We start from the raw sequence: 59,609 nt of genomic DNA, 5'->3' as shown, positions 1-59,609 counted from the left end.
AGCGTCAGATTGGATTCGGAGGAGACATAATGGAAATGTATCACCAAATGCTCGTCAGACTCGTGGATAGGCTGGCGCAATGCTTTCTGTATCGGAAAACTCCCGAAGAGGCACCGGAGGTATACGTCATGGACAAGTGCACTTTCGGATCTGCATGCTCACCCTGTACTGCTCAATTTGTAAAAAACCGCAATGCAGAAGAATACGCTGAACTTTATCCGGACGCGGCAGCTGCAATCATTCACAAACACTATGTGGATGATTATTTTGACAGCACCAACACGGCCCAGGAGGCAGTGAAGCGGGCACTGGACGTCAAAATGATTCATTCAGCAATGGGATTCCACATTCGCAACTGGATGTCAAACTCAGCGGAATTTTTGACACAACTTGGTGAAGCAAAACCAGAACAAACAGTTTATTTCAGTCACGATAAACATGCAGCTACAGAACGTGTTCTTGGAATTGTCTGGCGTCCCGAAGAAGACGTATTCACTTTTCCGATGACGTTTAAAGACGAACTAAAACCGTACACAGGAGGCGATGTTCGGCCGACGAAACGAACTGCGTTGAAGTGCTTAATGTCTTTGTTCGACCCACTCGGATTGGTTGCTCCCTTCATCGTTCACGGAAAAATACTGCTGCAAGAAATTTGGCGTACAGGAAGTCAGTGGGACGATGAAATAAGCGACGAATGCTTCCAGCTATGGACTCGCTGGATCCAATTGTTCCCGAAAATTGCCGGTCTTCGTATCCCGCGGCCGTATTTCGGTGGCATGCTGCTAGCAGATAATGAAACGATGGAAATGCATGCGGAATGCGGCATAGAAACCGAAGCTTTTGATCAGTATAGTATTCCGGGATATATTGTTGCTGCTTGTTTATCACATTCTAGACACACTGGCGGTGTTGCTATTTATGTCAAAGAATAAGTTCAATTCAACCTTCGTACCAACGAAGTTATTGATGGCAGCTGGTTCTTGGGCACTACAGTTGTACGTGGCATGAAGATGGGTAATTATGGTATTTTGTATCATTCTCCAAGTTCTAGTGACCAGCGTTTTGTTGAAGTTTTAGAGAACTGGCTCGAGACATTCCTTGATTCTAGTAAATTAAATATATTGGCTGGTGATTTTAATATTAATTGGCGTGATAACCATAATTCGAATCATTTGAAGCGTTTAGCTGAGTTTTTTTAAATTTAAAGCAAACGGTAAATGAATATACGCTTATTTCCAGGCACAGTAGAACTTTAATTGACCACGTTTATTCCAATTTTGATTCCATTTGTTCAGTTACGGATACTGATTTGACAATAACCGATCATGAGACTTTACTGATTAATGTCTTAGACCATGTTAACGATAACGATAATTTTGTAAAATTGAAGTGCTGGAGGAAATATTCAAAGCAAGCTGTTTCGAATCTTGTTGAGAGGAGCGTGGATTTTCCATTCGCGGCCGGTAACTTAGATGAATCTACAGCTGTTCTTAATAACGCTTTGAAAACGTGTACCAATCAACTAGTTGAGCAAAACTTTGTTTCTTTGAAAAACTCGAACAACTGGTACAATTTGGATCTTTTGAGTCTTAAACGGAAAAGGGACAAATGGTACAAAAAGTTTTGTAGATCTAATAATGACAATCATTGGACTAGGTACACAATCGCGCGTAATGAGTATTCACAATCGATAAAGAAAACTCGTTGCGAATATGTTCAAAGGAATATTGATCAGCATCAAAACAACAGCAAAGAGTTATGGAAAATTTTCAAAATCTTTATTAAAACCTAGTAATTGCAATCCGCGGTCCATAACTTTTAATGGCACATTAGAACAGTCAGAACAAGTAATTGCAGCTAAGTTTAATGATTATTTTGTAGACAGTGTTTCATTGATTAATCAATCTATTGAATTGGTCAATGAACCTGACGAAATAAAACAGCCAGTTAGTTTTAACTAGTGACTGGCTAAAATAGTGTAATTACAGGACATAATAGATTCTTCAGGACCTTCTGGTCTTAGAGTTACGTCTATGATATACTAGGGGCACGCAATAACCTTTAGCTCCAACGCAGGCAACGGCTGTAATAAAATTAATTCAATAAACTACTGCTTTAATTACGTTAATTACATAATGTAGAGCATTAACTACTACTCCATTAATTATAGTTGAAATTATAGTTAATTACATTTTCAATACTTTTAATTACATTAATTATTAATAATTTTAATTACCGTTACTTCTACTTCAAAACGCATTAATTAAGTACTTTTGATTGCATTTTAACTTCAACGCACCGGTTCTTTGTATTGCGTGCTCCTCGATGCTATAACCATATGCCCTATAGGGCTAGGACAAGAGTTAGTGCTCAGATCCCAACCGCTAGAAGAAAATGGAGCATCACTTAACCTTTTGAGACTAGATGCTCCCAACGCCAAAAAGGTTCGATGTTTCTTAATCATCTTACTCCTTAAATGCTGCATAGGTGGCCTGGCCGTTTTGATATATTTCGCGCATCTATGATGTAACAAGTTCATGTATAAAAACGTAAGCAAATTTCAAACACTTCCCTGCCTCTAAATGCTTTTGTTATTATTGAACGTCCCCTGCACTATTGCTGCTTTAAAGGACATTCAATAATAACGTATGCATTTGGGTGGGGGTGGGAGGTTTAATTTGTAATCCTCGTCTGGGGTGGCAATTAATAACCCACCCTTTTAACACAAACCAAGTGACAGACAGAGCGGCTCGAAAACTTTGGTGACGAACCTGCTATGGCAATTTTTTCAGTGTACCACATGACAACACTAATCGATTAGTTGTTAATCGAGTAATTAAAAAATGGGACATCTCTGATTTTGGTGTGATTATTTTGATAAAAATGAGCGCAAAATTTCATCTCTTCCAAAGGGGCAGCAAAATCACAAAATTACCTTAAATACGGGGGGTTCTCATTGGATGAAAGGGACCGTGAAAGAAGACACTAAAATAGAAAGTTTTTCTTCCGACAGTTCATCTTCATCTTCATCTTTGCTCTAAGACTAGAAGGTCCCGAAATAATGTGCTCAACTTTTTGGCTCAGCTCTGGTATTCTCTTCGGTCCCAAGCTAATCGATTCACCCCTCGAAACATAGGAAAAACCAATAACCCCTCATTTTATCTGTCAAACTTTCATAGCGAATCAAAACAAACATTGCGTAGTACTAGAATTTCGACTAGAATGGGATACGTTAACCGTTTGCTTGGGACCAATAGGCTAGTCAAGTAGTGAGCCAATTTAAAATCGTTAGTTTCGTATTGATTGTTGCTACTACTGGATTGAACTAACATTTTCACCAAATGTACTAGAATGTTTTTGTTCTATCTTTTTCACTCTACTCTGTCGTGACCTGACCGAGGTTTCAAGCCTCGGCCATTTGTGCGTTTCTTTGATAATCAAATAAGCCCTACACGCTGACTTAAGTTAAGTCAAGTCGTTTGTATTATAAGACTACACGCTGAATCAAGTTTACTCAAGGTATAGTTATCGCTATTCACTATTATTATTATTCTGTACCAACTCTATCTACCACATACTCAAAACTGAAATGCCTAAAAAAATGACAACATGATACACTCTTTGCACACTGTCACAGATCATTGCACACAAAATCAACTTTGTTCAAATCAAAACAAAAAAAAACTAGCCCATCGGGTGGCTGATGGCACAAGCTTCTAAGAAAATTATGTTACAGCTAACCGGATTATTTTAATTGATTTTTTTCACCAGTTAGTCGTCTGTCACTTCGTTTGTGCTTTTAACGTGTTTGCCATGAGCATGTGCCTTGTCTGTTATGATTTGTTTTTGTGTTGGTCACACGCTCGGCACGCATGTAGCGTAAAAATATCGTTTTAAACTGTCTCGTGTCTAGAATAAAATTAGGTCCCGTTTCTCCTTTCGCTGCAAAAGAAGGCGAAAGACATCAGCAGCATAAAATTCGAGCGCGGTTCCAGGACAACGATGGCGGTTTTTTGTATTGTTTGTGATTGTTGAGAAACGAGAAGTTTCGACCACGGTTGGAGTACGACGCGTTTTATTTGCAGCGTCCGCTTTAGTGAAAACAAGAAGTTTGAGTGCCGTTTTTCGTGGCGTGTGTCTGCTGGAGGGATAATTACCAGCATCGTTGCGTGGAAGTGACGTAGTTTCCCCGAAAAGTGCCGTGGTTCGTGAGATGCATAAGTGAAGAGTGTCGGATCGCCCCCATTGGGGAAGCTAAGTGAAAAGGAGTTTTTCGCTTCCCCGGCTAATCCCCAAGGATCCCCGAACACCGTCGTCCTCGCTGCGGTGGCTCAGCCTGTAGAGCCAGCTTCGCCACCGCAGTTAAAGCCAAGGAGGGACGAAGCAAACCGAACCGAAGGAGCGTTCGCCTGGATAGTGCACTGCGGTGACTACTGGGACCATCTACGGCGAGTAGTTGGTCCGGTGATTCGCCACCACCGTCGCCGGGGGGTTCCAAAAAAGGAGCCTTGCTCATCTCCCCGCTAAAAGTAAAGGACCGCTGCTAGGCAGCTTAAAGTGAAGTAGAAGGCGCTCGGTACCAGGAGACCATGTCTGGAGCCAACGTGAACAAGCAGCAACCGCCATCGCTATCGTCGAAGGGCCCCACCGAGTGACACCGAAGACAACGAGGAGGAAAAGGGAAAGGTCAGAGTAGAATAGACGTTGTAAATTTCACATGTCTCTCTTTTTCTTATCAATCCATCCAAATCCGAACGTCTCTGGGGGAAGTACTCTGCTCGTAGCCGCAACTTACAAATTTGCTTATGTATTCATACATGGGAGGGATCATCAAGATGTGGCTTATTCAATTCAACAAGCTAGGGTTGGCTGTTCATGTAGCATAGAACGGATGACGAAAAGCGACATGCGAAGAGCTTTCAGCTGAAACCCCGGACGAGATCTTAAACTTAGAGGCTGATTCCGCTCTTGGTGGGTTATTGTAGTTGTGGAAGACATTTGTTAGGTCACTTTGACTGGAAGCGAATGGCTTAGGGAAAGTAGAATAGAATTTATTGTAGCTTATTAAATATCTGGTTAAATATTATTGCTTAACAAAATCAGTTTGTTATTAGGAAAGGTTAAAACACAGTTTTGTAATTGTATGATTTATTAGATGATTGATTTTACGTGATACATTTTACTGTTTGTCTGTGCTTATACATATGGTATACCTACAATGTAGGAATCAAATGGTGCCAACTTTGCCTTGAAATATTATCCGAAAAAATAGGTTATATGCTTCTAAACCCTTTCCACGGTACGCCATGGCAACTATAAAGTTTTGAGTGTTGGGAAATCTAGAACATGATGTTCTCGGAATTTTCTCATAAATAATAATCAGTTTAGTATACAGGTTTAATGCGCTACCCAAATAGTGTTTTGTCAATATTTCCACCATGTGCCTTATATTTACATCCATTTTTGGTAATTTCATATGCCTCATATTTTATATTGCAGGTACATACGGGGTGCTTCATACTCTGCTTTTGCCAGTCTTTTTCACCTCTGGGACACTTTCTTCAATATCCGTGTCTTTTTTGTATCCTTTGGGATGTTTTACCTAATGGAAGACAATTTAAACATTCAAAATTTAGATGTAGTAGACCTATTAACAACACACACACACAGTCATGATTCGGTTTTGAGCAAAGTTCGGTTTGACAGCTCTCGGCGGTGTTGAAACTACTGTATCAGTGCGTCCAACATTGATGAAGACACATGCACAACACATGCATCAGAAATGACTGAAAACTGATGTAATCTTGTTTTTTTTTTTTTTAATAAGCAATTTGGCTAGTCAATCATCGTCCTTTGTTCATTCGTTTTCATTGCCTGATTAAAAAAAATCATTTCATTTCTGATTTCATTAATGAATCTCTCTCGCATCATACTTCTCTACCATTTACGTTGTATGTATTTAATCGCATCGCACATAAATGTGAAATGTTGTTCACATTTTATTGAAGTTTGTAGCCTATTATGTTTTTGGTGAAGATTATATTCGCTTTACTGTTTGTAAACCGAGGAATACTGAATTTTCATATGCTCGACTTAGTCACTATATTGTGTTAGTTTTCGTGTGCGGCGAGCTAATAGTTTCAACTAGAGCTTAAAATTATTGACAGCCTAGGCTGAGTGTGAAAGCACTGCACTATTCAATCCATTGCTCTGTGCAGACCGTTTGTACCAAACGGTAAAGGACGAAGCAATGAAAGAGCGAACAAAAACATTCAGTCACTCACGAGCAGGCGACGCACACCGCTTGCATTCACTCACACATCATGTAATTGAGTCATTTTTCCATAGAAAATGCACGCTCAGTCATTCAAAACAAATATTGGGTACCATCATGGCAGAATAAACGTGTTGACTGTGCTACTGACTGAGTGCTCGGCTGTCAGTGACTCGTTTACCTCTGAATCATTCAGACTCTCACGAGGCAGTGAATGATGAGGCAGATGGCAGTTCATATTCATATCAAAATGACTCAATGAACCTGACTGTTTTGCGCACTGGTTTCGACAAATTGACGTTTGAATCTTTATTTACAAAATCAGATACGGCTATTTGAAAATTCATCCTTAAATTAACACGCATTTATTGTCCAATACACTTGATATTCTTTACTCTATGGGTTATTTAAAATACTTCCACATCTTTTTCGGTCTTCCCCTTGTGCCAGAGAATTTCCCATGGATGAGTGTACCGATGGATTATAGTGCTCACTACATTTTCTGCAGCACTTTTTTGTCACTTTTTCTCGAGTGAGTGAACTCAAATTCATCGGTGCACTCATCTATAGCTACGTTCAGCCACCAATTCTAAGAGTGGACGTAATTTGTGTATCATCCCTATATGTTTACTAATTCAAGAAAGGAATAAAAACGTAAATATTACCATAACTTTGGTGAAGCATCTGTCAATTCCGTATCGATTTCTTGCAACTATGAAAAACGCTCCTTCATCGGTAAGCAATGCTTCTTTAATAGAAAATCGAATGAAATCGTTATGAACCTCCTTAACCGTTCGTGCAGCATTTGTAATATCTTTTGTACCCTTCATCCATTGAACTGAAAAAATAAATAAAAATTTACGTTATTTATCACAGAACGATCATCCGAATATTTTCTGAACAGCTTAGGGAGTGGGACGGGGTAGCAAAAAGTTTACGCTAGTCCACAAGGGGGGGGGGGGAATGGGTGGTATTTGTCACATTTGTCTACGTAGCTTAAATTTGTCTTCCATAATATAGGCTATCTCCAAAGATTTCTAATAAGCTACACCCAACCGGGAAATGTAGTATTCTTAATACGAAGTATTTATCGTGGAGGTGCGTATTATCCCGCTAGAGCATTTTACTCCATTACCCCATCTTCAGAATACGGCCCAAGTAACAATTTTGGTTTTATGAGGGTTCTCTACTATACATCATGATTTACACTCAAAATAATCTACACGTTGAAGCTACGTGAAAAATCACGTAAGCTCTCACTTTTTCCTCTCCTCTCAGTATTATGTGGCTCACGTAGAATGTATGTGATGTTCCTTGAATTTCACAGTGAGTTTCTTTTTAACACACCAACATAATTAATGAAATGTACGTGATTTTAACATAACACTGAGTACATGTGCGTTTCACGTAAAGCTTATGTGATTTCCACATAAAAAAAGAGTGGTACGTAGGCACACTCAGAGCGCTGCAAATCATGGCGGCATCACAATATCCTTTGTTCGGTATTTTTGAAAGATAGTGGCAATATGTAAGTATAAAATTATGGATTATATTTTTCTCTTTGACAAACACAAACTGACTGTTTCATCGTGCTCAACAGAATGATTTCAAACTGTCCAGCAGTTTCTTTCGCTAAGGAAAAAAGTACTTCGGCCCATGATTGTCCAGATTGTTTGTGCTTCGTAACGAGAATTTAAAAAAAAATCTGATGTGGCGAATTTAGCATATATGAATAAATTTAAGGAATATTACTATATACTACTACTTTAAATACGATAAAGATTGTATCTAAAGAGTAAGGAAATTTACGAATATTGATACTAGAATCCTCCAATGAATGTTACCGACCAAATCACGTAACTTCTATGTGATAATCCTATGACGGTTAAGCTTCGTGAAATGAGTGACCCTACATGAAAAGCACGTAGCTCTTATGTGAAAAGTACGATGGAAAAAATCTACGTATGTTTTCACGTAGCATTGACGTGAAAATAATTCTGAGTGTAGACTTGTAGAATGCTATATAACCTCCATAAAGCTTGCAATTTTACTTGGGGGTCTCCCTACTGATGAAGATGTTCATAACTCTACTTACTTAAGCCAAAGTGAAATACTTACTTTTGGGTTTTGGGTCACCGATAATTTTGAATGCCATCGATATTTCTTGTCCTTGTCGAATCTTGATCTCCGGCTGTGGTCTTGCCAGGAAAATCGGAGGTTTGGCTCCCTTGATTGCGTTTGGATTTATAACGTCAACATTAGATGATGATTCAGCTTTACCGAATGCATTCGTTGCTCTGCAAGTGTATTTTCCGGAAGCGTCCATCGTCGCGGCCGTTATACATAATGCAAAAACGCCAGTACCATCGCTATAAAACCGTACCTTTGGTGGTCTTCCCTTGACCTCATATTTGTCCTTGAACCATTGTACCTCACAATTGCCCTGAACTTCCACAACTAAACAAATGTTACCACCGGATGGAATAGAATAATCTGCTAAAGATTGATAGAAATGCGGTAGATTAGGATTTCGGTGGTAAACGCTGTGGGTTCGCTCGAGCATAATTTTTTCTTTGCCAACAAACTGTACATTATGGCTGATGGCATCACTGCATCCTCCGCTTTCTGCTTCACAAGTGTAGGTGCCAGAATCCTCTTCACCTGGTTTTGTTATTATTAGCTTACAGGTACCGTCAGCATGGTCATACTGTTCGTATTTATCACCAGGAATAACGTACTCCCCATCTTTAATCCAGGCAATATTCGGTCTGGGAGAGCCTCTCACACGACACTCCAGAATAATTTCATCCGAATGTAGCGAATATGTTTCTGTAAATAATGGAACAAATACTTACGAATTCTACGAAAGTTTAACATATAACATGGCAATTATTAAAGGAAAGCTACAGGTATAACGCATTAGTAAATCTAAGCTCATGAATACCCACGCACAATCCATTCGGTGTTGATATGTTGTGGACAATTTTATACTTAAAAATAGATAACCGGTTAATTTTTCGCATCGTATAAAATTCGAATGAATTGTATGCAGGCCTCAAGGTTATTAGTTCGAAGACCGCTGAATAAAAATGGTTCAATTTCATAACGACCTTAACAAACTGCAAAAAAGTTTAAATGAACACAACAATTGTCCAAGATACTACATATCATGCTAATGACTTTAAGTGTTCAGTCTGGGCAACCTCAGGTAGACGACGGTGTCAATTGTCTTCGTCTTCTTAAGGTGATACTCTAATACCCCGTTCACATTACAGCGTATATCACGTGACATACGCTGTCTTGCAATGAGCACTCATACATCTAGTTTTCACTGGAAATCCTTTGTATGAGTGTTCATTGCAAGACAGCCTATATTACGTGATATAGGCTGTAATGTGAACGGGTATAAGGAAGCCTTAGCGCGAAACTTTAAAGGCATAAATGTCAGCTTCCACAAAAAATACAAATTTGAAATCGCTACTCCTTGTTTGCTGTGCTACTACAAACAGAGAATAGCAATTTCAAATTTGTATGTTTTGTGGAAGCTGACATTTGAAGCTTTGAAATTTCACGCTAAGGCTTCCTTAGAGTATCACCTTAAATGCTTTTGCAAATTGTTATTGAATTTTTGTGCGTTTTTAATGTTAAGACTTTATTCCATTTGGTAAATTTTCACTTAATTTTGACAGATGGAAAATTTTGAAATAACACTGCAATTCCACCGATCCCACCAGGCTTATTTATGACAGACAAGGAATAAATTTTGACAATCACCTTCTAGAAAATCGGCAGATCAACAACAGAGATCTTCGAAAAAAAAAATCACCAAATGGATCACAGCCTAGGATGTATCCACTGGAATGTTTGAGGAATCAATAAGTTGGCCATCTTGTTAATTGAGACTAAACTATAGACATACTAACGGGAAATACTATTGATAAACAAATATTTACATAACATATTTAATTTAATGGAACAATACTCTCTTTGCACTTCTATTTCTTTCTCATCTCGTTGAACAATTATTTTAATAAAAGCATTAGTTAGTATAGATTAGTATTTAGGTATTAACAACAGTTAATCAAAATTACGTAAAAAATATTTAGTGTTGTTATTGAAAAGTAGTGGCAGTGTCTACTTTTAAAGCACAACACCATTTTTTTAATTTTTGATAGTGATTGGAAGAGTTTTGCGACTAGTATGCTTTATGGTTTTCGATTTTGACTTTCTCAGTCTAGGAGGAATCCAAACGGTCCGACGTTTCGGCTGTGTTTGTTTGGCCTTTTGCACCACTAACATAATATAACACAAACCTATACCTAACGGTAAGCGTGTGTTTAGCAGCTTGAATGTTAAATTTTTCTTCTTTCCTTTATTTAACGTCGGTCTCTGTCCCGCAATCTAGTGCCAATCACCGACGGACATCGACTGCCATCCATTGACGGCAATCGAATGTGCAGGAAGGCAGCCTCCACACCTGCGTAGGATATCTCACCCATCCAAACACACATGAGCCGGGACCAAAGGCTTGATCTTGAAATAAATGAGACATGGGCATCGTCATTGACAAATAATATTGATAGTACCTGTCTTATCATTCTCATTGAGCAATGGCACTACTATGAAATATAGATTATCATCTTGTTTTCATAAAGGTGTCTCAAAAAACACACAAATCTCCCTCCAGCATGTGTTTTTTGTGTGAATCATTTGTTATATACTGCCCACAATCGCAAGTCAGTCCCATATGTAAAAAACTGGAAATGAGAAAACGGCGTTCAAATATTTTTCAAGTTTTCTGATTTTACGCTTATTTTGGAGGAATAAATTTAAAAATAAACGTACAATGTGATAGAATGCATCTATGTTCACCCAAAAATATTGGAAAAATATCGTGAAATTTTTATTTTATGGCTAAAATCTGAGTGGGACTGACTTGCGATTACATTTAACGTCAATGAGAAAAATAACCGCAAGTCAGTCACAATTCCATGACGATGCTGCATTAGTTTAGCACAGTATTGAACAGTAGAAAGATACGATGGTCCCATAGAACGCTATTGAATGTTTCTGCATTTGTTCCACTGGTTCCAGAGCAATGGCCAGAACATATTCCGGTGAGTATGGGTCTTCTTCAGACCAGAGCTTTTTATAAACGTGCCAAACCCACCATGCGATAAATCAATTCACATGAGAATTCAATAATAAGATCAATAAGAGTCATGATGTATCCCCGGAGAAGTAGTAAATCCTTTTTAAATAAAAATTCATCAAGCGATACATCGAATCACATGAGAATTCAAAGCCATATCCATTGGCGGTCAAACTGAGTATCGTAAAAACCAGTGTTGGGAAAATATCAAAAAATCAAATCTCACCAACGCCCAAGATCACGCTTGATTTTCGTAGACAAAAATCAACAAACAAACTACTGCGGTTGATTTTGCAAGCTGTGATATCGCAGCTCGGAATATCAAGCTAACAAAACTCACCAACTTCAAATCTCAACAAACTGTGGTGAGATTGAGTTTAATGATTTTTGCTTTCTCTTTCTAAAATAAACGATGTGCAATGGAATCATTTTTGTGTCAAGTCAACTCTCAGCTTGATTTTTGCACGTTGTGAATAGTCTCGCAATATCAAAGGAGCTTGTAAAATCAATATCAAGCATGATATTTTGTTCCAATATCACGTGTGATATTTCGAGCGCATGAGAGAGGAACAGTGTCAATTGATTTCTGATTTTGCCAACATTGGTAAAAACTATATCCAGACATCCGGACATGTTCCAGATACCCTAGGGGAAGTGGACAAAATCTGTCTTGACACAAATCTCATGATGCGATGTGTTGTCTAACATTTCTAACATACGAAAGTTTGAGAGCTTGCGACAGGTGTGTTATAGGGATTGAATGAAGGGTTTAACGGCTCTTTCAGTCTTTTTACTGCAGCAAAAACGTTGTTTTGCTTCAACTCTTGAGAGTTGAAGCAATACAACGTTTTTGCTGCAGTAAAAAGACTGAAAGAGTCGTTCAACCCTTCAATCAATTTCTAACATATTTTTTTCTAATGGTGCTGACTTGCGGTTACTTTTTGCTGTGGGACAATTTGACTTGGTATTGTTTTTCAGTTTTCTTGAACAAACCACCTTTTTTTCAATAGCACATCTCAAAAAACATAGAAAGATTAACTGAATAATGGTGCTAACTCAAAATTGAGAAAAAACATGCAGATGGAACTGACTTGCGATTACCGGCATGCTATAATAGTAGGACTGAATTTGCTCAGCCATCTTACTCAGCTCGATGTATGATCATAAATATACAAACATTAAAAGAGCGTCGTAAATTTGCTATGATTTCATTTGTTAGTGATATCGTATCACTCGCATTGATTCAATAGAACTATTGTCATCCTTAAATTTACATACACCATCAGGCATTTACAAAGTAGACATATATTTGCTACAAACCGCCATCATACGAATTATGCCAAATTTGAACCCTTGAACCAAATTATGAACACATACAATAAGCATTGCGATAACATTGACTTTACAATAAGAAAAACCAAATTAAAGCAATATTTTAATTCCTTGCGGAACTTCAGCTAGTGGTAGTTTTTAAAATTGTTTTCAAAGCATATTATAATTTATACAACAAAGACAAAATTGTAAAAAATAGTTTAATTCGCGAGAAATCGGCAAATGACTTGTTTGTTTACATAAGCAATTACGCCCTAATCTAGAAGTTCTCCGGATATAAGGACTGTACCGAAAATAAGTTTTAAACGGATTTATCTTTCCAAACCCATAAAAATATTTTGGAAAAAAATAGATTCTTCATTTTTGTTACTTTATTATGGAGGTTTTTTGATTGTTTATGTCATGTTCTTCTTAAGAAGTTAACTGCCTAGAATTGCACATCAGTCCCTTATGGATTTATTTTCGAGATAACAACGCTATCTACTATCAATTGGCATCTACTTTCATATTATGTTATAAAAGTACGAACTTTGATCGTGAAAATTTGAAAACAACATCTACTCAATATGTCCCATCAAGCAAAGTTATCGCATATCAGTCCCATTCTGACATTCCATCGTTCATAAGTCAAGTTAAAGTTCTGTTTTTTGAATTACCATATTTTTTTTCTGATATTACAAACATTCAAACTTCATTGCAACTGATTATAACTCGAAAAAAGTATCAATAAACTTGCTATGATTTATCAAATATTTACATAAAATTCGCTTCGTAACTTCGACTGCCATTTTCGCAATGGCTACTTTTTCCACATGGGACTAATAATGCGATTCTAGGCAGTTAACTTTACAAAAACAAATACAAAATAATGTAGGTACTTCTTAGATTTTGCTCCTCTTATAAATTTAGGATACCCAACACAAAATATTTTTTTTAAGCTCTTGCATGATCTTAGACAAGGTTGTAAAGAAAACGCATTTTTTTCAATTGTTTTGGCGGGGATGACCCCGGCGTAGTGGTTAAGATCCATACCTGTAACGCCAAAGTCACGAGTTCAACTCTCACCACGGACAAGTCACGAATGACCCAAGAGCGTTAAAGTGACTATAAATTTAAAAAAATGGTTTGGCATAATTTTTCATCAACTATCTACGTCATTCTAGTTGAAAATGGAAACAAAATAGGAAATTTAGATTTTCACCGAGCACGACCCAATTTAACTTGTTCGCAACTACTAACTATTAAATGCCGATTACTGATGCTGAACGACAGTCGTACACACTTAATCTAGCTCGGTAAAATCTCCAACAGCCGATTACCTCGGCATTTACTTTTCCTGATATCTCTTTTTTTTTTTTCCTTTGGTTTGTTTTTTCCGTCGATCTTGTTTTCCGTGCTGAGCACCAATGCTACTGACGTGCCAGGAAGGCAGCTCCCATACCTGGACCCTACCTATCGAACCATCAACTCATGAACCGGGGACCAACGGCTTTACTTCCCATCCGAAGGAAGGCGTGATCAGAGATGTTATGCCTCAGAACATCCCGGCGGCGCTGACTGGTATTGAACCCAGGCCTGCTGGGGTGAGAGGTAATCACGCTTACCACTACACCACTGGCGCCGTTTCCTGATATATCTGCAAAATATCTGTTTGTTAGCTGATATCTCAGCAAAATGTTATTTGTTAGCTGAGGCTCAGCAATTGTTTTACTGAATCTCAGCAAAATAAATTGCAGAATCGCTCTGCTGTTGGAATCTCGGCGAAAAAAATTAAGTGTGTAAAGAGCATCTTAAGAAGGATATTGAGACTTTTAAAACATTGAAAAATAGTCAAAAATATACTGGAACGATGCGTTCCAAAAACACGAAAATACACTGCCTGGAATCAAGCATGGGAAAATTTATTCACTCGTGCGAGTAGAGTAGAAACAAAATAGTCATCATCATCTACAAACAGATTGCCGAGCGAGTGTAAATTGTTTTTTCTTCTCCCTTTTTATGGCACAGACCTGTTGGTCCATATTTGGTGTTAATTATTCCAACCACGTGACTCTGTAGGTAGACTCGGAACTGACAGCTTTAGAAGAAATGAAGGATAGTTTTACCTACGTAGATTACTTTGACTATATGTTTAGTATTACTTCTGCGTGAAGTCAACAATTTACATAGTTGAAGATGCTAATTTCAAATAACAGACTAGAGTGGTAATTTTTATACGATAGATGAGGAGATGAAAGTATAGAATTCATAGTTCCGTTTAGAGTACGGCAGTGTGAAAATTGCATATAGAAGTAGAAAGCGAGCTACACTGAAACAAAATTCAAGGAAAAAATACTATATTGCTGGTTTAAATTAAATACCTTCATCAATAGATTTGTGCAGAAAACAATTTCATTTCATTTTACTATTATTTCTAACAAAATTACTATGCATTTTGACCAAGCATAGTAGTTTTGCCAGAATCATAGTAAATTTGTTAACATTCATAGTCAACTATACTGAATTCATAGTAGATTTGACGGTAATAAGCGTGATTAAAGGGTGATACGGTCAAAATTTGGTCAATATCAACTTGACGTATTTCTTTCAATTTTGCATTTAAAAAACCTGAACACCCCTCATTTTGAAGGTGTGTGTGTGTAGAATGTTGCTCCTATTTTGATTTTGGAATTCACTCTTCAGTTGTCAAAATGCCGTCCAAGCAAGAAGAGCAGCGTATCAAAATTTTGCTCGCGCATCGCGAAAATCCGAGCTACTCGCACGCAAAGTTGGCAAAATCGCTAAAAGTTGCCAAATCAACCGTTACAAATGTAATTAAAGTGTTTGGGAAACGTTTGTCGACAGCCAGGAAGTCTGGATCGGGAGGGAATCGAAAACCGGAAGCCGCTGAGACGACAAAGAGAGTTGCCGGTAGTTTCAAGCGAAACCCTAACCTCTCTCTCCGAGATGCCGCAAATAAGCTGGGTGTATCGTCTACAACCGTGCATCGAGCCAAAAAACGAGCCGGACTATCGACTTACAAGAAGGTAGTGACTCCAAATCGCGATGATAAACAAAATACGACGGCCAAAGCGCGATCCCGGAGGCTGACGAAGTTTGACTGCGTGGTAATGGACGACGAAACCTACGTCAAAGCCGACTACAAGCAGCTTCCTGGACAGGAGTTTTATACGGCAAAAGGAAGGGGAAAGGTAGCAGATGTTTTCAAGCACATGAAACTGTCAAAGTTCGCAAAGAAATATCTGGTTTGGCAAGCCATCTGTACCTGTGGCTTGAAAAGCAGCATTTTCATAGCTTCCGGGACTGTCAACCAAGACATTTACGTGAAAGAGTGTTTGAATAAACGTCTGCTGCCTTTCCTGAAGAAACACGGTTGTTCCGTACTGTTTTGGCCGGATTTGGCATCTTGCCATTACGGTAAAAAGGCCATGGAGTGGTACGCCGCCAACAACGTGCAGGTGGTTCCCAAGGACAAGAACCCTCCCAACACGCCAGAGCTCCGCCCAATTGAGAAATACTGGGCTATTGTCAAGCGGAACCTAAAGAAGACCAAACAAACTGCTAAGGGCGAGCAGCAGTTCAAGGCAAACTGGCTTTCTGCGGCGAAGAAGGTGGACAAGGTGGCTGTACAAAATCTGATGGCAGGGGTCAAGCGTAAGGCCCGGCAATTCGGATTTGGAAAAGCGGAAGCCTAACTGAATATTTTTCCTGAATTTTATACTAATTGAACTTGAAAAAGAAATTTAATTTGATTTTTTAAATAAACGATTTCACCGATTTACACGCGTTTTCCCTTGACCAAATTTTGACCGTATCACCCTTTATATTGAAAATAAGTGTTTTCTGCAAAATAGTATTTCTAACTATGGTCATTGTTTCAGTGTAGACAACTTTTAGGAAGGTGCAAATCAGTTTTATCATCTCTCTTTACCAAACTCCCCCTTTGGAGAGGGATAGTGAAGGGTGTCCCCCCTCCACCCAGTGCTATAAATAGCTTGAATTAGTAACTTACACATTGAAGATGGATAAGCTAATCCCAAGCGCCATCTATGTGAAAGTTATTTTATTATCAATTCAAAACATATACAAGGTTGTAGATACAGTAATGACCCGATTTTGCCAACTCCCAATTTGATATTATTTTCTAATATTCTACGAAACCCAGTGGTCTTATTGTACCAAAGTATATCATAACCCTTATGTGCTCGACACATGTTTTGCTTTTTTCTTCACCGGGTTATTCAAATGGGAGTTGGGCACACACTAATATTTTTTTTACCGAAATCTGTGAAATTTTACCGAAATCTCAACAGCTGAACGTTCGGTAAACAGTTTGGTGATTTTTCACAGATATTCGTTGAAAAATTACAGGAAAACTGTGAAAAATCACCGAACTGTTTACCGAACGTTCAGCTGTTGAGATTTCGGTAAAATTTCACAGATTTCGGTAAAATAATCTTAGTGTGTAGCTGAGTACCCCTTCGAGCACATAACGGTTAAACATCCATCTTGAAGATCTATGAGAAAGATATGGAATTACGATTATGTGAAATTATTGAATGTTAAATGTCTGATGCGTAGAGAGGCGGACAAAATTGGGTGATTACTGTACTCATTTCAGATAAAAAAAATGTTTTTTTCGTAAATTTATTCAAATGGGTAGTTTGCCATATTAATTGCAATGCAAGCGAGTGCACTGTTCTCAGAGACGAATAACAGAAGATACGCATTTCTGCATATGTTTTGCGATTGGGTGTATGTCATTGATAACATAATTCGTTCCTGTTTTAGTTTGATTCAAGGATGTAAAATAATCAATGTTTAGTTACATTCAACCAAGGATGAGCTGAAGCATTCTGATAAGCACTTATGCATGTATACACATCAGTTAACGCCTCATTTTCACATTTGATGCCTATATCATATAATGCAATGCTTTCATCATTGCTTGTTTTGTTAAATTTTTATCTGTTTCAAATTAGTGATTTGAAGCTATGTTTGAAATTAACGGTTATAGCGTTCTGAGTTTCTTTTGTGTCTATTTTCACGGTCCAAAACAATGAAACTGTTTATGGACCCCGTGAGACGTTTAACAAAACCAACTGAAAATCAAAAATGAAGATAGTTCATTTTCCTAAATGAATTATCCCTTTTCGTCTCCGTTTGCTCGGCAACGATGTGATGCATGGTTTACCACATTACCTAGAATTGTACTTGCAAAGATTGGAGGTACAAATTCGATGTAGGGGTTTTGATAAACGGTAACCACTGATTTCGATTCTATGGATCCTGCGTAATTTTTGGCTTCAATTTTGTAAACGCCGGCGTCGTCCAAATTGACATTTATCACTTCTAAGGTCGCCTTTCCATCACGTCGCTGCTTTTGCCGGTACTTTCGGCCTTGTACTATTGGCATATCATCCTTGAACCACATAAATTGTGGATATTTTCCATCTACATAGCAGGTGAACTTAAGGTTTGACCCTTCCGGAACCGTTTTGTCGAGAAGTCGCGTTACAAAGTGTAACTTATAGTTGTATCCATATTCCTTTTCATGTTGACTTCTTGCTTCAGACCATTTTATAAGATTCTCATCTTCTGGCGAGTATACACATTCTTTAGCACGCAAATGTCTACTTCTTATTGGTTTCTCAGTCTTTTTGTGTAGTTCATCTTCGAAGACTTTGATGACGTCTTCATCGCTGTTTTTAAAATTCAAATAGTGTACCATATCCGCTTTATCCAAACTATTTCTTGCACGACAAACGTATCTACCACTGTCCTCTTTCTGAGGCTGAAAAATAGTCAACTGCTGCCTTCCATCATCATATTTTTTGAAGAAGTATTTCGGTCCAGTATTTTTATGCATAAATGTGCCATGGATAATCCATATTGTTTCTGGTGCAGGATCACCGCGCACAGTACATTCCAAACAAAGTTCGTCTTTAATAGGGTTGTAGGTTTCTGTAAGTAAATAAATTCTTGTGAATTAAATTATTATTGTGGAAAAATTACAACAATATGTAGATGTTTCTAGAAAGAGCTAAGAAAGCAGTAAAGATTCTTTTTAGTATCAATAAGAGTGACAAACATTATTTATTGTATTTAATCGAGTTTGCAATATCTATCTTATTTTAACTATATTTGTATTGTTATAACTAGTTTTTGCTAGGTTCCATACCAACTATGCTGATTTATTTGTGGGTGTTTAGTATCGAGTCTAAACCAAACAACTGAATAGATTTAATAACGCTTCGCACTATTTAGGGGAAAAGGGCTCATAAAAAATGCGGAATCGCCAATAAAAGTGCGTTTTGACGTCGTCTTTGGTCTTCTGCGCACTTTTTCTTTATGAACCAAGATTACATAAGATTTCGTGTAAAAGCTCAATTTTATTAGCGTTTCCGCATTTACGTAGTGCTTGAATAAAAACAAAAAAAAAAACATTCGTTTACCATAAAAAAAAATATATAATTGAAATAAAATTCCTATAAGGGGAAATGGCTCTAATGTTGGCCTATGGATCTAAGATTGGGCCCATTGCCTAAAATCTGCTATTTATCAGAGTTGGTTGGAAATGCTAACATGAAGCTTTAGTGTGATAATTTATTAGCTAGAGAATGATCTTTTTTCATACTGCCGTACTCTAACGGAACTATTCACCTACCCTCTTCAAAAAGATCATTCTCTAGCTAATAAATTATCACACTAAAGCTTCATGTTAGCATTTCAAACCAACTCTGAAAATCGCTAACTTCGCGTATGAAGTAACATAAAAAAACACTTTGAATGCTATTTATCAATTTTATCTATATGAACGCGACATTGGGACGGTACTAATGGATATTTTTGGTCGCTATTGAAAATTTAGTCGATTGCTGAATTTATGTATGGGCCCACATTAGTGGCATTTGAGCCGACATTACATCCATTTGGTTGATAGTTTGGTGCCCAATAAATCTTATTGTGAACATATCTAAAAGGTGACATAGGGTAGAGCGCTACTTCGTCGTAATCGCCCATTTCCGTTCTATCGATCAGAAAAGATCAATAATATCAATGATTTCACCGTGCAAAAAACAATAATAGGTTTGTTCCGATGCGTTAGTTCATTAGCTACAACATAAATCCTGTTAGAGCGCATTATATGAATATTTACGCTCATTGTTCTCAAAACAAAAGAAGCGCTCCTAGCGAATCCCCTTTTTCTACGTTTATCCGTAGGACGAAGAAAATCTAATGGCGTTTCAATGCGTTAGGACGGAATTGAAACTCGTAGAACGAATTTAGAATCAAGAAGCAGTGTTAGATTTTAGACAATATCTCAACAATTTGTGACTCTTTATCAAACCCAACGGTACGTATGGAAAGGTGAATAAATTTGCAAGTCATCTTTGATAGAAATGTTCCATTTTTTGTTTAAACTCGTTCAGAAAAGAGAGGTAAAGCGCGGGTTGTGCTTAGTAGGACGGAAATTAGATCAAAAACCCTTATACAGTTTTTATTATATTAAAATTACATAATCTTGTGTACCCCATGAAGGACCACGTATGGCCTGGAGGGGTAATCAAGAAGCGTGGAGAACAACATGAAAAAATCCTAATTAATAGAATAACGGGTATCCATTAAAACATGAGAATGATTCCAATACTTTTCTAACAGAACCAAAACATTCGCAGATAAATATTACCTTAGGTGGATGACCCAAGTAACCAATAAGCCCATTAATCGTCCTTTTTGCTATATAACGCTGCTATACGACTGATATAAAGTTCGGAAACCCTATATTTACCTTATATCGCAAAAAGGGCAATTATCGGGTAGTTATCGGGCTTGGTGGTTACTTGGGGAATCCTTACACCCTCCAAAAAATTGTCACACACTTTATTTTACTTTAACATGTTCAGCCGTGTTCAGCATGCAATCGAAACAGGCAGAACTGCGCGCGTACATTGTATAATTCTTTCAAGCGAACGAAGATCGTGGAAAAAGTAAACGGTGGACCATTTTAAGAGGGGAAATGTTCAAGTATCCACCGTATACCGTATCCAGTAACCTGGAAGAGAGGTAGCGCCCGTCCAATGATTGTCGCGCTTATGTTAAATTCTCATTTGGTGACGGTCGAAGCGCGCCGCTCATATGCGCGATGCAACCCCGCTCATAAGGATTATACACAGGTGTGTAACTTTGATAGTATTTTATGGCAGCGGCTTAAGGAGCGAAACCTGGATAAAGAGCCGCCGTGTGTTAAATCAATGGGCGCAGTCGTACGGCTATAAACAGAAAACAGATGGTATAATCCCTTTTTGAGAAATTTATCTGCCACACACAATAAGATAATTAATAATAAGGCGCTCCGCTCGCTGTACAACATGTTCAACAACAAGAATTCGGTAAGTCAACGGGAAATGGCCAGAAAGTTCTGTTGTTCGAAGTCACACATCTGTAAAGAAAGGAGGGAATAGTGTTTAAAAAGAAAATCAGATCCCCAGAGTACACTGACGAGCAATTCCAAACCGTGAAATTCCAAGGCCGCTGGATGACCCGGAAGTACGGCGGAAATCCTAAATATGTGCCGAAAGACCGGAATGGTATACAAGTATAATTGGAAGGCCAAGGGCACCAAGCAACTCTCCAACAGGATCAAAAGCTTCATTCAGAAAATCTATGTGGCTGCCGTCCAACAGTCATGTGCCAATATCATGACTGAGCTGCGTTGCACGGCGGACCACGAATTGTGTGCCAATATTCACTAAGCTCAGTTTGAAGACTTAAGTTAACCATATGCAGAATTCAGTTTGAATTAGACTTCACCGATGTTTTTCCCGACCCATTCGTTTCACTGTCATTTTTAGTGGACACCCGTTACAGTAATTATTCCCGAACAGAGGAAAAAAAAAGATGTGTAGTGAAATTCTCGTGCATTTTCTAGATATTGATTTAAAATACAGTAGAATTAACCTATGACCTCGGTCCTATGCACATATTTTGAATTTCTTACTTAGTAAAACTTGGTTAAATTCAGGACCTTATAAAAATGCGAATACATATTCTATTACATTTGGTTCCTAAATTACAATCTGATATGAGTAAGCTTTTCTTCAGGTAATTCATTGAAGCGTCCAACAACTACCGTCATGATGACTGATATTCCCTATCTCTTCAAGATTTCTAGGGTACAAATCTTGGACGGTTGTAACATCACTCAACGATTAATTAGCCTTACAGATTCAATCTGATTTCAGTTTTACGACTGAGCAATCCTTTCATGAAAGGTTTGCGTCAAATGAAATATACACACCACAAAATACGTTTGATTTTGAGTTGCCGATAATAGAACAGCTGGTTAAGGATGCCGAAGAAAAAGAGACTGCCGCCAATAGTCACACTCACCTGAGAAGTTTTGAGCGTTGTAAAAACGTTTTCAACCCGTTCTGTCGATTGCAATGGATAGAATAGCATGCAGAAAATAAATGTAAACAAACAAACACGTCATATATGTGCGTAACGCTGAGAAATTTCTAATAGAAGTGCGGACGTTCCTTAGATTGTCGGGAATACGTAAAATTCCCCTAAGAAATTTTGAAAGAAAAATAAAAAAATACATAAATTCAGCAATGGACTAAATTTTCAATAGTGACCAAAAATATCCATTAGTACCGTCCCAATGACGCGTTCATCTAGATAAAATTTATAAATAACAGATTTTTAGCGATGGGCCCAATCTTAGATCCATAGGTCAATATTAGAGTAAACGAATGTTTTTTTTTATTATTTAGGCAAGTAACTGTATTGCTCCTGATTTTGTATAAAAATGAGCATTGACCGCTTTATGTGACTCTTTGAGTCAACTGATTTGGAATGCCATAACATGAATGAAAAATTACCTACTCAATGAGAAATACTACTTTAATATCATCAATCCTGTCTAGGCTCCTTCATAAAACATAATTTTGTAAAATTTCCTTTCCAAATTATTGGAAAATGTTGTATACTTGGACAGTTCTAATTTATATGATTATGTATGTTATACTTTCACTTACCTTTCATAACCTTTGTGAACACTGGTTTTTCTCCTTTGATTTCATTTTCGAAGATAGCTACTGTGCACGACTGTTCTATTTCTCCATAAGTTTTGCTTTTAGCGACGCAAGTATACACGCCTGCATCCCTGTATTTACACTTCTCGATTTCTAGCACACAAGTACCATTACGAGTGGTTATGTTGGACCAACGTAGGCCTTCCTTTAATATACGTCCGTCGTGTTTCCATTCTGACGTAATGTCTTCAGGGCATTTTACATAGGAGAACAGTCTAAAAGTTTTGCCTAGCCCAAATCTAACGTTTGGCATGTGTGATACGAAGTCAAACTTTTTTCTGCGTTCCAGTTCTTCTATGCCAAGCTCGATTTGTGTCTTTTTCCTGGTGTACAATACTTCCGTTTCATGAGCAGACGAGGACACTGCCGGATCCGATTTCATTTGACTTTGCTTCGGTTCAGGTGCTTTTTGTGCAATAAACTTGGAAGGTTCTGGTTTTTTTGGTTCCAGTGTCTTTTTAGGTTCTTCAATAGGAGTGGCTTGTTCTTCGAGCTCAGGAACCTCAGTTACTTCCGGAAGTGATGAGACTTTTGAACTTTTTTGGTTTCGTTTTACACTTCCTGGTTTTTTAATATTTGCCTTATCAAGCGATGTTTTGTTTACTTTCTCTTGATCTTCGCTTGATTCTTCATTTGTATCTTCATCTGATTCTTCTCCTTCGGCTGGTTCTTGTACTACAGGATCAAATTGCGCATCAACTCTAGCAAGTATTTCATCTACATCGAAAGTTTCAGCATCCTCAGCTACAATAATACCAAGCTCTAGCTCTCGCTTCAACTTTGCAGACGGCCGTTTTTTTGTCAGCCATTCAAAGTATTCTTGTTCGCTTGAGAATTGCAGGTTATACGTTGTAGTAGCTTCACCTAAACTATTAGTTACAACGCAAACATATTCTCCAGAATCCATATAGGTTGGATCGTAAAAAACGAGAGATGCTATTGTGTGTTCAGCAACTTCATCAAAGTGTTGAGAGATTCGAATATGTGGATCAGGCCACATTCCAAGTGTCCACATTCCTTTGATCCATTTTATAGTAGGTGGTGGGTTTGCTCTAATAAGATGCTCGACAGTCAAAATGTTGCTGTATTGGTCGAAGATTTCTGTGGTAATAGTTATGAAAAATATTGGATTAATATACTAATTATTTGCATGATCTCGTGAATGGTGGAATGTTGAACTATTAAGTAGAATCTCGTTTTATTTTGTTTTGTTGATTATTTTTATGTTGAGGTTATTTAACCACATTTATAAATAAGTAAATTTTTACATTGATATTTTCTAGTCATTTCCAGCCATTCAACGAGGATAGAGTTTAATAAGAACTGTTTTTATTTTAGTCTTTTGTTTCCATTTGGTTTGACTTGTTGTTGTTGACATATCTAATCCATCTAAATAAAACTGCGCTGCTAGCTTGAGAGATTTTTCAAATATTCCTTAAATCTCTCAAAAACGTGGATATGGTGAACTAGCCGTATATATGTGACCAATTTTAAACATCTCCCTCCCTCTCTTAGCGTATTTAGTTATACCTAATAAACATGGCCGGTCACAACTAAGTGTTTTCAATAGGTCCAAAAAGGAAACACAAACCAAAATAGGAACAGGTTTATTATTGTTCCATGGTGATTTTTTTTTACCTTTAGGTTTAAAACACATTTCAGTAAGGCTAATGGTTTTTCTATTGATTGAACTGTAGTGAAAAGATCAAAAAAAATTTTAAGTACAAATTATGAAAAAGTCTACATAGCAATTAAAATTCTACATAGCAATTAATTTTCTTCGTGATCAATGTCTATTTTTTTACAATTGGACTTTGACTCCAAACTCAAATGCCGCATTTATCTATTTGAGCTTATGTTACTAAAAATACACTTTGAATGAGGCACGTAAATAAACTCTATGTAGGGTAGATGTACTAGTCATGCCTATACGTTCCTATTATAGTGTGTTCCAATTACGACATAAGAAAATTCTACCCTCTAGCATTCTTACAACTAGAAAAAAAAACTAATAATATGACCTGAACTATCAATAAATTTCATCCAACCTGCTCAGCTTATTTGCACACATTGTTCTCATTGTTCAAAAGGAGCACTCAAAATGAATAAATTTTCCATTCCACTGTTACCTTCATCCATATGACGAAGTTAAGGTGATACTCTAAGGAAGCCTTAGCGAGAAACTTTAAAGGCACAAATGTCAGCTTCCACAAAACATTCAAGTTTGAAATTGCTACTCCTTGTTTGCAGTGCTACTACAAACAGAGTAGCAATTTTAAATTTGTATGTTTTGTGGAAGCTGACATTTGTGCCTTTGAAATTTCACGCTAAGGCTTCCTTAGAGTATCACCTTAAAGAGTAAGGGAGAACAGCCCATAATACACCCCTGGGGTAAAATGCCCGCTTATAGAAAAACAACGATAACTTTTCTTCAGATGCATTTTCCGGATAATGGAGTATGTTTGTTTTCAATTGAAGGTTTGACAAATAATTCCTGATCATAAAATCATAAATTGACCTTCTGAATCCTTTAAAATATTTCATTTTGTGCAAAACATGGAACAGTTGTTAAAATCATCAACTGCAAATTAAGCTTTTAACAGCATATATCACAAAAGAATGGAACGAATTAACTTTTCGTATATTGTTTAGTTTTACTTCATGAATCACCGTTTAACACTCTATTGAGACCTTATTTCTGATGTAAAATAAAGGAATAATCATTTGAAATATCTCATGTCTTTGCATTCTCTACTTGCAGGGGAGGGTTTGTCTACCATGCTGCGCATTTTACCTCATTGTTGTGGCAGGGCTACCAAAACTATAGATAATTCTGTATTCCTACAGATTTTTCAGAGTTTTTAAAACCAAGAATCTGTATTCACAGATTACAGATTTTTAGGATTTAATCAGATTACACAGATTTTTAAAATATGATCGAACATTTAAAAAATTAAACTTTAGATGTTCATAAACAAAAGATTATTTTCACTTATTTTACCATCACCAACTTATATATCTGAGCATGTTTTTTTTTGCGGAATTAAAAAGGAGAATGATAACTGTCAAAGGTATTCTTTTTTGCCAAACCATAAGCAATTTATGATACATATATTGAAATCTATTTTTCGTCTCTATCAGAAAAATGGCTCAATCGCTTTTCAAAGAAAACTTTTAAATTTTCATCACAAATATTATCACAGATTTTCTGGACAAAAACTAAGATGAAAAGATGTTTTTCTGCAAAAACACAGATTTACTTTTGGCAACCCTGTGTTGTGGTGTGTTTTGGCCATTGTTAACTGACATAACCCCAAGGCTGCAAAATGCGTGTCGATGCATGTTGACATGGCTGGTACCAATACAATGACCAATCGTTATGATTCAGCCACCAATCGAAAGATATGGCTATCTAATTTTATTTTGAATAGATAGAAAACCAATTAGACCTGTGGTTGTCCAGCCGGAACGGAAAAACCTTGAAAAGTCCCGAGCAAAATGCGTGTCGATTCATGTTGACATGACTGGTTCTCGGCAATTTGGTTACCACATTTTAAGATTGAACCACTACATGAAATGTATGACTATCTACTTTCAAACGGAACAGAAAAGTAACCGATTGGAGTTGTGGGTGGCCAATCGGAACGATAAACCCGTGAAAGGTGGCTCTGGAAATTCGGATTCACCGGGAAAATGGTCAAATCCTTAAAGAAGACCTAGAGATCCGCGATTTTTTTCTAAATTGCATACAATCATGAGAATAGAGGAAATATATCATCACCATAGCTTGTGAGTCTTGCCCCAATGTTGTGGGCGTTTTGCCCCGCTATCATTTTGGAACCGATTTATAAAATACCTTTAAAATCATGAAAAATCATCTTTTTGTAGTTCGAAATCACTCGATCTTCGTACAAAACATGGTAATGAACCATAAACTATTACTTTTTCCTTGATTTTAGCTTCTATACGCCAGCAATTGACAATTTTGCTTAAACGGTGCGTTTTGCACCATCCTACCCTAAATGAGATTTTTTTCATCAAATGCTGTCAATCTACTTTGAGCTGGTTCGAGCAGCTTTTATCAATTAAAACTCGTTCTAATATGTTTCATTACATTCTTTGTTTTTACGACAAAATGACTACAAAACTCTTAATTATACGATTTTCACTTATTCTAATCAAAACTCTTATATACCGTGGAATGAACGGGGTTCATTTGAATTTGAATTTAGTAAATCGCCTTAGTCCTTGTTTCGGTTTTGTTTCTGCGTTCCGTTTCACAGTGTTTCATTTTACTTATCTCCATTTTATATGCTGAATGACGTTTGAGCAGTGTTTAGTTTGCACGGTGTGCAGATTAGCGGGAATCGGTCAGATTACAGACAGTCACCACAAAACTGAAAAAAAAGTTATTCCATTCGAGCAAAGCTGTGCGTTTTGACGGTTCGATTAGAACAACTATTGACAGACGTCCATACTTTTACTAAGAGGACTTTAGTACAAGCAACTCGGAGTAAAGGCCCAAACGCAATAACAGCGGAAGCGGAACGGCAGCGGAAAACCCCGATATGAGTAAGCCTACTTGTCGGTTGAAAACTAGTTAGGCTGTGAACCATTTGCTGAGTTAAATTTAACTCGTGGTGACATTTCGAAAGTTATTCTCAATGTTCGAAAATCCCTGTGCTGTCGATCGACCGGTTTTCGAGAAGAACTCAACCACGATTGTCAAAATTTAACTTCTTGTCTGTCAGAAATAACCACGCTCGGATAGCAGGGTTGATCGATAACTTTCCATCTGTCAAATTTTAACCAAAAGTTAAAAAAATCCACCAAATTGTTCAGAGACATAGAACCAAATCGACTTCTGTTAGGCATCTTGATGTAATTTGTCAAACTTTCCGTTTCTGTTCCGCCTCCGCCCACATTGCGCTTGGGCCTTAACTCTGATCGACTGAATGAAACAGGTGAAGGGCTACTTCGGCCTAAACGTCAATTTTCGTCCTATCAAGCAAAAGTTACAAATATAGGGGAAATGAATGTAATGTCGGCCTAAATGCCTCTAATTTGGGCTCATACATAAATTCAGCAATCGCCTAAATTTTCAATAGCGACCAAAAATATCCATTAGTACCGTCCCAATGACGCGTTCATTTAGATAAAATTGATAAATAGCTGATTTTTAGCGATGGGCCCAATCTTAGATCCATAGGCCAACATTAGCGACATTTCCCCTATCTATGATTTTATCGTGCAATAATCAATCATACTTGGATTACACTCCTTATGATAATAGATTTAGGTACTGCCCTAAACCGTCATTCACGTGAAAGTACTCAGTATGGCGCTTCATTAAAAAAAAGTACATATTTGCAATCTTTGTGGGAATGCTTGTGACAATGTGAGGTGGACGAAAGGGTGAACAAGGAGGTGAACGCCTAAGTTTTTTTTTCACATTTATATCGCTGTGAAGCAACTGTAAACTGCAGAGGTAATTTATATCTGTAACTGTAACCTGCTCGTTTTTGTTTGCTAATCTGGTGAAGATGATATACTAAATTATCTTAAAGGTAAATCGTCCAGCTTTGTCCCTTTGTATGTGCACACGGTAGGACCATCATCATTATCATCATCCTTTAGGCCACCCTCCAGTTTGATGTATATTCCCATAATATGAGCCATGAAGATTTAGTTAAAGTTTTTAAAGAGATTACGGTGAAACGGGGACGGGCCCGGCCGGAGTCGTCGTTAACATCCATATCTCTCACGCCAAATTCACGAATTCATATCTCATTCCCGGACACTTGACTTGTTATTGTGAGTGAGTAATAAAAAAAATATATCGCGAATAACTATAGGAGATTTTTGAATATCACTTATATCGCTCTAACACTGATTCTATTTGTACAAACGCAAAAAAAAAGTATTTGGTTGCCATGACAACACAATTAACATGGCTGTTGTTGTTGTGATGCGATTGAGGTTTTTGTCTGAAACATATTCAACCGTCAATTTATCTTATTTAGCATTTATTCGCATGTTTATCCTTCTTGAATTGTTATCAAACTTACCGTAACAACAACAGGCTTTTTGGTCATTATCATAGCAACCACATATTAGTTTTTTTTTAGATGTGGACAGCTAGATCCAAAGTTAAAACGATATACAGTGTGATTCGGAATAACTTTCAGTTTAAAAAATGTTCATAAAGATTCAACGCTTTCACGAATTTTTGTATTCAGTATATTCCAGATATACTACATATATAACCTTCAACTTAGCATACCTTAATTCAAATCTCTCTTCCGTTAACCTTAATTACCACCAGCAGAAAATTAACCACAGCTGGCATGCACGCATAGTTTCAGCACTTTTTGAGTACTGGCGATGCGTCTAAGCTCTGATATTGAATGGATTTTCCAAGCATGGTTCCTTTGTACCTCTATAATGATACAAAAAAGTAAATGTTTCATCCTTTCGAAGAGATTTCAGTTTCTAAAAGATATCACACGATTTTATACAGATTTATGACATGCTCCTTTTTTACGTCCATGGCTGCTTGAAATCGCAAATGATTGAAATTTCAAATCCTACTATCAATACAAGCTGATATTTGTACACGATTTAAAAACAAACATACTTTAACATATACCCATTTTACCCATTAAGAATTGCATATTTGTGAAATCGGTGACAGTTATTTTGAATCAACCTGTGAATGAAATTTATAATGCTTCCATAGTAATTCCCATAGAAACTTCAAACCATTTGCGCGGTCCAATCCTTTCCAATCTTTATCATTTTTTGAACAGGCACATCATTTAGGGTTATGAATCAAACTGGAGGGTAACGTTAATGTATGAAAATACTTTTACAGAATGAAGCACCTTGAGTACTAGGATATGGTACTTTTTGTAATAATAAGTAACACAGACTCCCTCCTCTAAAATTACGTAACGGTACACTACTCTCGCCCCCCCCCCCCCCCCCGTTTTAATATTGAATAACAAATCTCAATTGGGTTGTTTAACAGTATTGAGGTAAATACATATTCTTTATCTGCATTGCTCAGAAAACGAAGCTCTATCAGTTGATGTTTAAAAATTGGTATATTTTCCGAAGTTAAACAGCCCAATTAACATTATTAAAAGAAGTATTTATTAAGTTCTAGATACAAGGGTACCGTAGATTTATGTAACCCTAATTTTTTTGTCATTTTGAAAAATTTGTTACGAAGCATTTCTCATCACCGCCCTCCCCCCTATGTAACAATAAGTAATGCAAGCTCGACCCCCTCCCCTCTCCAAAAAATGGAACTGTTGAAGCTTGATTTCGTTTTCTCATATTCTTTCTCTGCGATATCTGATCGAAATTGCTAGGTTAATTCTGACAATAGTGAGGCCTAAAAACTAGAAAAAAAAGGGTTTTCCCAAATGTTTTATGAATGCTTCGCACCTTTTTTAATACGATAAGGGCTCATAAATGCGACTTCTGAGTTTTGGGTCAAGGCCGTTTATAAAATATGAAATGTAGACCACATGTTGCTTTAGTTCATTGATCCATTGGATATGTGTTTCTCTCTCAAATAAAAAAAAAATAACGCTGACTGGCATAGAATGGGAATCATAAGATGGTCTTACCTCTAGTACGATGCGGTACGAAACACGGTGCACACTCTTGTGATGAAGTTCCAGGTTCTACCACTGTCAGCTTACAAATCGTTTCAATTTTCTCAAAGCCGTTTGAAGCTACGCACTTGTAAGCTCCAGCATCACTGGCACACAAATCATTAATCCAAATACATCCATAAGCACCTCTATGCAGATCGTTCATATCAATGATATGGTCATCATACTCAATTGGTACATCATTCTTGAACCATTGTAGTTCTGGCTGAAAACCAATAGCAGCACACATAAGCTTGAATTTACCACGTCCTGCTGCAGCGGCGCGGTTAGTAAGGTGCACAGACCATTGCAGCTTATCTCTGTTATGTAAAATTTTTTTGTGATGATATTTCACCATATCGTCGCCGTATTGCGGAAGAGGGGGTGATTGCTCCGGTTTGTCTCTTTTATATTTATCTGCGAACTTCGGAAATTCCGGCAGAGCACTTTCATCAGTACTGGGAGGTTGTTCGCCTTCCAGCAAAACAGCTCCAGCTGTATCTTGTTTACTGGCTTCATTTGTGCCTGTGCTTGATGGTATTTTTTTGGGAATATTATCTGTAGTTGTTTTTTCAACTGACTGAAGTGATCCTGAATCCGCAGCTGGTTTATCGAGTTCATCTTAATTGAGTTGAAATGTTATCATTGATAAAAGCTTGTTTAATAAACTTTGAATGTGTGGCAAATTAGTACATGCAAAAACATTTAACACATTTTTAGTCAAGTGTTTGTACACTGACAAAACAGGACTGATGACACCAAACATTCCTAAAAACTAAAACAAGAATTTACAGGAAAATGACATGCGAGAGCAGTGTAAAATGCCCGTTTATCAACGGGTGCTGAAAAAAATGAAATTTGCTACAAGTTTCATACAACATTTTTTGCACTCAAAAGAGTGTCGAAAGTAGAACTTTTCGGCACTGGGTGTTGAAAATTAGTACTTTACGACACTGTTATTTTAGTAGAAAAGTAGGCCATTATGTTATTCACTGAGTGCCAAAAAGGCGTTTACAAAATAATTGAAACTGTAGTAAGCTATTTTATCCCTTCGATTGCTATAATATTACGATATAATTATTGCCAATTCAGGGAAAAAATAACATTTGGCGTCAGATTATCAGCTCTAATAGCATGCTGCGGTTATCAATTCCGTTGTAATTTTTTCGATGAAAAACGCAATGTAATGCATAAGTTACTACGAGTATGACACTATTGGTGGTAACATAATTGTCACATTTATTTCTATTTAGTTTTAATAGGTAAATCATAATATTATTTCTAAAGATAATGAATTTAAAGTAAACTTTAGTTGAATGGGAATTAACATACACATTTTGGAAATTTCGTAAGTTTGTTTTTCTTCGCATGCTACTACTAGCTCCATGCAAGCCAACTTTCAAACAGTAAACATTTAATATAACAATAATGAATTACATAGACAAATGTTAGCTTTACAAGTGCCATAAAACCAAAAAAAAAATAACGCTGCATTTTCTAAACGCTTAAAATATACACGTGAAGGGTGGCATTGGCAGTCATAAATTCGGATGTGTAGAGCGGTTACGATATTTAACGCGTTGTTTAAAAGACGTTAAAACTTAGGGTTGGTGTTACTGGGAATATTTGTTTTGAAAACTGTTTTTGTTTGGCTCATATTGATAAATTAAATGAATACCGGTAAAATTTTCACAACCGATAACCAATTTAATTTATTTTGAATTTCGCACTATCATAGCCATTCTCCTTGCTTTATACACGATGATATTCTATGCCCAGGGAAGATGACAAAATTTCCAACACGTGCCCGGAAAGATTTCCTAGACCGACTGGAACTCGAACCTATCACCTCCGGCTTGTTAATACCGTATGCTATCTGGGGCCCAAATCCTCGTAGTATATTGGATCTAATTGGTTCTAAGCTTAATAATTAAGAGGGTTCTCATAGACACCTTTTCTATATCCCACAGAGGTGTATGTGAGGAGAGAATGGGCCAGGAATGCAATCTAACGGGACAACATGAATACTTCCGAATCGAAGCATTTCCGTGACTTGGTGTATTCAGTAAAATATATCATTTAAATAAGGACCTTGTGTATTGACACAAACAGATAGTCCGAAACTCATTCGTATAGATGGCGCTAGAATAAAACTTATTACTCTGAAATTTAGGAGTCTTGGCATCTTGAACAAATTTGTTCACCTTAAAAAAAAATAAACAACTCGTCTATAGTTGTCAAAATTCTACAGCCTGCTATTACGAAGTTATTTGGAGAACATGAAACATGTTAAAAAAACTATTTATAAAGTTAATTGTGTCAATAAGCGAATCCAATCGAAACTAAGCAATCGTTTCAGCCCCTGGTGGTGAATAGGGGATCCCTCGAATCAGTGATGAGGGCTGAAATTTTCACCTTGAAGCATTGGCGATCAAACGATACCATAAAGCGCCGCTTGTGACAAATAGGAGAACTATAAAAATGATGATGATTTCAAAATTCTGCACGGCGTGTTATGAGAGAATAATTTTAAAATGCTTATATTTTACGAATATAGTATTTTTTATAACACGGGGTTAGAAAAGTTGAAATCTATAGATTGAAACGAAAACTAATAAAAAAAAATAAAAATTTAAGATTATACGTCTATCGGGTAGCTTTTAGGGTTTACTTTTATATTTTCCGTGCTGAGCATCAATACTACTGACGGCAGGGAGACAGCTCCCACACCTGGACCCTACCACCTATCGACCCATCAACTCATGAACCGGGGACCAACGGCTTTACTTCCCTTCCGAAGGCAGGCGTGATCAGAGATGTTATGCCTCAGAACATCCCGGAGGCGCCGACTGGGATTGAACCCAGGCCTGCTAGGGTGAGAGGCAATCACGTTTACTACTACACCACCGGCGCCGCTGATTATTTTCCCATCAATCCAATTCAATGCAATCATGAGCATCAATAAAAAATTATCAAATATTTCTTTCTGATAATAAATGCTTTTTATGATTTTTCTTCTATACCTAACCGTGCAAAATTTTGAAACAATCATCATTTTTCTATTTATCCTATTCGCCTCGAGCGCTGCCGTTAGTTCGCCAATAAGAAGAGGGAGATATGTTCACCTTTTCTGATTAATTTATCCATCGCATGTGCTTGAAATCGTCATCCACGTGAAATATTTTGTTTTCTGTATCGATTTTGCAGTGAACTGGCTGCTTCCACATATTTTGTTGAGAAAAAAGTTCCGGACACATTAAGGTTAAATGAGCTGTAAATCAGTTCAGCTGTAGAAAATCGTAAAATATGACCACTCCCGATGGAAATTTGCATGTTGTACAATATAATTTGCATTATTTTGAGATTTGAAAATCTTCATTCCCAAGTAACAACAATTTCCAATAGTTTTATGAGGGTCATACACATTTTCATAAAAAGTTATAAAATATTATAAGCTATCTACAATAAATAAATCGTATCATAAAACCAACTGCTGCTATTTAGATTAATGAAAGGTTTTATGATTGCTTTATAGTGTCTGATGAAGCCAATTTGAATTGTTCTCATTAAACCTGACAACCAATCCTAATGTTGATTTATAAGCAGCTGCAATAAAACTAGTTGGCTATGAAGCATCCATTTTAAAACAGTGGTACTCAATTCCAACTTGTCAAAATGGTAAGAAACCAACGCAACTAAAAACTTTTTCCACCATGGATTTACGATAAAGATTCAAGGATTCTGAAACTTTCAATGGAAATGTACGGAACAATTTTATCCAAATTGTAAACATGAGTCCGTTTCAGTAAAATAAAGTGCTTTAGCCGGAACCTTTCGCAAGTCGCTCCAGCCAAGAAACAAGTTCTCCTGTGTTTTCTGCGGATGTCACGGAGGCAGCTCGAGAAAGTCTACCACCCCACCGTTTTGAATCATCTTCACTTCTTATGCATGAGCTGGAGCTGGATACGCAATGCTGGCCTGACGATCAGGAAGATTAAACATTCTCCAAACTGCGCCTCTAAACAACCCTGGCTGAATTTTCATTGAACGAGCTATCGGACGTCTTGTCTTATTCTTCTTCTCCTCTGGTGCGAGTCGATTGACAACTCAGTTGAGGGCTAGTCTGTCTGACTCCGAGAACATTATTGAAAAGTATTAGTTTTATAGTGGATTTGAAACGGTAATGCATCGACCAAGTAGATTCATTGTTAGCACAATGAAGCGAAATTAGATTTATTGTCAAAATCATTATTGCTTTCCGTAATTACAGCCAACAACTCAAACGCCATATTGGTGTTATGGAAATGTTTGGCCTTAAAAAAATCTAAGGAACTATTAGATAAATTGATGCTCTGGAATTAATTTCTGTGTGCTTCCATATTATCGAAAGTGCTAAGATCGATTTTCTTGGAAGCTAAGATAAACCAATCGAATTAAATTTTGTTTCAATTTACTTTTTTATATTAATCTGAACTATTTTTGTAGCGTATTGATTTTAGACTCCAACATACTCGATAAAATTTAATGTGCATTTGCATTAGAACAAAAAAAAAGCTGCCATTAGTCACCTTTCGTTTCAGATCTTGTTGCTGTCAAGCAATAAACAATCAAATTGAATTTATAGCTGATTTTGAACAGAGCGTAATAAAACTCCATGAATTTAATATTATTCTTAAAGAGGTTATGACGACCTCTTGTAGTATATGGAGATTGTTTCCGCAGTGTTTCAAAACAGCTTTATTGTTATTCTCAAGCATGCTTTAAAAGCCTTATCGAGAGTGGTCCATTTAGCTGGAAGGCAATATTATAGCGGCTATCAGGAGGTTGTGGTGGAGCGCTTAGGTTTTATTAACAGTTTTTTTTTTAAATTGATCTTAAAAACCGCTAATAGACAACAATAAAACTACAAATGTTACTTGGGTTATGATGTAAACAAACGGTTTCGATGACATTTGGTCTCAAAATCACGTGTGTATGGTCCTAATTGAAGGAGGGGGGTACATTTTTTTCGAAGGTCTAGATTAGAGAAGAGGGGATTCAAAATAAACTGTCTTGGCAACCCAATGCCTAGATGGTTTCTAGCAACTCTGTCAGTGGACATAAAAAAGGCACTACTCTTGGCTTCAACTTTAACGGTTCGTTTGGCTCAACATAAGACAAAACCACTCCTCCAGACCCTTACTAGGTACACTCACTAGTTTCTAATCAACTGTTGAAATAAACGCGAGTGGAATCGGGAAGCACCTACTTTTATTTCATTGACAGTTTTGTTAGTACCATAGCTAGTGTCGTGTCGTGTTCGATCCTTTTACTGGTGACATTAGGATTTCAAAAGTTGTTAGCGAAAACGTCGCATCAGTTTTCAGTCGCATGCACAATACTCCAAACAAACATTAATGCTAGACTTTCAATAGTAAAAGCGGTGGTCTGATGCTAGCACAAACTATTTTATAAAAAAAAATATTGTAACCTCTAGGTAAATATGAGAATGACCAGGATACTTTCTTCCTTCATAGATTAGAGTTTTAAAAAACATTTTTCATTGAGTACTAACCAATCTTTATCACACTAAGAACTAAAGATGCAAGCTGTTTTAGATCTAAAAGTACAACTTTTTATGCAAACAAATTGAATAACCAAAAATATAAAGTTGGGAGGAGAATGCTTTACTAATGTCAACATGAGATTTAGTGTGAATATTATTTGTCATATAATGTTAGGAAGAGGATAGAATTTCTTTCTCTTCATAACTTTCTCTAGCTAATAAATTTAGCACTAAGTTTGTTGACATTAGTAAAGCATTTTCCTCCCAACTTTGTAATCGTCAATTTCTCGCATGAAGTAACACAAATCAGATCAAGAAAACAAAAACTGTAAGATTTTCTTATTAATTTAATATAGTAGGGGAAATGTAGGTAATGTCGGCCTACATGTCCCTAATTTGGGCCTATACATAAATTCAGCAATCGACTAAATTTTCAATAGCGACTAAAAATATACATTAGTACCGTCATAATGACGCGTTCATCTAGATAAAATTGATAAATAGCAGATTTTTAGCGATGGGCCCAATCTTAGATCCATAGACCAACATTAGAGCCATTTCACCTATTTATTGATAAGAATTAACGCCTTGTAATTGCGGTAATAGTTCAAAAAATCTATACAAAAACTGGAATTAATCCACTTAGGATGAGATCTCACTATAATATAAATATAAATAAATTCCGACAAAAGTGCTCATATGATGTGAAGTTATAAATGAATTCTCATGTGATGCGATACTTCAATTAAACTGGTTTAAATTTTCATGAGATTTGAGGCCCTAATCAGAAACTGTTCTCTTCCCCGGGGGCACCCAGAACATGTCTGGATGTGGTCCTGGGTGCTCCAAATTACATCTATTGAACTGGCTTTCGAATTTTTATGAGATTTGAGGAATTGCATATTGGATTTGAACCGAGGGGGCGGCACATCTAAATCTCAAGTTTAGATGCTCAAAAAATCTTACACTAGCGAATTAATCTTCGAAAAATCTTCTTTCATTTGTCGCATCTACTTGCATCGCTCATCATCTTTTTGCAGGAAATCTTCAGAATTATCATCAATCTTCTTTCTATCCACTCAGCGTGCGCGCAGCTAGCCACAGCAAAACACAATCTTTTTTGCATCGTAGATAGAGTCGTCCCCCTCGATTTGAACCATAGTCAGAAACTATCCATTTCCCCGGGAATATTAGGAACATGTCCAGATGTGGACGGTATGGTCCTGAACACTCCAAATGAACTAGTTTATATATTCTAAAGTGATTTAAGGTATGGCATGATTGATTTGAACCCTAGTCAGAAACTGGCCACTTCCCGGAACATGTCAGGTGGGCCAATGTGGTCCTTGGCACTCCAAATGACTATATATTTAAATGAGTAAACTTTATTTTTCACGTAAACTATCAACTTGTGAGTAATGTTGTTTACAAAGCTGGACGGATTCATACAATATTTGGAATAATTCATGAAATATCACATAAATTTACACGATCTTTAATGTGAACTTTTATGATAGAGGAAATGGATGTAATGTCGGCCTAAATGCCTCTAATTTGGGTCCATACATAAATTCATCAATCGACTAAATTTTCAATAGCGACCAAAAATATCTATTAGTACCGTCCCAATGAAGCGTTCATCTAGATAAAATTGATAAATATCAGATTTTTAGCGATGGGCCCAATCTTAGATCCATAGGCCAACATTAGAGCCAATTCCCCTGCATCATATTAACAAAAATTTACACTACTTTTTCAAAGTGTGTACCATTGAACTGGTTTTTGAATTCTCATGTGAGGTATCACATGATGGATGTTGACCCTAGACAGACACTTTCCAGTTTCCCGATAGTATCCGGAACATGGTCGGATGTGGCTAGTGTGGTCTTGGGCAATACAAATGACTACCATTAAACTGGTGTTTGAATTCTCATGAGATTTAAGGTATCGCTTGATGGATTTTTACCCTAGTTACACTTACCACATCTCCTGGGGTATTCGTGGTTGCATTTGGCTTGTGTGGTCCTACGATTGACCTGGTTTTTGAATTCTCATGTCATTTGATGTGTCACATGATGGTTTTTAATCGTTTATGGTGTTTCGTTGTGAGATCCTTATTGTCGCTATCACTTCGAAATTTTAAGTGCACAAATATTAGTTTCCATGACACGTACCACAATGAAACTGTTACTCCACGTTTGCTGCGCTGCAGCATTCATGCAGCAGCAATTTCAGGTGAAATGAGGCACTAATTTCCGAGATTTGTGTAATTAAATATTCGAGGTGGAAGTGCATTTATAGCCTACGTGGCGGCCATTTGTGGACCCTACAAGGAATCCCCTTAGCCCGTAAAGTACCAGGACGAACGAATTTTTTACAACAAACTCGTTCTCAGCAATGCCTCATCCGATTTTCATAAACTTTGTTTTTTATTCAAGGGGAATAGTTGAACTAACTTTTGTCGTAGATACCGCACCTTTAGAACCCTCATAGTTCTTGGGAGATGCAAATATGTCTGTGTTTTTTGTACTTTTTTAACCAGTTTGACCAAATGTTATACATTTTCACGCGAATGGGTTGTCTGGTACAGAAAATGATATCAGATAGATGAAATATGATTAGTAAGACTGAACTTAGAAATTTCCATAACGTATGGCTACGATATTATCGATATTATCTCATTTCATATGGACACATTGGCAACGGTTCCGGGAAATCCGTGGAATCCGATTTTATACCCCACAGTAACATTCGCGGTATAATAATCATGTTGCATAACAAATCATATTAGCATGATAAGATAAGGTCAATAAAGATTATTTGTGGCTATGGTCACATTGGCATCGGTTCCGGGATTCCGGAATTTATACCCCACAAATAATAATTATTGGAAATTATTGCGGAATATATTAAACGGAATTCCGGAATCCCGGAACCGAAGCCAATACCCAAGTAACAAATCTAGAGCTGCTTGGCTATATTCAAAATTTATAAAGGTTTTATTGCAGCTGCAACCATTACCTTCAGCTTTATGACGGTCATATACAATGCAAGTCATGGAACATACTCATAGCTATCTACAAAACCTCTATAAAGCTAATAAAAAAACCAACTGATGCTTATGCTATTTTCACCAAACCAAAAACCAAAAGCAAACCTTCGTGAATAACTCCAAAAAAAATGCCGCTGCATTTTCTGCGGATGTCACAAAAGAAGCTGTAAAGAGTGTGCCTCTTCACCATTCTGAACCATTCGAAGTGAAGAATGGACACATTGCTACACCAAAAATGACTCATGAAGAGGAAATATATAATTATCTGGAGTCGGAGGATGATACCTATGCCAACTTGCGTCTCTTATCAGATTTACAGTCGTGGATGGTAACAACAATTCAACAATCAGCATTGCAAATTTTCTTTCCTTTCTTTCCTTTTTTTCATGCGGTGAAACTGTCAAATCTTGGTCGAAATACATGGAATGGTGACAGTTCTAGGACAAAAAAGTTGAAATCACGCATAACTTTTCATAAAGTTTAATGTACCATTCAAAACTTTTCCAAATGTTTGTAAAATTCATCGGAATATACGTTTACCCTCAAATAAAAAAATGAATTGCTCTTGTAAAAAAAATAGTGCTCGAAATAAAATCATGCTTTATGCTTTTCTGTTCTGCTTCCATGTAAGCATTAGGGAAAATCTCTCTAATAAAGCAAAAAAAAAGTAAGCATTAGACATTTTAAGAAATTGCGCTTGGTATTTTTCTTGCCTGCTGTCCTTTGTCACCATATTGTCATTATGAAAATCCCGTTAGCCTTGGAATAAAATCCAAGAAATTTCAATAAAATAATGGCTAAATTAGAAATCCGAACTGATTTCCAGTGTGCATTGGTATGAGAATTTATTTATTGAGGTCTATTTTCTGTGAAATTAAGTTGATTCCATCAAATTAATTTGATTTCTAAAACAATCTTTTTTGTTAACTTGAATTATTTTTGAAGCGCATTTATTTAACGCTCATATTATCCCAATATACACGATAAATATTTAAGCGCATATGTTTTGGAACTTCTAAAAAGTCATATATTTTCTTTAAGATTTTCAGTTATGTCGTCATGAAACAAAATTGATTGCATGGTAATCTTGACACCAACACTCAAACCTATTTTTTCAGCTAAAGATTACCATATGGAAAAAAAGTTTCAACAGGCCAAAACAACAACAAGCTAATTTATGGCGGTTGCTTTGATGCAATAAAAATTAAATGGATTCATAACTGATTTTCACCAAAGCGTAATAAAACTGCTTGGATACAATATTACTCTTAAAGAGGCTATGAGAACCCTTTGTAGAGTATGGTAGAGTATGGGACTTTCTTACAAAAGGTTTTAAGACAGCTTTATTGTGATTCTCAAACATGCTTTATAAACCTTATCAAGAGTGGTGCACTGGAAGACGATCTTATAGCGGTTATCAAAAGGTTGTGCTGGAGCTATAAATTTTATTGACGGTTTTATAAAATTGATCTCAAAAACCACTAATAGAGTGCAATAAAACAAGAAATGCTACTTGGGATGTGACCATATGCCAAAGGAATTACCACAAATAATTATTATTCCAACAAACCGTTCGCCGAAATTCACAGATCCGCGTTCCGGAACCGATACCAAACTGGCCAAAATCATCTCAAATCATCTTCATTCACTTGATTCTACCTATTTGACATGATTTGACATGCCACAAGATACTTTTGCCTGAGATATTACTATGTCCTACAGAATCGATTTCCGCGACTCCGGGTACCGATATTATCGTAGCCATACGTTATGGAAATTTCTAAATTCAGTCTTACTAATCATATTTTATCTATCTGATATCATTTCCTGCACTAGACAACCGATTCGCATGAAAATTTATAACATTTGGTCAACCTGAGTAAAAAAGGAAAAAAAAAAAAAAACACAGACATATTTGCATCTCCCAAGAACGAGGAGGGTTCTAGGGGGCGGTACCTACGACAATAGTTAGTTCAACTATTCCACTTGAATAAAAACCAAAGTTTATGAAAATCCGATGAGGCATTGCTGAAAAAAATTCGTTCGTCCTGGTAATTTACGGGTTAAGGTCGGATTTAGTCTCCGGAACCAGTTGACCGGTATCTTTCATTTGAAGGTTGTTGCATCCAATTCGGTTCATTGGTTGTCGAGAAACATGAGTCCCAATATCTTGTTACACACGCATACACATACATACAATTAACGATCTCATCGAGCTGAGTTGAATGGTATAAGACATAACACTAAAGCTACACAAATGGGAACACATTTAGGTTTAGCGAGGGGCGCACCCTTCCGGATATAAGTGCGTGATATTTAAAATACATCGTAGTAATTTAAATACTTTGAAGAGTGTAACAATTTGAATTTAAATACTCTAAGCGGTATTGAAAGTAATTAACAAATGATTAACGACAAATTATTTAACGATATTGAAAATAATTTTAAAATAAAATTTTGTGAGTGATTAAAGTATTTATTGAAATTAAGAGTGTATTTAATGCGGTAATTGCAATATTTTAAATATTTGGTTAGCAGGCTGTGTAGCACCGACAAACCGACATGAATGACCATAGCAAAAACAATAAAATATCTGACCAGAGCACACTACTGCCATCTGGCTCCGTGTTCGCGGGAAATATTTAGCTAAGCCATGAACCAGCATGCAAAAGTTATAAATTGGTTCATGTCTGATCTATTCTGGAAAAAAATATTTTTATCTAGATCAAAAAATCCTATGGTTTTGACAGTTCACTGGATCACTGCACATTTGAATCGGCCGTTTACGATTTTCGGACATAAGTCAGAATTAAGTGTCATGTCGGTTTGTCGGTGTGTGTAGTATTGAAAGACTAGTGCGTGCCCCTCGAGGTTTAGCCTAGACAGGGAAAAAATCAGATTTAGCTGTTGTGTAAAATTTCCCTACGTTTTATATTTCAGTGCTAACATTTGAAAACGGCGCAAAAGCCATTTGTAAACAAATGGTTTGTGGGCCCTTTACTCGCTACCCGAAGGACGCCCACGCAAACCAACAGCATCGTCAGGTAGGGGAAAATTTCCCCTACTCGATGTTGCTGTTGTGTCGCGTGGGTGTACTTCAAGTAGTGAGTAAAGGGCCCACAAACCATTTGTTTACAAATGGCTTTTGTGCCGTTTTCAAATGTTAGCACTGATTTAATCTATTTGGCATGATCAATTGTTTAGAAATTGTTTAGAAGCTGTAGGTACACGAGAGGGTCTAGTATGAGAGAGAAGTGGATTCAAAACAAACTGCCTTGGCAACCTATGCCTAGGTGATTTCTAGCAACACTAGCAATGCAATCAAGATAGGCGCTGCTCGATTGGCTCTGGCTTTGACAGTTCGTTTGGCTCAAAACCTAAGAAGAAGAGGAGACAACTGGCTTCTTTTTGTCTGGGACGTGTTCTTCTTCTCTCGCAGAAACGACCGTGCAAAAACTATTTCAATATGGGCGACGCAGTCGACTGTCAACATACAAGAAAATAGATTTGCTGTTGTAAAAATTCTGGTGTTACTACGTTCGCCCGACCAATCAGGCGGTTCGCGTTTGACAGAAAATTGGTTCATAAAGGCCCCCTATTGTCTCCTCTTCCTCTTAGCTCAAAACCAGCCAGTCCGTTCCTCTCTTATACTAGACCCTCTCTAGTAGGTACTGCCCATAAAGCAAATCAGTCCTATCTAGAAAAACAGCAAGCTGTGACAAACGCTGTTGAAAATTTGTTTCTCTACATTCTCCTATGGATTGGACAACCTACACAGCAAAAAATAAATTTTAATATTTCATCATCATAATTTCATCAATCATGTAATTTTTATGGCCACAAAAATTAACAAATTAATTAATTTTTTGCTGTGTAGTTTTGGTATTTTCAAAATATTTTCTGAATAAAACACGTAACTTTTAGTGCACAATGTAAATGCCAGTAGTTTACAACCGATTCTAAAGGTCCAAACGCAATGGGGCGGAAGTGGAACGAAAACGGCAAGTTTGACAGTGGTCACGAATGACATCAAGATGCCTAACCTAAGTCGATTTGGATCTAACTAGTTTTCAATCCGACAAGTAGTCATACTCAGATCGGGCTTTTCCGCTACCATTACCATTCCGCTTCCGCTGTCATTGCGCTTGGGTCTTAATGGTTAACTCATTTCTGACAAAAATCCATATGGGACAATTATGCATTTATTGACAGTTTATGTATACAAGCTTGTAAACAATTATTTTAGTGTATGCCATCTAGAGCTCATTGATAATTTATGCGATATTACGCTTAAATTTGATGGTATTTACATTGTGTTACCCCTCACCATACATAAACTTTTATGGCACTTATATCAACCGGTGAACACTCGTGTTTATTTCAGCTACCGTGGGGACGTGTAGCAGCTAAACCACAAAATTACCTTGAATACGGGGGGTATTCATTGGATGAAAGGGACCGTGAAAGAGGACACTAAAATACAAAGTTTTTCTTCCGACAGTTTCATCTTAGAATTCATCTTTGCTTATATGTGCATGACGGCCCTTCTAGCAACACTATATGTTTCATGTGTACATAACAACAACAATAGTAAAGTTTAGTTTGTTCTTCCGTGACGTGTCGTGCGTATTTATTTGTCGATCCTTCCGAAGGCAATACGTGTGTGTCCGCTTGCGACCCGTGAGAACTATGTCCACTTCGGTCCACCCATAGGTTATGGGTCCAGAGCAATGTCGCAGTTCCATCCTTTCTCTACAAGCAAGTGGCGGAAGGTCAAAATATTGCGAAAATGTGATTTCATGGTCCGTTTTATTTTACACGTCGCGAGTGCCTCTTGTGTTGTGTGAAGATGGTGAATTTGAGCAAACTTATGTTTGCCAAGCTCAACAACCAGAACTGGCAGAGCTGGAAATTCCGCATGGAAATGATGTTGATGCGGGAAGAGATCTGGTATGTTATTACCAACGCGAAACCGGAGCCGGTGACGGCACAGTGGAAGAAAGACGAACAGAAAGCTCGTGATACTATCGGGTTGTGTGTAGAAGAAAGCCAGTATAGCGTGTTAAAATGTGCGAAAGACGCGAAATAATTTTAGGCGCAACTTCGTGCGTACCACGAAAAGTCTACGATGACTTCTCGCGTTTCGTTGCTGAAGAAATTGTGTTCGTTGAACTTGTCCGAGTGTGGTGATCTGGAGTGTCATCTTCTGGAAATCGAAGAGCTGTTCGATAGATTGACGACAGCAGGACAAGAGTTGCAAGAATCGTTGCGAATTGCCATAATTCTCCGGAACTTGCCACAGCGGAATGGTGTAGCTGAGCGGAAGAACCGGTCGCAGCAAGAAATGGCAACGACGATGCTCCTTTATGCGGGTTTGGATAAGCGGTTCTGGGGCGAGGCCGTACTGTCGGCTGCTTATTTAGAGAACCGACTTCCGTCACGATCGGTTGACAAGACTCCGTATGAAAAGTGGTATGGGAGGCAACCGATACTTAGCCATTTGAAAGTATATGGTTGTCTTGCTTATGTCCACATTCCCGATGTCAAATGGGGAAAATTTGACAGTAAAGCGAGGAAGCTGAGGTTTATTGGGTACTCTGACGTGTTACCGTTTTGTTGATACCTCGACTGACAGAGTCACAATAAGCCGTGACGCCAAGTTATGGAGGACGCATCGTCACATAGAATGGATTCGAAAGTGACATCTGATGAAAATTTGTCTAGTAGTGTGATCGAGTGGCCTTTTCCTGAGGTGCTCCCGAAGCAGTAGGCAGCGGAAGAAGAAACTGCCGATAGCGGCGAAGAAGATGAAGAATCGGCGAGCGAAGACAGTGAGCGTGAAGATTATTTTTATGTGGCCGATCCCGATCCAGATGAAGATCCCCTCGCGGTGAAGGAGGAGGAAAAAGACGATGAAGTGAGTGAAGAATAAGAAAGTGCAAATCAACAAGGTCGTCGCACCCGTGGCGTGCTACCGAGCCGTTTGTTGGATTATGTGGTAGGTGTTGTGACGCAGAAGATGCAGGAACCAGCGACGTACAAGCAAACAGTGTCCAGCCCAGATCGATATTCGTGGAAGGGAGCGATGGATAGCGAAATCCAGTCGTATAAGCAGAATGAGACGTGGAAGTTGGTGCCACTTCCGAAGGGCAAGAAACTTGTAGACAGTAGTTGGGTGTTCAAAGTGAAACGGAACGAATTAAATGAAATCGTCCGCTACAAAGCAGGGATCGTCGCGCAGAGATTCACTCAGTGCTATGGCGTCGACGAGGGCGTCGATTACGATGAAGTGTTCGCCCCTGTGACCAAACATGCTACACTCAGAGTCCTGTTGTCTCTGGCTAGAAAGCTGAAATGGCGTTGATGCGCTTTATATTGCTGAAATTTAGATTAACTTTTTCAACATTGTACTGAGTAAGAATGCTATGTAACTGCAGTAGCTGAAGCATGTTGGTTAAAAATGAATGCAGATTCAACACTGAGCGTTCATAAGGGTCAATTTCACAAACGTAAACAATAACTTCTTTTGTAAGTTTCTCGGAGTTCAAAGTCCATGCACAATGGAAAAAAGTGAATGAAAAAATACATTTTATTTTGTAGCATTTCCGAAACACGCTGTAGCAAAAAAATGGTTTATATCATTTCTGTTAGAAAAAAAAAACTTGCGGAATCGAATGGAAATTATTTCATACTGGGGAGAAAACAGGAAGTGAGAGTTTTCTGTGGTACACAATTAAATGTATTTTTCCGTCCATTTTTTCCCATGTGCAATCGTGGTGGTTTACTTGGGCGAGTTTTCATTCTCGCGAAATTCTTGGAAGAAGTCATTGTTTACGTTTGTGTTCTGGTGCTCGTATCACATAACAAACAAAAATTCATGCAAAATTCCACCAGAATCTGTCACAAAATGGTTCAAACTTAACACTCCACTACATATTATCACGCAGCCTCTTTAGTAGATCGTAGGAAAGTACATGACGTTTTAGTCTCACTTTTTTCATAGGAATTTGACATATTGGGAAGGTTTGTTTACGAAAAAACTGTAAAGATGTGAGGCGAAAATGTCGTAAAGTACACGTGTCATTACGATCTACTACGATCTACTAAAGAGCCTGAACTCAGAAAGAGATGACACGTCAACATTGGAACAATCGCTTATGTGTCAAGGTCTTGGGAAAAGTCATTCCAATCGTGCAGACAACCTGTCAAATGGATGAGATGTCGCCACTTCCGAGGCCACTTCAACGAATTCAGCCTCTTTACTATTTGCGATCTTTGACAGTAGCAGAGGTTTTTTGCTTTTGTTTTAAGTTGCTGTAAGTTATTAATATGCTGCAGAAAGTACGGGAACATCGTGGGGGACGACTCTATCTACGATACAGGAAAGATTTTGTTTTGGTGGGGGCATCTGCGCGCACGCTGAGTAGATAGAAAGAAGATTGATGACGATTCTGAAGATTTCCGGCAAAAATATGATGCACGATGCAAGTAGATGCGAGAAATGAAAGAAGATTGTTCGTAGATTGATTTGTGAGATTTTTCAAACATCTAGAATTGAGATTTAGATGTGACGCCCCCCTCGGGGAACATACTGTTGCTTTTTGCTGACCTATGCCATCTCAAAGACAGGTAGAAGCAGAAAACACTTTAAGTAGCTTGTGTAAGATCAACTCTCAAATATGGTTGATTACGTAAGATTAATTCTTGAATATTGTAGCGCAAACGCCATACCAAGAAATTTATATAAGTCTGCTCAATACCAGTTGTCGTTATTCGTTCTATTGTAAAAATGTTTTTTTTGTGCAATTTTTTTCCACGTAGCTTAAATAATCTAAACTAAAAAACTAAATTAAGAATCGTAACTGTGCATTTGAAATTTGGTGTCAAAAATTTCATTTTGAAAAATTACCAAAAGTTTTATCTTCCTCAATTTTTCAAGAGTCTAGTTTGAAAGTTTTGGGCCTCAGATAGCCTAATCGGTAATGGCTCGGTAAACCAACCGGAGGACATTTGTTTGACTTGTATGGTTTGTATTGGAATATTGGCATAGAAAGCTCTCAATTGTTAATTAAAGGAGCTTTTTGATTAGAAATATTAAAAAAATATCCGCACAAAATTTTCTCAAGAAAGATTTTATTGTTTCCTACAACTTTCTCTCACATATCATTTCGATTAAAAGTGAAAAATATATAATACGCCATTTTGAAAATATTTGTAAAATTCAAAATGTCCAAATTTAAGCACAAGTATCAACGATTGCTTAAAATAAGCAATTATACAAAGTTTCATGCAAATTGCTTGTTTAAGTGTATAAATATATATATATATTGAGTCAAGACATTATGTGCATGTTCAACATATGAAGTACTGAAATTACTATTTACTATTTCCTGTTTCTGAAGCTTTGAAATGGAATTTGTCTATGTTGAAGTTGGGTAGAATTTGTCATGATGCATATCAAAGTGTATAGAAATTGTATGATGCAGCTATGAAGACACTTGATCCTTGATCTATTTAATTGACCTTCGATGGCAGTGAAATAGCTTGAGGTTTTAAATAACTACTACAAAAGCATTGGGATTGTTGCTCCACTCTACCAAAAATCCGATGATGACTGACAATGCCGCAACTCACCTCACATATGATACTTGAATACAATCTCAAATTGGTTACCTTTGATTGAAATGAAAGTAGGAGGAATGGGCTTTGATTCATAGTTTTCATATACTTTCACTGTCGTAGACGTTGATGTTTCTCCATTTTTATTTTTGATTACACAACTGTATTCACCAACATCGCTGTAGTCCACGTTAACCATTTCTAAACTCAGTAAACCTTCACTAACTTTGAAGGTATGCTTGGAACTTTTTTCAATCGGATTTCCATCTTTGAACCATCGAACTGTAATCCCTGGTCCAGATATAGTGCATGTTAGTTTCACTGTGGAGCCTTTGGGAGCTGCTCTTGCTTTTAAATGTGAAATAATAAGCGGCGGCCGCATTAATTGACGTTGACGTTGCCATTCTAAGTCACGTTCTCTCTCTGTCATTTCGTGAACAGATTCTCGCCTTGACGCTTCTTTAGAAGATGGTTTACCTTCTGCAGGTTCTTTAGCTTCTTTCTTAGCTTTCTTTGATTCTTCTTCACTATTTTTTAATTGTTGTTCTATATCATCAACACTTTTCCACACTGAGGGATCGAACTCTTCCTTCGGTGGAATCAGCTCAACGTCTGAATCATATTCTGGTTCGGGTGTTCGTTCTTTTGGTGGAGGTGGTGGCGGTGGTGTCGGCTCACGAGGTGGAGGAGGTGGTGTCGGCTCACGAGGTGGAGGAACTTCTTCCTCCTCTTCTTCTTCCTCTTCTTCTACCTCTTCTTCCACAGGTTCTGGAGCAGGCTGGGGAATTTCCTCGACAGGTGCCGGAGCGGATTCTTCTTGGGACTTACCTTGTTCCTGTTGCGCTTGTAACTCAGCTTCTGCTTCACTTAAAGTTTTCTCATGCTCAGCAGCGGGTTTTGGTGCCTCTGGTTCAATTGGTTGCTCTTCTATAATTTCGATTTTTACTGTGGAAATGTCACCACAACTAGCTGGATCAAGACTGCAGGAATCCGTGAAAAAGAGCGAAATGTATTCATCCACATTAGTAACACCTCCAGAAATGTCCATAACCAGTGCTTTGTCTATGATTGCTTTTTGTGATGCAACCTGTTTCTCTGGTTTTTCACCAATTTCAAAGGGAGATTTCTCCCTATGCAAACTCCTAAAATCACGTGGAGAATCACCCCGTTTTGGAACCGCTAGCAAATCTAGGGTTTGCGGTTCTGGAGTTAGTTCAATCGTTACAGGTGCTTCATCTTTGGCCGAACGGCGCGACTTTCTTTCTCGACGTCCACTCATTTTAACGCCCTATTTTCAATTATAAAACTCTAATAAAATCATCTTTTGAACTATAACAACATGAACTTACGTTAGCAAAATATTTGATGCTTTAAATGAGTAATTTAAAAATGAATATTAATAATCTATCTTATAAACTAAAACTTTTTTTTTTTTGATATGTTCGGACTATCGTAGAGGGATTGCCAAATTCCCATCAAACAGATAGTGCCGAAAAACTACTCTAAGGGTTTGCGGCATATCATTTTCGAAAACCCAGACATGTATCTGATCGATTCTAAACACACACGATCACGTATTGGTGCTTTTATCGCTAAATAAAACTTGTAACGATCGATATATTTAGCGCTCGGCGAGCATCTAATTTTAGTATGTAGAACTGGTGACATAGTCACCGTTGAGTAATGCGCATTCATAGATTTCTATAGGCGATTTAAAGTACACCGCAGTACAAATGATGTAAAAGTGTTGATTCACTTATGCACATCTGTGGTAAATTAGTAGTCCACTGAAAGGTTTTTTTTCTTCTTTTAATTACGAATTATAAAATAGCTAAAATTTATAATTTTGACACTGCATTTACACGTACTTCTAAAGTATTTTGCTAGGTTACCATGAACAATTTGAATGTATCCACCTGTGGTGAGATCTGACCCTTTTTACTAATTTAAATTCCAACAAAAATCTCATCAAAAAGGAAAAAATCAGGGAAAAGAAGTAGAATAGTTTCTGAATGATGCGGAGCTCAGAGCAGAATAATTGATTTTATGTGTAGCATGGTCCTCCGGGGGACACCCGAACTTGTCAAGGGGATCAGAGTGTGTTCCCAGACACTCAATATAACAGCTAAAGAATTCCGGAATTCTTATGCGATGCGTTTTAGCTAAGAGTGGATTTCGGTGGCTTCTCAAATTGTCCAACACAGCAATAAATTATTTTTGATATCACATCAAAGTGGATGCACTTCAATCGTGTTTAGAGATGAACTAGCCTAAGGCTAAAAATCTCTTTAATAAAGAATTAAAAAAAAAAAAACTTCAATCGTGTCAAAAATATGGTGTAATATTACTTACCATAAAGGACAACATTATCATTGCACTTCAATCATGTCGAAAATCTCATGTATTTTTTATGGCAACAAAAATAAACAAAAGCAGTAAAAGCAGCGTCAGGCCATAAAAATAACATGAGATTTTCGACATGATTGAAGTGCATCCTCTTGGATGTAATATTAAAATTTATTTTTTGCTGTGAGTATCATGCATTCTCATGTGATTTGATCCATATCTAGTTATCCGATTCTAACCGTTAACCGTCATTTTTCACATTTTTATCTAACTTGCATTGCCATCAAACTGACTTGTTCTCCACCAAACAGACCTCCGCAGTGATTTGAGATTTGTGCGTAATTGCATTTGTAAACAAACACGTCAATCGCCGATTTTTCACTGATTTTTAAACCAGGCCAAATTGAAGTGCAATGGAGTATACGTATTTACGATTGTTTACACATTTGCGATGCGCTACGTGAATACCCTTATTGATTGTTAGCATCCCAATACGACAACAAGTTGTCGCCGCATATTGTGGCTACAGTTGAAAACTGGTATCCAACTAGCAAAATTCAATTTTACTCTCGTTCTATACGTTGTAAATAGTGTCGGATGTAGCGCGCTGAATAGCGCATCATTGTGGTATTACACCGCACTACCAGACTTGAAAGAAATAACAAGATTATATCAGTTTGTGTTTCGCTGTTATACTGATTTTCTTTAACAACGGTTGTAGTTTATAACAATTGTTATGACAGGATGTTGATAAAATATCTCAATTTATCACAAAAATATACTCTTGTCAAAACAAAAAAAATAACACCTTCTATAAAAATGCTCTAATAAAACTATAAAACCAATAATATTTTAATCAATAATAGAATAACAGACTTCTAACACTCTGAGTTACTGGAAATATGATACTTTAGAACACAATTATAACGAAATATGATACATTCTAAAAGCGGTTTATTGATATAGTTTATAATATATCTCATAAATAAATAGAAACGCGTTAGTAGTTAACTGTTGGTATTTATTCTTACCTTGGCTCAGATAGTAATATATAAAAGAAAAAACACATTAATGGCAGTAAGCTGCAACTAGGATTATCTTTATAACCTGCAACATGTTTGCTTAGAGGCGTGTTGATAAATACTCATTTCAGCTAAAATAATGTTTTTCGGAATAATAAAACGAAAAGATGGTATGATGACATGTTTTACTTGTAACTTACAAGAAGAGGTTACAAAGTATGCGTTTGAAACATAAAACCTGTAAATTTTGCTTTCTATGAGTCACAATCAGCGATTTGCTGATCGCTGAGTGAATGAGTGAGTGTGTGAAAAATCGCTGATTGTGACTCTCATGAAGTGAAATAAACAGGTTTAATATGTCAAACACATTCTTTGCAACCTCTTCTTGTATCTTACCAATTCAAAATATGATCATAGCATCTAATTTTTTTTAACTAGTATGTTTATTTAGAAGGCTCAATCGCGTTAGCTTTACGGAGCCGATAGTTCATTGTTCTTTGTTTGTAACAAAATTCACTTATTTCTATGTCTAGTAGGAGTTGGGCCGAATACTCGCGGCTTACTCGAGGTTAGAGAGATACATTGTCGAAGGATAGGATCAGGGGAGGAGCTGGGGGGTAAGGTTTCGTTGTCTCGTCAGAGCTTTGTCGCCAGTATGAATGGTAGTGCGGTTCTAGTTTCGTCTGGAGTTCGATAGTCCACGGGCCAATCAAATTTTAAAAATTGTGTGGACAATTGTCTACGTATTGTCTATGCAATACTGCTAAAATAAACTAATAGGGGGCTGCCCATAAAGTACGTAGACAGTTTAGGGGGAAGGGTTGGCAATTATCCGCGGCCCATACAAAATATTTGTTTTTTATGGACAGGGGGAGGGGGGTCAATAGTCCCCAAAAAACTGTCTACGTAGTTGATGAACAGCCCCTACGTAGTTGATGAACAGCAAACAATAGCATGCACAGTAAGAATAAATTAAAATTAATTTAAACCCAATGGAAAACGAAACCAAGATCAAAGCTTTTTTTTTTAATGTGTTTATTTTTCCAGGCTCATTTTCCGTTTTAAAAACACATAAATTAAATTAAAATAATCGAGATCTGGGCTCGCCAAGATGTCTCTAAGGCCGCAAAGGTTGTTTTCCTCGGGCCCTGAGGGATGCGGATAACTCGGATCTAGCAACACAATGAAGGGTGCATGACCAAAGCACGTGGTCGATCTCGCACAAATTGCTGCCTGCGAGCCCGATTCGGAAGAAATGCGAGTCTAACGAGTAGTGATTGGACATGAGCCTATAACACGTATAAAGTCACGGCTCATGTCCAATCCGTTGAACCATGGCTTGTTCGATACCTGTGGGAGAATAGAATGTAACCATCTTCCCAGATCACTCTCATTCCATTTTGGTTGCCAGTTGGTGAGGACGTGCTGCCTTTCATAGCGCCCACCTTAGCTAGCGAGTCCGCTTTCTCATTACCCGGAATTGAGCAATGAGATGGGACCCAAACTAAGGTGATAGTATAGGAGCAGTTAGATAAAGTACTCAATTTAGCTCGGATTTCGGTCAGGCAATACGAGGCTTCATCAGCCTCATTGATCGTATAGCCTCCAACGAGCTAAGGCTATCTGTAAAAATAAAATAGTGAGGCAATTTGCTCTACTGCGTAGAGTATGGCTGCTGGTTCCGCAACGTATACGGAACAGGGTTTTTGCAGTTGATATGAGGCGCTATGAAATTCGTTGAATACTCCAAATCCAGTAGAAGCGTTTATATTTGACCCATCTGTGAAAAAACTCCTGTTGTTACGGATATGGTGGTACTTGTTTGCAAAAATTAAGGGAACAACCATCGACCGATGGTGATCTGGTATTCCACGGATTTCTTGCAACATGGCCAGATCAAAATTTACAGAGGAACTATAAAAATCTTGGAGGCAAACACGAGAGGAATTGAATGAAGAAGGGCCAATATCCAGCGTCATGTACTCGTAACCCGAGCAAAGTCTGAGATCAAATTGAAATCTAAATTTGATGTTGTGATTTCGCTAATAATGATTGCTCAGGTTGCTGTCGTTTTGGTCGTTTTAACGGTTAAAATATCAAAATTGAGAGCAAAAAACTCAATTTGATATCAATTTTTCCTGTTGATCAAACAAGTATTCAATTTGATGTTATGCTAAGGCAAGAAGAGCAAATGTACAGCAAAACGAAAACAAAATTTATCAATTGCATAAACTGAAATCAAATTAAATGTAACTGTGCAGGATGATGCTTCCTAGAAAAAACAACCAACACAGTTTTCTCCGGAGAGAATTCGATACCTAGCTTCATAGCCCAAGTAGACAAATTGTCTAACGTATCTTGCAATGGTCCTTGCAGGTCCGGTGCACTTGGCCCTATAACGGACACAACACCGTCATCTGCAAGCTGCCTTAGCGAGCAATTTTCATCAAGACAACCATCAATGTATTTTACATAACAATTATAAAGAAGGGGGCTTAAACATGAGCCCTGTGGGAGACCCATGTAACGTATTCGTGAAGTTGTCGAGTTTCAATGAGAAAAGCTCATATATTTCTCAGACAACAAGTTGCTCATAGTTGTTTATAATTGGTGAAAGACCACTATCGTGGAGTTTATCCGAAAGGACATCGATACAAACAGAATCAAAAGCCCTCTTAATGTCTAAGAAAACTGAACCCATTTGCTGTTTTTGCACATAGGCCAGTTGAATTTCAGTTGAAAGCCAAATTGCGTGTCTGAAAGTAAACCATTCGATTCGACCCATTTGTCAAGACGAAAAAGAATCATTTTCTCCAACAATTTCCGTATACAGGACAGCATTGCGATGGGACGGTACGAGTTGTAATCCGACGGTACTCTTTAACAAATTTATGGTGGTTGTAATGCTGAGCTATTAGGGTGTTCAACACAGATGAGTTATTTTATATTTACATGGTTATTTTGCTTAACGACGTGTTTGCGGTATCATCCAAATAATTTGTGGAAAAGTTCGACTATGTGGGTTATTGTTCGTTTATGGTATTTGTTTATTAGGGCAGCTCGCTGCTTGCAGGCTGCCTTTCGTTGTGTACTGTAGAACAATGTTCAACGCCACACGCCGAATGCACTGCTGCTGCTGATGCTGCTGTTGACACCGACGACCGGACACCACCCCACAAACGGTGATTGAATGAGCACCGTTCAGTGAGACCTCATCGAATTCGATTTTTAAATCTGGTGTTAGAGAAAGCGCTTTTTGCAGGCAGTCGGTGATAATTTTGATCACCATTACAACAGTTGGACATTTGTGTTATTTTCAATAGTGATCAATTGAAAATTAATAGAGTGTTCATTTTAGCAGATTTGTAGATAAACTTCTAATCGTTTGGCTTGTCTAGAATTAAAATCCATTTGCTATTGACAGAGCTATGTGGTCAAAACCTGACCTATTTTCGTAATGCGGTTGATTTTGATTTTTTGAAATTGCACCCACAATATGTTGCCGAAAGATGTAATCCTACGTCAAAAAATACGACCTCGAAAACAAACACGTCCACCCGGAGCATAGCATACTTCGATCTTCTAAAATCATGTGGAAAAAAGCGCTGTAACAAAAATGTCTACCCCGCCAAAATGAACGAGAATAAATTATGGATTTATAAAGTATGTGTATAACAGCTATGGCCAGGGGTTGAAACAGTTGACGTTTTTTACTACACTCGCTTCGTTGTCGTGCGCGACAGTCTGTTTGTATTCGAACACTCATGCTCTACCGTCGTCTCTCTTACACAACACGAGCGGTAGAATAACATTCGAGCTAAAAGAAAATTATCAAAATAGCTATCATATGACATGTGTGATTTCGTTGTAATTCCTCAATTTGGTGTAAATCAAACCATTTCTGATCAGAAATATTATTACTAGGACATCATTGCTTGCTATTTTCAGAATTCACACAAGCACACCATCAGCAGCTCTTATTATGAGAAAAACTAAAATACATACATTCGTGACGGTCTCGGCGACAGTGTCGTATGACAGAGCCTGTCATACGACATTTTAGTTTGGTACTGTACTATGATAGCTTGCTTTACAAGTGTCGGAGGCAAAGGCAGTCAATTATCACAGAAAATGTGTCGACTACCGTGACCGCTTACAAGACTGGCTATGGCAGAGCTTGTAATGATACTTGTTATCTCACTACTTCATTTTAATTGCGTATACCATCTTATTTCATGCCATAACGGATACATTTTTATTGACCGATTTTGGCAACAAGTCTTCGCTGTCGATATATAGGGTAAATGTTGGCTTCGGCACCCATTGACTGTTTTCGGCAACCAAAATTTAAACGTTAATTTCACTATGTTTTCCCATCAACGCACTTCCCTGAATGTGTCCAAACGATTGTTTAGCCTTTCAGCTTCAATCTGATTATATTTGAACGATCGAGCAATCCAGTAATGCTACATTTTTCTTCAAATAAAGCATACGCACTACAAAATGAGGTTGATTTCGAGTTGCCGATAATAGAACAGCTGGTTAACACGCAGTTCTAATGGGAACGTTGCCGAAGAAAAAGAGGCTGCCGACAATAGTCACACTCACCTGAGAAGTTTGGAGCGTTGTAAAAACGCTTTCAAAACGTTTTGAAAAATTCTGTCGATTGGAATGGATAGAGAAGCAAGCAGCAGATGAATGTAAACAAACAGACACATCATATATGTGCGTGACGCTGAGAAAATGCTAGTAGAAGTGCAGACGCTGCTTAGATTGACGAGAATACGTAATTTCCCCTATGTCGGTGGTGATTTCAAAAAGACGTCCACATCCTTTTCGATCTTTTTGCATACATTCCACCCTGCGTCACGCAAATTTCGCAGCCTCTGTCAAATTTGTATAACATTCAATTTCTTTTATTTAAAATTTGCATAAAATATATACAGAATTTGTATGAACAGATTTTGTAATGTGGTCCTCGGAAGGTTTAATAAATAATTTTGTAATTTTTATGTTAGTCACGTTTTTGATCCAACTTTGTTCCACCAAATGCACTTCGGCTAGAAAATCATCCCGTGAAGGTTTTATATGAAAATATTCATTCTTGCCTGTACGCATGTACACTGCCAGTGGAAACAATTCTCCCATAGCACATAGGGCAATTATGCGTCCACCGGCAGTACAGTCAATTGTAAGGACTGCCAGTACATTTGTTGTAAGAAAAACATACAGAGAATCTCGTCTTACATTTAATGTTCAAGCCATTTGTTTTGCGTGTGATAATTGGTATGAAATGCACAAAAGTATTGGCATGGATTGGATGGAAGCGTAAGAATATGTATTCATTTAAATAATGGTCTTAAGTACACATTCAATCAGCTTTAACAAACAATAAGAACAGCAGATGATTACAGGGTGGCTATAAACCTAACAATTTTAATTCATTTATATTTCCATTAGACTAAATATTTCCATGCAAAATCTCGTGTTCCTGTGGATGATATTGCTTTTACGAACAAAAAAAAACCCAAATTGAAATCAGCTTAGACATAAATAATTGCATGTATCTGTTGAATATATCATTATCTTTATCATTTCTTTCAATATAAATCAAACCCCAAGAATAAAGCTAGTGCTGGTTATTAAAAATAAAATAGGTCAAGGGCATTAGCAAAAATAGCTCCGTAGCCTGTTGGACCTTGGTATTCATCTTTGGTGAAGAACGTGATGCGAGATATGAAATGGTTCAACTGGTAGCTCATTGTTATCTATTCCAGTGTTCTTCCGTTCTTCGTAATTTGTGTATACAGTGTATATAACGTAACTGCAGCACCGAAACAGTGTTTCATATATGGATATGGAATGATGCATATTTATCGTAAATGGTTGGCAGATTGCCATTCCAGCTGTTGGACCAATGAACTTCTAGAGATAATTAGACTTGCGCATGTCTGGAACAAATAACAAAAAAAACTGCTATAGCATAATAGTGGCTTTTGGAAGAAAATATCATTATATCTGCACAGCGTAAGACGAACCGCTTTTCACCATTGAGAGCACACCATTTCTCTCAAAGGCAGCCGTGACTCAAATAGTTCAGAAAACCGTTATGATCTTTTCACTTTTTCGAATAAAAATTTTAATTTCTTCAAGCTTGATTACGGTGCACAACCTCTTTCTGTTTCATTTTCTCCGTAATCCACCATTGCCAACATGCGCCCGAAGAAGTGGGAAGCGCTTTGGTATTCATTCAGTTACTGCTTTCTGGAGAGGCAAAAAATCAAGATGCGTACTGCTCCCATGTTCACACACAAAAGTTTCTCATTCATTCTGATGGCCCGTTCTGCGATTTTTCTCGTACCTAGCCCCACTTTTATCTTGTGTGAAGCTAAAGTTGAAGACTCGCTGAAAACTGCAGTGTAATGCTTTTGGCTTTGTAACTATTCCTATTTTTCGGAATTTATCACAGCTTTCGTCTGGCGTGGCGGAAACAACATTTGACGATAGTACAAAGCATTCAATTAGAATTTGGCGCACTAACACGCGTAAATTGAGGTTTTAGATACGTGGGATGGCTTTTGACATTATAGAGCGGTCCAACATCTGCAGCGAATGCATCGAATTGAGCTCCGACGAAAAATTTCCCAATAGGTAGAGTAGGATGGTTTAAAACGCACCCCTGGGGTAAAATGGCCTCTCACTATTTTTCATAGTTTTCCGATTATCAATTGGTGAAAATAACGAGCAGCATTGTTAGTTCAGTACTTGAACTAGCAATCCCAGAATTAGAACGAGAACCATTTTACAGCAGGGGTGCATTATGGACTGTTCTCTCCTACCTATACCTAATCAATGGAAAAAACATAAAGGCTCTGCGTCTGTTCGCGAATCCAGTATCGCAAGATGGGATGGATGGAGGTCTGGAATTGCGTCATTTTCCATGAAGAGTAAAGTGGGGCAAGAACACTGTAGGACGTACTTAATTTTCAAACTCATGTATCTTTTCTATGATCATTTCGTAAAAGGGTTGCGAGTGCGTTGGCCCACTAGGCCCAGTACGCAAATTACGTAACCCAGGAAACCCGGATTTTAGACCCCCTCTATGTAACAATAAGTAACGCATGACAAGACGACTCCTTTTTTATCAAGAGTAATTTCATTTCCGCTAAGTTCATTTACAAATACAGAAATGACCCGGTTTTGTCAGGAGTGCATTATACTTTTATCTTTCAATAATTCAGATAGCTGTATTTCGAAATCTTTCTCATTCATCTTCCAGATGGATCACGGTGTGTTTTAAAGAGAACTTTATTTTTAAAAAATCGACAAGTCTGATATTTTGGCTCATGCAAGTAAAGGCCTTTCCCTATCATTTGAGACCTCATTGAAAATAATCGGTCGGAGGATCCAGCGCAACTTTTTGTTTTTGAAGTTTAGTTTCCTTAACACCATTGGCTTTAGAATGCAGTTTGCAGTATCTACACATCTATCGACTTAAATTAGACAGGTATGGAGCTAGGAAAGAGAGGGTTATTCATTGGAAACAGGGAAGAAAAAGAAGTAGCGAGAGGATTTGGGGGGTGTCGATAAGTTGACTTTTCCTCCTGAAATATTACAATAAAGCTGTCCACGAGACAGTTGCGATCAGCTGATTTTTTTGTTTACCAAGAACTTTTGACCGATCACAGTAGAACTGGCAGTTTATTCTCATATGAATTTCTGCTTTGTTTATGTTTACATTCCAGATCACTCACACACTCTAGATTTCTAGCAGTCAATTTCCACTGAGAAACGTCTCTTGGATCACCTAATTGTTATTATCTTTTATTTTCATTGAATAACTTTAGTGTGCAAGGTTGGCAACAGGTTTGATTTGTTTCAATTTAACTTGTTTGTTTTTGTTTATAATTTTGACAAGTTCATTCGGGATCGCCTTGTCCAATCCAGTCCAATCCAGACCACACATACTATTCATTTGACTCATAAATTTCATATGTGCTTCTGGGTGGATTCTGTTTATGTGTGGTCACATGCAAATCATGTGGAATTTCACATGGAAATTCGTCAATAAAGATGTGTGGAATTTTTTGAGTGTATAGCTGCTCGTGTAACATTTCCAAATCTATGCGGCTTACAGAATAAGGCGAAGAAGCCTGGGAGGCCTTCAGCGAAGGAGGTCTCCAAAAAGGTGCGCACTTCAAAATTCTGTACGGCATGTTTTTGGAAATTTCCAAAGGCCAACGGCATTCATGTACCTTCCTTGAACGACACAATAACCTTCTGTAGCTTGTGCAAGGTGAACAACCACGAACCGGCGATTCAGTTGTTGCATCCTATATTAACCTGATGAAGATGGCTCCGTAACACTTGTTATCATACGAGGACGTCCTTCCCGTTGAGTCACAGGTTAATCGACTTCACATAGTAATAAAATTCTATCTGTGGATGACTTGTTCCTATTAAAAACCAAATGCAATTTGAGCACAAGGAAAACATTGCAATT

The 59,609-nt window shown here is 37.5% G+C and overlaps 1 protein-coding gene across 1 annotated transcript; it reads right to left on the bottom strand.

The window, feature by feature from the left end:
* Positions 1-5,198: 5,198 nt before the first annotated feature.
* On the bottom strand, positions 5,199-49,199 carry LOC135714692 (muscle M-line assembly protein unc-89-like). The gene is made up of 8 exons (XM_065238078.1): positions 49,088-49,199; positions 47,793-49,026; positions 30,496-31,143; positions 22,802-23,959; positions 17,961-18,722; positions 8,393-9,103; positions 6,940-7,112; positions 5,199-5,602 (listed from the first exon to the last, which is right to left on the bottom strand). The coding sequence occupies exons 2-8, from the start codon at positions 49,015-49,017 to the stop codon at positions 5,516-5,518; spliced, it is 4,764 nt and encodes a 1,587-aa protein (XP_065094150.1). The 5' UTR covers positions 49,018-49,026; positions 49,088-49,199; the 3' UTR covers positions 5,199-5,515.
* Positions 49,200-59,609: the final 10,410 nt, after the last annotated feature.

The sequence above is a fragment of the Ochlerotatus camptorhynchus genome, unplaced genomic scaffold (assembly GCF_037179485.1).
Source record: "Ochlerotatus camptorhynchus isolate MF236.1 unplaced genomic scaffold, CSIRO-AGI_Acam_v1.1 ptg000696l, whole genome shotgun sequence".
Lineage (NCBI taxonomy): Eukaryota > Metazoa > Arthropoda > Insecta > Diptera > Culicidae > Ochlerotatus > Ochlerotatus camptorhynchus.
The sequence above is the reverse complement of the archived record's forward strand: the minus strand, read 5'-3'. Positions and strand labels throughout refer to the sequence as shown.

What these genes read in the sequence shown, in the direction of transcription:
- LOC135714692 (XM_065238078.1), bottom strand. Translation starts at nt 49,017, where the DNA reads ATGAGTGGACGTCGAGAAAGAAAGTCGCGCCGTTCGGCCAAAGATGAA. An exon ending in TACTTTCATTTCAATCAAAG is followed by an intron (nt 31,144 to 47,792) that starts GTAACCAATTTG and finishes AACTCAATTAAG; the next exon opens with ATGAACTCGATAAACCAGCT. An exon ending in GATGCTTCACCAAAGTTATG is followed by an intron (nt 5,603 to 6,939) that starts GTAATATTTACG and finishes GTCTTCCATTAG; the next exon opens with GTAAAACATCCCAAAGGATA.